The 72,089-nt window shown below is 40.7% G+C and overlaps 1 pseudogene; it reads left to right on the top strand.

The window, feature by feature from the left end:
* Positions 1-23,422: 23,422 nt before the first annotated feature.
* Positions 23,423-55,221, top strand: LOC149154816 (laccase-17-like; annotated as a pseudogene).
* The last annotated feature ends 16,868 nt before the right edge of the window (positions 55,222-72,089 follow it).

A 72,089-nucleotide genomic window follows, 5' to 3' on the forward strand; every position in this document is an offset into this window, starting at 1 on the left:
AGTTGGCTTTCTGCAATGCCTCCTCAACTTGAGGATATGCTTCCAGGAATTTTGAACCTTCTGGTTCAGCCCTTAAAAGTTTCCCCATTGACTCTACGGCTCTATTCTAAAACACTACTTCAATGGTGGCTTTACACAGTAAATTCTCGGCTCTGTTCAGAATTTTGTAGAAAAGAGGTTTTATGGTTTCAGCAATAGCCTTGGACACAGTGAATTCACGGCTTGAACATAGTGAAAAGGTGGATTAACAGCTTTAACACAGTGGAACGGTGGCTTAGCAGTCGTAATACAACCGTAACATACGTTCACTGGTTATATGTATTCACTGTTTCTCAGAATTAGCAGAGAGGAGAAAACAGAGTATGGTTTATGGGGGCAACGTAGTGAATGGAACGGAATGAAGGAAATGAGAGAATGGAACAGCGTGAAATGGAGTGTTATGAGCGTAGGAGGGTTAGTGTTTTGGATACCCAACATTTAACCGGCAGCGATTAATGACAGAGAGTCGTGTTTAATTGAAACACGTCTCTAACAGGTGTAAAGTCGTGTAATTTATTGTTTATGCCAGCATGTAATTGATCCCTATTAGAACTCTTTCCCTCAGGCACGCGGAGTTATTCAAACAACCAGTTAATAACTCAATTTTTCACGCGCGGCAGTCAAAAACGGGCTCCAAAGAACCGAACATTTCTCCCAGACCACCACGAATTTTCCCAAACGGTTTCTGGGTTATCTAATTAACCCACCTGGAAAAAAAACCCATGTTTTATTTTTTTGAAATTCGCTACCATTTGGGCAAATCGAGTGTGTAAAGTTTGACGTTTTTCAGGTTTTGCGTTTTTTTTTTCTGAGTTAATTTTCTGTTCTGCACTCGGCTGTTTATGAATTTTCTCAGCTTCAAGCTGCTGCTCAAGTCGTTTCAGTCTCCAGCAAGTTTCTTTCTTGTGCACCAACCATGACTGTTGCCTCTCATCCAATTCTCTGCAATGCTGCAAGAACATAGACATTTCTTGTATAATATTCTTGTTTTGGTCTACTGTACCAGAATTGCTGCCGAGATCCATAGAGGGAGTTTCTACGTGTGAATTCCCTCTGTATAATTTTTCTTTTGCAGCTTCAGAACTCCCACTTATATTACTCAGTGTTCTGGTATTTTTCAACCATGATGAGCTGGCAGAAGGTGTGTTGGATACCACTGGAGTGCTTGAAGATGGTGAAAGGGAAAGTGTCACAGACGGAGACGAAGAGTATGTGGGGCTGGACTTTAAAACCCTAGGAGAAGACTTGGGGGAGCAGATTACTAAGCCATTGATCAGCAAATGGTTCTTCAATCAGAAGTTACTAATTCCCTCTAGGTTTCCATTAGTAACAGAGAGAAAGAGGGCAAGTAAACACTTCAAGAAAAACGTGCTAAAACCAAGACTTTGACTGAGGTCCTAGGCTGGTTTTTCATCGATCTGAGCTGGATGACTAGGATAGGATCCATGTCAGGACAATTCTGGAGATGCCCATGTGGTCGGTTTTTTCATTAGATGCCTGTAACCTGTTAAACCTTGAAACAGCTGCGGGATTGTCAGATAGCTGCGGGATTGTCAGATAGCTGCGGGATCAGGGCAGTTTCTGCAACTAAGTTGCAAAACCTTATTTGAACAAGATACAGTGTTTTGAAGACCACTACAAAGCATAACCAGACAATTTTGGACAATTTGAACCTATCAAAGCACTTGAGTTTTATTTTTTCATTTTTTTTTTTTATTGAATCAATTGAAGTGATGAAGTTTATTTTGTCTCCTATTTTTTTTTTTAACAATTCTTTTTCTGATCCTCCAGATCACACAGAGTGCAGGAGGAGAGCATACTCAAGAATTATTATTTTGTCTTTTTTTACTTAACAATCTTTTTTCTGATCCTCCAGATCACACAAAGTGCAAGAGGAGAGCATACTCAAGGATTATTAATTTTTTTTTTTCCAGATGTAAGAAATAAGGTCTCCTAATTACACTTCCCCGGCAACGGCGCCAAAATGTTTAGTCAATTTAATGTCTTAAATTGCTCTACATAAATTATCAATCCGGGTATCGTAAACTGATGAAGTGTGGTGCACTATATGTGCTTAGTTAACCTCTTTCTTACTTCGTTGTTTTATAGTTTATGTTCAACTCTTCCTAATTCTCTGCTTTCAACATATAGTACTATGTTAAGCATGATTAAGAAGTAGTCAGAAATAAGTCCAAAAAGTAATCAAGCTCTAAGGTGACAAGTAAGAAAAACCACTTTAAAGACCAGTTATAATGTTCAACTCTTCCTAACTCCCTGCTTCAACATATAGTACTATGTTAAACACGATTAAGAAGTAGTTAGAAATAAGTCTAGAAAGTAATCAAACTTTAAACTCGCAAAGAAAGAGCTTGAAAGAAATAACTTGAAATGAAACTGACAGCAAAGAACTTGAAATGACTTGAAAGTAAATGACCACATTCTAATGGCATTAGTCTCTATTCATATTGCTGCAAATAAAAGAAAATAAGAAAATCACTTTTAAAACCAAAGATAAAGATTATCTCTCTCTAACTCGCTGCTTCAAACACATGTACTGTGTAAAGCACGGAAAGAAAGTAGCTTAAGTTGAATTAGAAAAGTGATTAAAAATGAGAAAATCTACTTTAAAGACTAGTGATAACGTTTTGTTCTTTCTAACTCTCTACTTCAGCCATATGTACTATGCAAAGTATGATTAGAAAGTAGTGAAAGAATAGTCTAAAAAGCACTCAAAGCCAGCTGCAAGTTAGTGGTATTCTGATCTTAAAAGATAACAATTTGTGATAGAAGATCATTCATGTGTTAGCAGCTCTTTGAGAAATAAGATTAAAAATCAGCTATAAAAACAAAGTAAAAAGGGCAGCACTATGAATAAGACAACTGCAACTACCATTAGATATTAAAGCAAATACAACACACACAATCCCGGGAGAAAATAAAATGCAATAATTCAAACTGTACAAGGCAGGGGCCCCCTTCTACCTATGAAATCAAAGCATACTTAAAATTGCATGAATGAAAATCTAATCTACCTTACATTCTACAAAGCAATATTTACAAAATGAAATCTAATCTACTTACATCCTAATATGCTCCATGACATCTACTTCACATCTCCTTCCATGTTGAGAACATCAAAGCTTTATTCAATTTCTTCAAAAGTGCAAAGTACAACAAAGCTCTCCAAAGCTTTCAAAAGCCATGGGACTAACAAACTAAAAGGACTAAGAAAAGACTAAAGGAAAGACTAAAGAGAGACTAAAAAGAGACTAACTAATGAAGGAGAGAGCCCTCCTATTTATACAAAAAGATGAGAGCCTTCTCATTAATGATAATCCATGAATCTCTCTCTCTACCTCTAGAGTCCTAATCAAAATAGGAACTGATAAGACACATGTCTTTTAGAGTTACAATACAATTAGGAGATGTGACACATATCCTCATGATCCCATGATTCTTTCCAACCAAATTCGAATTTGGCCTTAGAGTGCCACATAAGGGTCTTCTAGAAGTCTCCTTTCAACCTACACATGTCAACAAACTCAACCCATTTGTTAGGTATAAGCATATGCACATTATTTTCTAATGTTAAACCACAAATTCACTTAAAAGGCTTAGAAATAATAAATATTGGAAAAACATAAAGGTAGCCCAATGACAATGAAAGTGGGATGAATGTGGTGACATAGTAGTGAAATGGAGGTGAAATGGAGGTGATATAATGGACATAATAGTGAAAGTGTAATGGAAATGAATGACATTTTCAAGACTCAACACCTGCTTAAAGCATCAAATACTTTGTTCAACTTACCACTTGTGTGCTTTATCACAAAAGTAAAGCTCTGCAAAAAATCTACCCACTTAGCATGTTTCTGGTTCAATTTTGGTTGGCTTTTATGAACTGTAATGCATGATTTTCAGAATACAATATAAACTCCTTTGGTATTAAATAATGTCTCCATTTTTTTAAGGCTTGTACAATAGCATAAAATTCTTTATCATAAGAAGAATACTTATTCTTCTCTTCATTTAATTTCTCACTGAAGTATGCTATTGGTCTCTGTTCCTGACTCAAAACTTCTCCAATTGCAACTCCACTAGCATCAGTTTCAACTTGGAATACTTTTCCAAAATCGGGTAAAGATAAAACTGGTTTCTCTGTGATTTTCCTCTTCAGCAACTTAAAATTCCTGTCTGCTACTTCTGTCCACTTGAATGGCTGATTAGTCTCCTTGAGTGTTTCAAGAATTGGTGCACAAATCTGACTAAACCCTTTGATAAATTTCCTATAAAAACTTGCAAGACCATGAAAACTTCTTACCTCAAATATATTCCTTGGAATAGGCCAGTTCCAAATTGCTTGGACTTTCTCTGGATCCATTTTCAACCCTTCTTTAGAAACTACAAATCCCAAGTAAATTAATTCTTCTTTTATGAAACTACATTTCTTCAGATTTATCAGCAGTTTCTCTTCTTGTAGATTTCTTAAAACCAATTTAAGATGCTCTAGATGTTCTTCTTTACTTATACTAAAAACTAGAATATAATCAAGATAAACAATAACAAACTTGCCTGCATATTCCTTCAAGACTTCATTCATCAATCTCATGAACGTGCTAGGTGCATAAGAGACCTCTGTAATGGAAAACATGTTGGAAAGGCATAAGAGACCTCTGTAATGGAAAACATGTTGGAAAGGCATAAGATACCTCTGTAATGGAAAACATGTTGGAAAGGCAGTGGAAACAAAGCATGAACTCACAGAAAACACGAGCTGCTGCTCTTATATTGATCACACAAAACATGATGATTACAATGAACTTAATGAAGGGTATTTAAACATTTTCCAACTAGCTAATTGCCTAAAATATCTTGACATGCAACCACATGCAATCGCACACTCAAAGTCGTCTATCACTTAATTCGACTTGACTCAACACTCAACCACTCAATCACTCAGTTAACTGACTCTGTATGTTTAGCCAACTCCTCATGCAGGAGTAATTATTTTATTTTAACACTCCCCCTTAATTATGACTGCTAAACTAAAACATGACTCATGATAACTCAAACACGCCTACTGGTCTATGTCTCAGCTAGGCTTACAACACCCAAGTTTCTTCTATGAAACTCAAATACATTTTGTGTTAATGACTTAGTAAATATATCAACCAATTGATCACTAGATTTACAAGGCTTCAAGTGAACTTCTCCATTGCTCACAAGTTCTCTAATAAAGTGATATCTAGTATCAATATGCTTGCTCTTATGATGAAACACACTATTCTTGGATAGTGAAATCACTGAGGTGTTCTCACAATATATTTTTGTTGATCCTTGTTGTTTCTGCTTGATTCCATCAAGTACTCTTCTTAACCACACTGCTTGACATGTTGCTGATGTTGCTACTACATATTCTACTTCTGCTAATGAAAGTGTCATAATGGGTTGCTTCTTATATGCCCATGAAATCAGACCTGAACCAATGTGGAACAAAAAACCAGAAGTTCTCTTCCTGTCATCCAAACTTCCTGCAAAATTACTATTTGTGTATCCAATCAAATCCTTCTTTTATGTGCTTGCATAAATAATGCCACAATCTCTAGTTCCTGCTATGTATCTCAGAATTCTTTTTCCTACACTCCATTGTGTGTCTTTTGGAGTATCCATAAATCTGGAAATCAGACTCACTCCTTGCATGATATCCGGTCTTGTAGCTGTGAGATACATGAGGCTACCGACCAATCTTTTGAATAGAGTTGGATTGACATTTGATCCTTCATCATCCTTTCTTAACTTTGTACCTGTGGCAACTGGTGTGGGGAAAGGTTTGCAATTTTCCATCCTGAATATTTTCAATAAATCTTTGGAATATTTATTTTGACAAATAAAAATTCCTTTTTCAGATTCCTCAACTTCTATGCCAAGAAAATGTTTCATGAGACCAAGATTTTTCATCTCAAATTCTTTCATCATGGCTGCTTTAAATTCATCTATGTCAAAATCACCTGTAAAAATCATGTCATCAACATATAAGCAAACAATCAAAATATGTCCATGCTCATTTACCTTTGTGTATAAGGTAGGCTCAATGTTGCTTCTACAAAATCCATTCTTAATCATGTAGCTGTCGATTCTACTATACAAAGCTCTAGGTGCTTGATTCAGTCCATAGAGCGCTTTATTCAACCTGTAAACTTTCTCTTTATTACTCTCAACTTCATATCCTGGAGGTTGCTGCACATAAATTTTTTCTTCTAGAATTCCATTCAAGAAGGCTGATTTCACATCCATCTGATATACTTTCCCCCTGTTCTAAGTTGTTGTGGCTAGAATTGCTCTTACAGTATCCAATCTGGCTACCGGAGCAAACCTTTCTCCAAAGTTTATTCTCGGTTGCTGTGAGAATCCTTTTGCTAAAAGTCTTACTTTAAATCTGTCAATTTCACCTTTTTCATTCAACTTTGTCTTGTACACCCACTTCACACCAATGAGATTTTTTTCCTTTGGTAAATCAACCAAATTCCATGTGTCATTCTTTTCAATAGCTTCAATTTCTTCTTCCATGGCTTGCACCCAATTTTCATCTCTAATTTCTTCTTCAAATGAAAAAGGTTGGAATAAAAACAATGCAAAATTGAACTAACACCCAAATCATCATAAATATATTTCAAAGTTCTCATCTTTATCTTACCATTGGTTGATTCATCCCTTGATTAATTGCTGGGAGAATCTCGACCTATTGATCTTCTTGAGGATCCATGCTGCTCTGAAAATCTTGGAGTCCTTGTTGGTGTGTCTCTGTTTGGTGTCTTCACCTGTGATTCTTGCTGCTCCTTTTCTACTACATCATCTTCTTCCATCAGTGGCACTTGTGCATCAACTGTTTTATCTACAGTTCCATTTCATGACTCTTTTTCTTTGAACACAACATCTCTGTTAATTATGGTCTTCTTTGTGACAAGGTTATACAATTTGTAAGGTTTTGATTGCTCACTATAACTAGCGAATATACATTTTTCACTTTTATCATCCAATTTGCCTCTTCGCTCCTTAGGCACATGTGCATAAGCTACACATCCAAATACTCTGAGATGAGATACACTACAATACATACCTGACCACACTTGTTCTGGTCTTTGTAGGAGATCTATTGATCACATAAATAGCACATGTAATTGCTTCTACCCAATACTCATTAGACAAGTTTCTGCCTTTCAACATGCTTCTTACCATGTTCATAATTGTCCTGTTCTTTCTCTCTGCTACATCGTTCTTTTGCGGTGTGTACCTGGTTGTAAACTGTCTTTTGATCCCATGTTGTTTAAAGTAATCATGGAATGCCTTTGAGTCATATTCCCCACCATGATCTGACCTCAATACCTTGATCTGTCAATCACTTTGGTTCTCTACTAAGGCTTTGAATTCTTTGAACTTTGCAAAAGTTTCAGACTTCTACTTCAAGAAGTAAACCCAAGTCTTTCTGCTGTAGTCATCAATGAAAGTGAGGAAGTAACAACTTCAACCAATCGACTGTGTCCTCACAGGTCCACAAAAGTCTATATGCACTAGCTCAAGAGGTTGCTTTGCTTTGTATGCAACTCCCTTTGGAAAACTTTCATGGTATTGTTTTCCCAAGATGCAACACTCACAAGTACTAGCAGGCTCTTTGATGGGAGGTAATCCTCTGACCATCTGTTTCTGCTACAACAATCTTAAACCAGAAAAGTGCAAGTGTCCAAATCGAAAGTGCCATAACCAATAATCATCAGAACACGCAACTATAAAAGAACTCACATGACCACTGTAATTCAAAATTAGAGGAAAGAGTATGTTCTTCGTCATCTACACCTTTGCTATCAGCTACTTTCTTGAGGGCTTGTCATATATAACACATTCTTGACCTTGAAATATAACTCTATATCTCTTCTATTTCAATTGACCAACACTTAACAAATTATGTTTGAGACTAGGAACATAATATACCTCTGAGATTGTCTTCGGCTCCCCCTGCTTGGTCAGAATGTTGAACACTCCTTTGCCATCTACTTCCACAGTCTTGTCAATCCCCAACTTTACCTTTGTTTTCACAGATTTATCGAAATTTGCAACCAAATCCTTGTTGCCTATCATGTGGTTATTGTAACCATTATCTAACAGCCACACACTAGCAGAAGGTTCATGCGTGGTATGGAAAGCTAGGAACATGGAGTTAATACTTTTTGTAGTGACATTAGCTCTTTGGTTCCCTTGATCAACTATCTTCTTCCTGCAATCACGAGCATAGTGACCAAATTTATTGCAATAATAGCATCTCACCTTTGATTTGTCAACTCTTTGATTATTGTTGAAGCTTCTGTAGTTACTTCCACTTGCATGTTCATGCTCTTCTCGGCCATCATTCTGACCACCATATCTTCTACTTCATCCTCTGCCTCTCGATCTACTTCTGTCTTGACCTCTATCTCTTGAAATAGAAACCTGACTTTTGAAAGCGGTCTCTAAAGTGGAATCCTTATTTCTGTATATCCTTGCCTCATGCAATAGAAGTGATCCCATCAGCGCATCAACTGTCAATGATGCAAAATCCTTGGCTTCTTCTATGGTTGCTACCACAACATCAAATTTGGTAGACAAAGATCAGAGGACCTTCTCAACCACTCTTTGATCTTTTATATCTTCACCATAAATCTTTAACTAATTTACGACAGTTATGACCCGATTCATGAAATAGTCGATGTCCTCTATCTCCTTCATCTGCAAACTTTCAAAATCTCTCCTAGTATTTTGTAACTTAACAACATTGACTTTTGCCATACCTATATAGTTTGTCGCCAAAGTATCCCATGCTACTTTTGTTGAAGACGTGATCATAATTTTCTGGAACACTGCTCGGTCCACTCCCTGCTAAATAAGCTGCAACGCATGTGCATTCTTTTTCTTGTCTTTCTTCCATTGTTCCCTCTCTGTATTACTGAGAGCTTGTTCTTCTTCTTCGTTCCTATGTTCTGAAAAGCCAAACTTGACATAATCCCAAACATCATGTGCCTGCAACGTGGTCGCCATATTAATGGCCCACACATCATAATCTTTCCCTGTAAATGTTGGGAACTGAGGCTGGAAATTTGAGAAATCCATCTTTCTCTAAAAAAAATTCTCATGTTACTTGGCTGCGTGAATTGCTGTGCACGTTTTTTTCGAAATTTTTTTCTTCACTTTTAGTTGGGTTGACTATTTTTCAACTTACGAAATTCCACTCCAAAGAACAAAGGCTATAGCGGCGGCCAAAACTAGGGTTGTCTTTAATTAGCGAACAACTCACTGACTTGCGAATGAGTTTACCTACTTGGACTTTCAACCCTCGCTCAAAAATCACTCACATATGACGGCTCTACAAGCTGCAGCTGCAGGCTATCTTACTCCTTCGACGTTAATTAACTGCTGCGTTAGTCCTCTAACGTTTCCAATCACAGATGGAATCCACGTGCATGCAAAACGGCATCAGGTAATCACTGTTAACCAGAAAATATGAATTTCTCTCCTCTCACACAGATTACTGCAGATCTGTTCTCTGTATCTCTTTGTTACCAATTTGTTGGAAAGGCGGAGGAGACAAAACATGAATTCACACAAAACACGAACTGCTTCTCTTTTATTGATCACATAAAACATGATGACTACAATGAACCCCGTGAACGGTATTTAAACCTTTTCGAACTAGCTAATTGCCTAAAATACCTTGACATGCAACCACATGCAGTCACACACTCAAAGTCGTCTATCACTTAACTCGACTTGACTCAACACTGAAACACTCAACCACTCAATCACTCAGTTAACTGACTCTCTATGTTTAGCCAATTCCTCATGCAAGAGTAATTATCTTATTTTAACAAAACAGTCACTGTTGTGAATAAGGTTTGGAAAATCAAAACCCTCCGCAGGGCGGAAACCCAAATAACTATGGAAGAGCGAAACAAAAGCCGGTGGTTTTCCTAACCCACCGATGAATTCTCTACACTATTGGATGATGAGCCACGAGATCGACGGTTCACATTATAGCCAAGTGTTAGCTATTGAGGGCATAAAAGGTTCGCGATGTAGGATAGCTCGCAAGAGCTACCGCAAGCTGGTTTCCACCATCCAACCTTCATAGTGTTAACTTCCATCGAGCAACCTTAACCAAAGTCACCAGTAAATATTTGTAGCTCAGTGAGTCGTAAGTCTTGTCCAAAGGTTTTTAACTGTGGTTACCATGAGATCGAACGAGTTAATCCAAATAAATAACTATAAATGCACGATGATATTAAATGGTTTCGGACTGTATGGTATTGATGATTGTTTCATAAAAGTATTTTTTTTTATGTATCAGGTCTCTTATATAAAAAGTTAAAACAATAGTTTGCATCATATCAAAAATTTAGTATATTGAATTCAATTATACTTTAAATTCTATTAAGAAATGCATAATAAATTCCAAGATGGTTACCATAATCAAATTTACCACGTCTGAGAGTTGGGTTTCAATTACTTTCTTTTCTTCCGTATTTTTTTTAGAAATGCTATATTTAGCTTAGTAAACTTTTTAAAACATAAATTAAATGCAGAAAACTGTAATTAATATTATAAATATAATATTTCATAAAATAAAGGATGGTTTTAAATAATACGTAACAATTATAAAATATATTATTACAACTCACTTATAACAATTATATATAAGAGTCCTTCATTCATTGCCCCTCCTCATCAAAGGCCATGTGATAGTAAATTTATTATAAGAATTTAGAAATGAGGTAAGCATATCATATATATATATTAACTAGAATGAATAAATAATAATGTTATAATATAATGAATAAAATATGATATTAAATATGATGAACATGTTTTATTAAGTTTGATCATGGTTGATTATGGTTCACCATGTAGACCATGGTTGATCATGGTTTACCATGTAGATGGTTAATCATGGTTGACTAAATGTCTTCATGGTTGATTAAGATTTATAATAATCAATCATCGTGAATCATGGTCACCCTTAAACAATTATGAGCAAGCATGGTCATCTTCAATCAACCATAATCACTATAGTCAACCATCATCAACCATAGTCAATTTTGTCAACCACAATCAATTATCATCACCATGGTTGACTATTGTTAGTTAAATTTGACTGTAGTTAACTTTGGTTAACCATTGTCAACCATAGTTGACTCTAGTCAGCATGGTTGACCATAGTCAACCATGGCCATCCATAGTAAATCCTACTTAGCCATAGTCAAGCATGGTCAACTATAGTTAACCATGGGAAACCTAGGTCAACTGTGGTCATCTTTGATTAATTATAGTCACCATAATCATTTGAAAATTATGCTTAACCCATGCTCAACATGGTGAACCTTGGTTAATATGGTCAAACATGGTCAACCTTGATCACCATGAAAAAATATGATCAACCATAGTCATCCATTATCAATATAGACAACCATAACCTATCAAAGAAAATTATGTTCAACCATGGTCAAATTACTCAAACCATGTTCATCCATGATTCAACCATGATCACTGATAATCAAGGTTTAAAAATGTTTAGTAGTATTAATATTAATATGGTTTAAAACACATGAAGGTTTATTAATAAGTTTCAATGAGGATTTATTAATAAGTTATAAGGTATTATATTTATTAAAGTTATATTTAATGAGATTTAGAGTTATTTTAATATTTAAGACTAATAAAAATAAAAATATTATTATTAATATTCACATTAATAATAATAATAATAATAATAATAATGTTTATTAATAATATTAATATTAACGTTTCTGAATAAGATTTAATATTTATTGCTCTTGTACAACTCAGTATAGGGTAGATGTGTAGGTATAATGTAAGTATGTAAACAACTTAATGAGAAAATAATTAAAAGTTAAAAGTGATATGGGGTAAACATTTAAATGTTGAGAGGTGCTCTACAAGCCAATATAGGGTAGTTGTGTAGGTGTAATATAAGTATGTAAACAATTTTAACAGCTCAATGAGAAAATAATTAAAAGTTAAAGTTAAAAATTTAAATGTTGGCTCAATTAATAATACAAATTTAAAGTAATAAAATTCAATTTGTTATATTTTTATTTTATTATTAACTCATGAATAAGCTTTGTTACAATACCATGGGCCAATATCATGGCTTATCGATACCACATGCCCAAAAACCATAACTTATTTCACAATCAAAATATTTTATTAGTATTTTATTTTAATTTAATTTTATAACATTTTTACCATGGGCCAATATCATGGCTTATAGATACCACATGCCCAAAAACCATAACTTATTTCACAATCAAAATATTTTATAAATATTTTAATTTAATTTAATTTTATAACATTTTTTAATTAAATATGAAAGGAAAATTGTTATAATTATGTTTGGTACATATTTAAACCCTCTATTGTCACGACTACTAAAAATATTGCCATAGAAATTAAATTAAGGTTTCAATAAAATTAAAAATTAAAATACTTTTATATATAAAAAGATGTGAAATCTATATAATACAATTAATATTATTAAGAACCAGCATAGATCCCTCTTAACTAAGGATCCAAGCAATTAGGGCAAGCAAAGTTACAAAAAATAATAGAGGAAAGATAGTGCATGATTATTTTAAGGTTTTCATTATTGTATTTTCTTTGACATAACTGATCCAAAATATAGGTTTAATATTTTATAACCAATTGAGTTTTTTAAATTTAGATACTTTCTTAATATTGTAGAACCAATTGAGTTTTTTAATTTAGTTACTTTCTTAAACACAATATAATGGGATCAAATTTAAGAGAGAGAGAAGGGAATAGAGAGTGAGAGAGTGATGGGCAGAGAGAGAGGGGGAAGTGAGAGAGACGGAAAGAGAGGAAGGAAGAGAGAGAGGAGGGGAGAGAGAGAAGGAGAGAGGGAGGGAGAGGAAGAAAGAGAGAGAGGAGGGGAGAGAGAGAAGGAGAGAGAGAAGGAGAGAGGGAGGGAGAGGAAGAAAGAGAGAGACGAGTGGAGAGAGAGGAGAGAGGGAGAGAGACATGGAGTTGGAGGGGGAGAGAGTCGGCGAAAGAACAAAGACATAGAGAGATAGCGATGGAGAGAGAGAGAGAGGGAGTGTCAAGGGAGATATGGAGAGAGAGTTAGGAAGAGAGAAAAGGAGGGAAGAGAGAAGAGGAGAGGAGAGAAACAGGGAGAGAAGGGGAAGATAGAGAGAGAGGGAGACACATAGATGGAGGGGAGAGAGAGGAGAGAGAGAGGGGGGTAATGACAAAGTTGGAGGGAAGAGAGAGGAAGAGAGTGATGGGGGGGAAGACCAAGGAAAATTTTAAGGATGGAAAATTTTCTTGAAGTTTAAAAACATTAGCAAATCTCACTAATCCCTAATATGAAAACTATAAAATGTTTATTGATATATTTGTAAAATTATTCAAATTTATAATGATTTTATATATAGTCTCTATATAATGTTGGTGATTTTTAAGTTAAAATAATTTTATATTCTAAAATTTGGGCGAATCCTCTTTTATAAAAATTGGAAATTGGCAATTTTTTTGTGGAAAAATCATGGAAAATTAACCCACTGGCGAACAATAGCCTCTAAAATTTTCCATGGGGAAGACAGAGGGAGGTGGGAGAGAAAAGGAGAGAGAGAGAACTCAAGAGAGAGGGGGGGGAGAGAGGGAGAGGGAGGAAAGAAGAAAGGCATAGAGGGAGAAATGTGGAGAGAAATAGGGAGTGACAAGGGAGAGATGAAGAGAGAGTGAGGGAGAGAGGAGAGCGAGAGGGAAGAGAGAGAAGAGAGAGAGAAAGGGAGAGAAGGAGAAGAGAGAGAGAGAGGGAGAGGAAGAGGGAGGGAGAGAGAGATAGATAGATTTCGAGAGAGTGTGTGTGTATGTTTGGGGTGTGAGATAGAGAGAGGGAATAAGAAAGAGACACATAAGTACAAATATAGATATTATATAACAAGCTTAGATCCATCTTTGATAAAAATGGCAATGTTGTATTAAAAGAAATAAAACCCACTAGTCAGCTCTACGAAAGAGAGTCTGAACCAGGAGAGTCTGGCTCTACAAAACGCTCTACATTGGTCATGTACATTACACAATATATAGTAATCATGGTTTTAGGGAAGTTAGAACAATAACCTAAGAAATAGAAACTAATTCCTATCCTGAGGTCACGTGAACCAACTCACGCTATTCTAGCATATTCTCCATTATCTTCAACACTCCCTCTTAATGGAGAAGAGGTTCACAAATATGCCTAACATCTCCCTAAACATTTCAAACTTAATCCTGCCAAGAGGCTTAGTGAAAATGTCTACAACATTATCACATGTATTACAATATACCAAATGGATTTCTTTGGATTGCACTTTCTCCCTAATGAAGTGGAATTGTGTATCAATATGTTTAGTGTTTTTGTGGAACACCGGATTATTAGCAAGTTTGATTGAACTCTGATTGTCACATCTGATTGTTGTTGCGTCTATCTGTTCTTCCCTGACATCCTGGAGAAGTCTCCGCAACCAAACTGCCTCACACGTTGCTGCACACATGGCTTGATACTCTGCTTCTGCTAAGGACAAGGAGATTGTGTTCTGCTTCTTGTTGCTCCATGTGATCACCCCGGATCCAATGCTGAATGCATAACCTGTTATGGATCTGCGATCATCTACATTTCCAGCCCAATCTGAATCTGCAAATCCTGTCAATCTAACATCAGAAGAGTCAATGTAAATAATATCGTAATCTACAGTACCTTGTAGATACCTCAAAACACTTTTCGCTGCATTCCAATGGCTTTCAAGTGGATTGGACATATATTGGCTTAGCACATTGACTGCATAAGCCAAATCTGGTCTAGTGGTGGTTAGGCAGATTAGACTCCCAACCAATTGTCTATAAAGTGTCGCATCTGACTCCTTTGAGCCATCTTCACTCTGTAATTTTCTGTTGTAATGGTACTACTGTAGGCTTACATTGATCCATCCTAAATCTCTCTCATAGGACTTTGACATACTTTCCTTGGGACATAAATGTTTTTCCTAAATGTCTCCAGATTTCAAGACCCAAACAATATCTCAACTCACCAAGGTGTTTCATTTCAAATACCTGTGATATTTGTTGCTTGATTTCTTTAATCAGATATGTAGCATCACCTGTAATGATCAAATCGTCTACATACAGAGAAATTGTCACTGTGTGCCCTTGTTCATCTTGCATGGTGTAAAGATTAGGGTCATTTTTGCTTCTATTGTAGCCAAATTGTAGAAAAAATGAATCAATATTTTCATACCAAGACCTATGTGCTTGCTTTATTCCATAAAGTGATTTCTTAAATCTACAAACTAAATGTTCCTTCCCTTTCTAGACAGACCCTTCAGGTTTCTCTAAATAAACCTCCTCTTTTAGTTCTCCATTTAAAAAAGTAGACTTTACATCTAGTTGGTGTATCATCCAATGTTTCTTAGTAGCTAAAGCAATTAACATTCTAATAGTGTTTAGTTTAGATACAGAGCCGAAGGTTTGTTCATAGTCTATACCTTCTTTTTGTGAATGCCCCTTTGCTACCAATCTAGCTTTTAATTTTTATATGGTTCCATCTGCATTAATCTTCGGTTTGTTTAACCATTTACAACCTATGGTTTGTTTTCCTCCAGGAAGTTCAACTAGTTCCCAAGTGTTGTTTATGATTATTGATTCATATTCCTGATCCACGATTGTTTTCCATTCTCTACATTCATTTGATTCTTTATAACAAGAAGGTTCAACCACATTCATCATACTAGTTATAAAATCATTTTCCCTATTTCTTGCAGGAAATTGAGCTTTCCTACTTGATCTCTTGAGAGGTGGGGTAGCTTCAAACCTTGTTTGATCATCATTCTCTTTTTATTCTTGTCGCTGCTCCTGCTGTTGTATCTACTGCTACTGTTGTATCTACTGTATCTGTTGTTGCTCATCTTTTGCCTTTGTCTGCTGCTGATCATGATTTTTTTTCTGCTTCTTCTTCCACCAAATACGGAATATCCCATTCCTCATTGTGCTCATCAGATTCTTCATGATCCTGTTCATGAAATTTGACATCTCTACTAACAAAAATATTGTGAGTAAAGGGATTAAATAATCTATAAGCTTTATGTTGTGAACAATACCCTATAAAGGTACATCTGATGGATTTTGAATCTAGTTTTCTTCTATCTTCCTTTGGAATATGGGAAAATGCTTTATATCCAAATACTCTTAAGTGTTTTACTGCAGGCTTAAATCCATATAATGCTTCATAAGGAGTTTTAAACTCAAGACTCTTTGTAGGACTCCTCTTTTTCAAATAAACTGTAGTATTCACAGCTTCAGCCCAAAAACCATTCGAAAGATTCTTACCTTTCAACATGCTCCTAGCACATTCCAGCAGTGTTCTGTTCTTTCTTTCAGTTACTCCATTTTTCTGTGGAGTATGGGGTACTGTGAACTGCTGAAATATTCCATGGTCTTTACAATACCTGATAAGCTCATCTTTCCTGTATTCTCCCCCTTGATCGGATCGGAGAATCTTTATCTATTTCCTTGTTTGCCTTTCAATCATATTTTTGAACTGCTTAAAGTATTCAAATGTGTGACTCTTCTTACTCAAGAAATACACCCAAGAAAACTTTTTGTAGTCATCAATAAATAGTAAAAAAATAGTGCACCTCCTGATGACTTTATTTGCATGGGTCCACACAGGTTCGTATGCACTAATTCAAGTATATCCCTCTGTTTCTTTTATACTCGAACAGGGAATTCTTCTCTATGCATTTTTCATAATGTACACACATCACAATCATTATGTAATTGATTTAGCATAGGAATATCTCTTACCATTTCCTTCTTCTGTAGTAACAATAAATCATTATAGTTGATATGACTAAATCTTTGATGCCATAGCTCTTCTATAGTCAAACTCGTGGTTATCAAGGCTCGAACTGGTGCAGGTCTTACATCCAACTTGTACAAACCTCTTGTTCGGATTCCTATAGCAATTGTCTTCATGCCATCTAGAAAATCTTTAATATAGCAGTTAGATTTAAAAAATTCAACTTTAAGATCTTGATCTGTGATCATGGATATAGAAATCAAGTCCTTTGTTACATCGGGCACATACATGACATTATGAATTTGTTTTACATTACCATTAGGTAGAATGACAGAAATTTCCCCACTTCCTTTGATCTGATGACTTCTATCATCACCTAGGTAAATCTGTGCTCCTTCGTTGATTTCTTTAAAATCTTCGAACCAATGCTTGTTCCCTGTCATATGTGTTGATGCTCCCGAATCTACATACCAGATGTCTGCATCAACATTCTCATAACGATCTGCCATGAACAATCTGAAATTCTACACATGATTTTCATTCACGAGATGACTTGCATGTCGTTTTTGCTTCTGCTGTTCTTCATGATATTTCTTCTTTCTGCACTCTCTAGCAATATGACCAAGTTTTCCGCAATAAAAAGATTTAATTTCAGAGTTGTTTCCGTTTGGATTCATACCTTGGGTCTGATTCGGTCTTTTCTGTGAATGTACTCCGTTTTGTTGTTGTGGATTTCCTTTCCCTTTGAAGGAGTTCTTCTTCGCCATTAGTGCAAGATTGGCACTCTCGGGATTCATAGTCGATCTTCTTTCTTCTTCTTGTATCAGTATTCCTATTAGTTCTTCAAACTTCAGGATTTTCTCTCTCGCATTTATCCCAGTGATGAACATTTGGTAGTCATCGGTCACACCATTCATGGTAATTGTTACATGATCTGTATCGTCAACTGTATGACCAATGTCTACCAGTTTGTTCTTCAGATCTTTGATCCTTGCTATGAAGGCAACGGCTGTTTCATTCTCCTCCATCTTCAGGGATAAGATCTTGCTCTTCAGAAACAGAAGACGATTTGTATTCTTGATCTCATACAGTTCCTTCAAATTCCCCAGATCTTGTTAGTTGTCTTACACTCTCTGATGTGTGGTATGATGCAGTCTTTCATTGACATCTTCAACAACATCTTTGCTCTACCTTCTCACTTCTCCCAATCTGGGATCGATGCTGATCCAACCGCTGGCTTCGGCTCATCCCCATTTACAATCATCCAAGCACTCTGCACTTCTAATAGAGTCTGTATCTTGAATTTCTAATTTGCATAATTGGAACCATCGAGCTTGTTATGCTCATTCAAGCATGCTTCAAACATATTATTATTCATCTTGGCGATTTAGAGAAAAAATTTCGACAGTTAAAAGAAGATGTTAGATTTACCCCAGATCTGTGACAAAGACAGATCACTAATCTTCAATGTTGTTTGATCTTGCAACACACCCGCAGATCACAGTGGCTACCTTCATAGCTTCCAGACAGCCTTCTGTTGTTAGCCTCTGCAGCGTTCTTCAGGATGCAACCTTCTCTCGGAGCCTTTTTGTTGTTTACACGATCGTCGCAGATGTACATCAATTCTCTAAGACATCGTCGCAGGTATACACTATTGTTCTGTGACGTCATCGTAGCTATACACCTGATTTCCGAGATGGTTAAGATAAGTATAGATTGATCGTCGTTGCATTTATTTTCTTGAAACCTTCGATGATTTCGATTTAGTCGTACCCTCCTCCTCTCAGCGTTCAGGTTCCTCAACTTTGATACCATGATAAAACTGGAAATGTTGTATTAAAAGAAATAAAACCCACTGGTCAACTCTACGAAATAGAGTCTGAACCAGGAGAGTCTAGCTCTGCAGAATGCTCTACATTGCTCATGTACATTACACAATATATAGTAATCATGGTTTTAAGGAAGTTAGAATAATAATCTAAGAAATAGAAACTAATCCCTATCTTGAGGTCACGTGAACCAACTCACACTATTCTAGAATATTCTCCATTATCTTCAACAATCTTAACCTCACATATATTATCAAGAGTTGATAGGGATCAAATATCTCGAGGTGCAAACCTTTCCTAGGGTTTTGCACTAAAAAAAGGGGTTTGCACTTAGAGAGATTTGATTCCTCAAAGGTTAAGATGGATTTAGGGTGGTTATATGGCTATTGGCATTTGAAAATAAATCTGATCAACATATATCAACCACATTTACTAATATAATTATGTTAACTTAAAATAAACTTATATTATTAATCATTCTCATCAATATTTAAATATTATAAAAATAATAATTAATAATTATTATTATTATTAATTCAAAAAGAGTCAAGGGATCTCTACTTGAATGGTTCATGAGGCACAATACTTGCTAAGGTTTTGCAAATGGGGTAGCAAGCTAAGTGGGCTTGATTGTGGGGAAAAACTCCACAGTTAAGCGCGCTTGAGCTAGAGGAGTTCTGGGATGGGTGACCTCCTGGGAAGTCCTGGTTACCGGGTGCAAGCCCCGGAAGTGATGATTGATGCTATGTGATTCGTTCTCCACATTTCACTAGTTTCAATCCCACTTCTTCACCCCTGTGAGCATCACCCGATGCAATGAGTGCTAAGTGAACTATTCAAAAATCATGAGAAATTAGTCAGTTACGACTACCTCTCATGGAAATGGTCATACGTTTGAATGACTTACTTAACGCAGTTGAATCCCAAAAATGATATCTAATATAATGCACTGCGTAAATCCCCCATACTTAAATTCAAAAAGAGTCAAGGGATCTCTACTTGAATGGTTCATGAGGCACAATACTTGCTAAGGTTTTGCAAATGGGGTAGCAAGCTAAGTGGGCTTGATTGTGGGGAAAAACTCCACAGTTAAGCGCGCTTGAGCCAGAGGAGTTCTGGGATGGGTGACCTCCTGGGAAGTCCTGGTTACCGGGTGCAAGCCCCGGAAGTGATGATTGATGCTATGTGATTCGTTCTCCACATTTCACTAGTTTCAATCCCACTTCTTCACCCCTGTGAGCATCACCCGATGCAATGAGTGCTAAGTGAACTATTCAAAAATCATGAGAAATTAGTCAGTTACGACTACCTCTCATGGAAATGGTCATACGTTTGAATGACTTACTTAACGCAGTTGAATCCCAAAAATGATATCTAATATAATGCACTGCGTAAATCCCCCATACTTAAATTCAAAAAGAGTCAAGGGATCTCTACTTGAATGGTTCATGAGGCACAATACTTGCTAAGGTTTTGCAAATGGGGTAGCAAGCTAAGTGGGCTTGATTGTGGGGAAAAACTCCACAGTTAAGCGCGCTTGAGCCAGAGGAGTTCTGGGATGGGTGACCTCCTGGGAAGTCCTGGTTACCGGGTGCAAGCCCCGGAAGTGATGATTGATGCTATGTGATTCGTTCTCCACATTTCACTAGTTTCAATCCCACTTCTTCACCCCTGTGAGCATCACCCGATGCAATGAGTGCTAAGTGAACTATTCAAAAATCATGAGAAATTAGTCAGTTACGACTACCTCTCATGGAAATGGTCATACATTTGAATGACTTACTTAACGCAGTTGAATCCCAAAAATGATATCTAATATAATGCACTGCGTAAATCCCCCATACTTAAATTCAAAAAGAGTCAAGGGATCTCTACTTGAATGGTTCATGAGGCACAATACTTGCTAAGGTTTTGCAAATGGGGTAGCAAGCTAAGTGGGCTTGATTGTGGGGAAAAACTCCACAGTTAAGCGCGCTTGAGCCAGAGGAGTTCTGGGATGGGTGACCTCCTGGGAAGTCCGGGTTACCGGGTGCAAGCCCCGGAAGTGATGATTGATGCTATGTGATTCGTTCTCCACATTTCACTAGTTTCAATCCCACTTCTTCACCCCTGTGAGCATCACCCGATGCAATGAGTGCTAAGTGAACTATTCAAAAATCATGAGAAATTAGTCAGTTACGACTACCTCTCATGGAAATGGTCATACGTTTGAATGACTTACTTAACGCAGTTGAATCCCAAAAATGATATCTAATATAATGCACTGCGTAAATCCCCCATACTTAAATTCAAAAAGAGTCAAGGGATCTCTACTTGAATGGTTCATGAGGCACAATACTTGCTAAGGTTTTGCAAATGGGGTAGCAAGCTAAGTGGGCTTGATTGTGGGGAAAAACTCCACAGTTAAGCGCGCTTGAGCCAGAGGAGTTCTGGGATGGGTGACCTCCTGGGAAGTCCTGGTTACCGGGTGCAAGCCCCGGAAGTGATGATTGATGCTATGTGATTCGTTCTCCACATTTCACTAGTTTCAATCCCACTTCTTCACCCCTGTGAGCATCACCCGATGCAATGAGTGCTAAGTGAACTATTCAAAAATCATGAGAAATTAGTCAGTTACGACTACCTCTCATGGAAATGGTCATACGTTTGAATGACTTACTTAACGCAGTTGAATCCCAAAAATGATATCTAATATAATGCACTGCGTAAATCCCCCATACTTAAATTCAAAAAGTGTCAAGGGATCTCTACTTGAATGGTTCATGAGGCACAATACTTGCTAAGGTTTTGCAAATGGGGTAGCAAGCTAAGTGGGCTTGATTGTGGGGAAAAACTCCACAGTTAAGCGCGCTTGAGCCAGAGGAGTTCTGGGATGGGTGACCTCTTGGGAAGTCCTGGTTACCGGGTGCAAGCCCCGGAAGTGATGATTGATGCTATGTGATTCGTTCTCCACATTTCACTAGTTTCAATCCCACTTCTTCACCCCTGTGCTCACACCCGATGCAATGAGTGCTAAGTGAACTATTCAAAAATCATGAGAAATTAGTCAGTTACGACTACCTCTCATGGAAATGGTCATACGTTTGAATGACTTACTTAACGCACTTGAATCCCAAAAATGATATCTAATATAATGCACTGCGTAAATCCCCCATACTTAAATTAAAAATAAATAATAATTATTATTATATTTATAATAATTATTATTTTGTATATCTAATTATTATTATTTATAATAATTACTAATAAAATTAATAATTATATTAATTAAAAATAATTAAATGATAAAATAATATTTAATTAATAAAAATACTTTTATTTTAAAAGGGTGCATCTAGTAAATTAATTTGATGATTTTTTTTTTTTAAAGATAAAGTGCAATATCCAAATTTTAATGAAAAAATAATGGCCACTAATTTCTAATTGATGCTAGGTTGATATAAACGAATACTTTATGAACAATATTGATAAACAAATGGATTATAATACTAAAATAATACAAATAAACATATTTATATAATAAAGATGTAAATGTGTTATTTTGAAATTATTTTTGTCAGTATTACATAATGCAGTAAGCATTAACTTAAATTAATACATTGATTTGTATATCATCATAAATAAGAGGCAGACAAATATATATCTATTATGGTGACCCTAGTGAATAAATGCATTTATACACTCACTACTCGTTGCTAAATCAAATCCAAGCTTTACCAACTACTCCCTTGATCCGGTTGGTGTGCGATGGCCGTCATGCCTTCCAGCTACACTCTTCCCCTAATAACGACATTCCATTCGATTTTATGTTTAGTGATGCTTCTGAACTTCATCCAGTTCTAAGGTGTGGGAAGAGTTACATTCAGGTGGACAGATGGAACTCGGTGGAATGAATTAACACTGTTCGCCGATACGTAATAGAATTGTGCTGAAATTATTTAGGTCGTCTCTCTCAAAACAAATCATCAACTGTTAACTTTACGTAAAATAAAATCAAGGACTGCGGTGTTAACCTCGCGTTGGTTCCTTGGGATTGAAGGGACGAAGAAGGAGATTAAAAGATGGTGAGCGTCAGCTGGTATACCGACGCAGGCGATTGAACAAAGCTTACAAAGATGGTGATCCTTAAGTCGGTGTCTTTGTCTGCATATTGACTCCTAGAGGTCATGGACTTTCCTAATTTACTTGGTTTCTTTGTTGCCACTCAATATTATTTTTGGGTTGAATGGGCCCAGTAGCCTAACCCTGAACCGATAATGTCATCATTAGAAAAACAACGCGGCACCCTAATGGCCAGTCATTAATGTCAACTCTAAACCAATAATGTCCGTCATAAAGAGTAATAGCCAATCATCAATGTTAACGATATATTGTCATCATAAAAGCAAAAGTGATCCACGCATCTCCCTCATCGACAGTCATTAACGTCAACCAATCTTACCAATTAGCAACCTAACTAAAACTCGACCCCACAACCTTAAGTACACAGAATAGCAATGGATCAGATCAGCGGCATAACACTTTAGGCTGGTCAGACTGAATCAGCAGGCGTACAGATTTTCTGAAATCCCTTTCTGTACAGAGTACGGAATATCATTTTTCGTGTCTTGTCCGGGAGGACTAGGGTCGAATATCATGGCAAGGGTCGAATATCATGGCAATATGCACTTTGAAGATATGGAAAGGCCTGCTCTTCCAACTTTTGGCATTCGCCTTTCTAGCTCATTATGTTTCCGGGGAGACGAGACACTATCATTTCGATGTGGGTCATATATATTTTATCCATGTGCTTTCTGATTAGCTTTGCCATTATATGCCTTATAACTATGAGTTATATGCGGGCCAACTTTTGGCATTCTCCTTTCTAGCTCATTATGTTTCCGGGGAGACGAGACACTATCATTTCGATGTGGGTCATATATATTTTATCCATGTGCTTTCTGATTAGCTTTGCCATTATATGCCTTATAACTATGAGTTATATGCAGGCCTTAGATCGGATATTACAAGTTAAATATTAAATTTAGAGAAGTTATGATCCAATTTTCATAGAGATTTCACTGGAAGATGATGAATTAATTCGTCTAATTTGTTAATTATATTTCCAGATCCGATTGAAGAATATAACTCAATATTAAATTTAGAGAAGTTATGATCCAATTTTCATAGAGATTTCACTGGAATATGATGAATTAATTCGTCTAATTTGCTAATTATATTTCCAGATCCGGTTGAAGAATATAACTCGCCTCTGCCATACGAAACCTCTGATAACCGTCAATGGGCAATATCCAGGACCAGCTATAATTGCTCGCGAAGGAGATCGAGTGGTAATTAACGTCACAAATCTTGTGAAAGACAACGTTACAATTCATTGGTAGGTCTAATAATTCATTGGCGAACTTCTTTAGCTGTTTTTCTCTTCTGACTGATATATCAGGGCATCATATTTGTTGTGGCGAATTTATAATTTACGTTTTATTATCTGCTACCTTCCTATGATATGTAACGATTTCAATGCATTCCTCAGGCACGGGATTCGTCAGATAAGATCTGCATGGGCCGATGGTCCCGCGTACGTGACCCAGTGCTCCATTCAAACTGGACACAGTTACATTTACAATTTCACCATCACAGGGCAGAGAGGAACGCTGTGGTGGCATGCACACTTTTCTTGGTTGCGTGCTACCTTGTATGGACCTATTATAATCCACCCCAAGAGAAACTCTGCTTATCCATTCCCTAAACGACACGGAGAATTACCCATTCTCTTCGGTACTGAATTAATTAATCACCAATATTCTTGCATCATAGTCATGTTGTAATTAGAATTGTGCGTTGTTCAGAATTTACAGTCTTATTATGTATAAATTACCTCTGGAATTAATTGGAATTTGCAGGAGAATGGTGGAATGCAAACATGGAGAATGTTATCAATGAAGCAATGCTAAATGTGTTAGAAAACCTGCACAGATGAATCTAGCTAGTAAAGGTTGAACACACAGCTTTGATGAGCAAAAACACTAAAAGAAAATCGAAAGAAGAAAAGAATGATACATTCGAAAATATGTTACAATGCTCATGATATAGCATCACTGGGTGAAGATCCCAACGTAATGCACTATAGTGGTGATCAATGAGAAGACTCAATACCTACAACAAGTTCCGGAGATAACTAGTCAATTGCGGAGTTAAAGAATGAGCAAATCAAAGGGTAAATTATGCAAAAGGAATCTTACATGCAATCCCATGCTCTAACTAAGAGTCCGCATGTAGGTGTGTAGTAGGTCCAACACCCCCTGAACACCACTATGGGGAAAAATAGAAAATGGGCCCTGGAAACTAAGGCCAAAGGTCACCCAAAATACAGTGCAACTTGTACTAAAATTGAGGAAAGAGGGAAAACCTCGTGGGAAAAACCCCCCCTCAAAATACAATGTAATCAAAAGAAAAGAGGAAGAAAAATACAGTTACTAAGCAATCGTGTCTTTCACTCCAAGACGATCGCGCAAAGAGCAAAACTTCTGCTCAGTGAATGTCTTGGTGAAGATGTCTGCAGTTTGTTCTGTTGAACGACAGAACTCCAAATCAATGACCCGATCATGTACTAAGTCTCTAATGTAGTGCATATGGATCTCTATGTGCTTCATCCATTGCCGCTGTACTGGATCCTTGCAAAATTTGAGAGTGCTCTGGTTGTCACACCAGATGACAATGGGCTGGTGGAACTGGACGCCCAACTCAGTGAGGAAGTGTTGTAGCCACAGAGCTTGAATGGTGATGTTGACTACTCCTCTGTACTCAGCCTCAGCTGAAGAGAGAGCAATAGCAGCCTGCTTCTTGCTCGACCAACAGATAGGGCCAGATCCTAGACTGAGTGAATATCCGTAGGTGGACTTGCGATCAATGATGTCTCCCGCCTAATCAGAATCTGTGAAGCCAAGGAGATTCAATGCAGTGCCTGCTGCATAGTGAATCCCGAAGGTGATGGTGCCCTGCACATATCGGAGGATGCGCTTGGCAGCATTCCAATGTAGCTCATGCGGCTCCTGCATGTATCTGGAAACTGCCCCTACTGCATATGAGAGATCTGGTCTGGAGTGGGTGAGGTACAATAAGCTACCCACTAGTTGTCGGTAGAGAGTGCTGTCAACTAATGGAGTGTCACCTCCATCCTCAAGGCGGACCCCAGATAGAAAAGGAGTCGGTGCTGGCTTGCAGTCAGTCATGCGAAATCTCTCGAGGAGATCCCGTGCATACTTAGCCTGAGAGAGTTTGATGCCTGTGGCATTCTGGCTGATCTCAAGACCAAGAAAGAAGTGTAATGGACCCATGTCCGTCATCAAGAACCTATCATGCAAGGCCCTCTTGACTGTAGCAATGGCTGAAGCCGAGCTTCCAGTGATTAGGAGATCATCTACATACAAAACTAAGATAAGAAGAGAATCATGTGTCCTAAGCATGTAAACATTCGGATTAGACTTACATCTTTCAAAGTTTTGTGATAAGAGAAAAGAATCCATCTTCACGTATCAAGCTCTCGGGGCCTGCTTAAGGCCGTAGAGAGATTTCTTCAGTCTGCAGACCAAAGATGAATCCTGAATGAAACCATGTGGCTGCTCCATGTAGATCTCCTCAGATAGGTCTCCGTGAAGAAAGGCATTCTTCACATCCATCTGATGTACTTCCCACCGCTGAGCAGCCGCAATGGTAAGTGTAAGGCGTATGGAATCCATCTTCGCTACTGGAGCAAGGGTATCGTCATAATCAATGCCATGCACTTGTTGGAAGCCTTTGGATACTAGCCTTGCTTTCCGTCTGGTGATTTGCCCATCTGCAGCACTCTTGGTCCTGTAGACCTATTTGCATCGGACAAGCTTCCTTCCTGAAGGAAGGGGGACGAGATCCCAAGTCTGGTTCTCGAGGAGGGAGTTATACTCCTCCTCCATGGCGGACTCCCAAGATGGATGCCCAGCAGCCTCAACATAGGACTGTGGATGAGAAGACTGAACCAAATGACAATGCCAGGAGGGCGATGGTTCAGTGGCAGTGAGGACAAGAGGAGGCTCAATAAACTCTGAGCTTGTCCTCTCCAGATCAAAATTATCCCCCACAAGACCATTTCTGGCAGCTGGTTGGTCTTGTGCATATATCTCACGTAAGCTCCTTGTTCTCTGATTTATGACAGGGGAATATGATTCACTGCTTGAAGCCCAATCTGGGCTTGGATGTGGATCATCATTTGCATGCACTAGATTTGTATCTGAAGACTCTGTCTTTGCATCTGCATGCTATTCCTCAGCATCTGCATGATCTGTATCTGCATCTGAGTGCATTGAGTCATCATCTCGGACATGAGGTAGATAAAAAGTGTCTGCATGCGACACTTGAGGTGCATGCAAGAGACTTTCCTCAAATTTGACACTTCGCTCAATGATGAGCTTGTCCGTAGAGGGAATCAGGAGTCGATATCCCTTCACACCATCAGGGTATCCAACAAAGATGCACTCAATGCTCTGTGGATCAAGAGCTTTCCTCTTTTCAGAGGGGATCCGGGCCCATGCTCGAGAGCCGAAAACACGGAGGTGAGTGACCTCTGGTTTAGTGCCGCTTCAAGTCTCAAAGGGGGTTTGATCCTTGACAGACCTATGAGGAGATCTGTTCTGGATATAGTTAGCACAATTAAGTGCTTCAGCCCAGAGCTTATGAGGCAATGACTTGGCATGCAACATGCAGGAAGCCATCTCTTTGAGAGATCGGTTCTTTCTCTCAGCAATTTCGTTCTGCTACGGAGTGTATGGAACTGTGTACTGCAACTGTATGTCGGACTGAAGGCAAAGGTTCCGAAGTGCTGTGTTAACATATTCCCCCCCATTGTCTGTACGGAGGGCTTTGATCTTTCTCTCTGACTGTGTCTCAACTAGTGCTTTGAAATCTTCAAAGTGCTCAAAAACTTCAGATTTGTTCCTAAGAAGATACACCCAAGTATACCGTGAGAAATCATCAACAAATATAAGCACATACCTTGCTTTGTTGATGGAAGGATGAGGAAAATGCCCCATGAGATCACTATGGATCAGATCTAGAGGAGAGGATGCTTTGTGAGTCTTGCCGGTGTCAAACTTTTCTCTGGGATGTTTGCCAAGAACACACCCTTCACAAACTCCTTTGGAGAAACTGATATTTGGCAAGCCTTCCACCATCTCATTCTTGCTTAGCTGTTGCATATACCTGTAATTTAAGTGACCAAACCTCTCGTGCCAAAGCCTAATACTATCATCAACATGTGTAAGCAATAAGGAGGATTCAGATTCAATAAATTCAGAAAATGTATACAGTCTGGCTCCATTGTTTACCTCACCAGTTGCAATTTTGGCGCTGCTATGTAGATCATATATGTTCACTACATCTGGAGTGAATTCCACTCCCTTTCCGGTGCCGGAATGAGTGATCTGATAAACTGAAAGCAGGTTTACCGAAAGTTTTGGAACATGAAGCACATCTTCAAAGCTTCCGTGTAAAAGTTCCACTCTACCTTTTCTGGTGACCTCAATAGGTGAGTCATCTCCCATGAGGATGGGAGGTCCTTTGCATGCATCCAAAGAGGAATAGACTTCCTTTGTAGCAGCCATATGATGTGATGCACCAGAATCTATAATCCATGCATCAGGAGAAGAATTAATTGCAACTAAAGCATGAAAACTGTTACCTTTCTCGTGTGGCGGATACTCAGTTTTCTTCTTGGTGCCCTGAGGGATGTGGTCCCCAAGGTTGTGCTTCTGAAGGATTTCTGCCATTTGGTCAATTTGTTTCTTCATGCAAGAGGATTCTGGATGGAATCCTCTTTGACAGTAGGTGCATTTGTTTCCTTTCTTCCCTTTCTCATTTCTAAGCCGGAGGAGTCATTGAAGGGCTTGGTGTACCCTTCCTTCTTTGGATGGGAATGTGCTTTTCCTTTGTCTTTTGGCTGCTGATTTTTCTGATTTGAATCAGATCTATGATTTTTATTGTGGTTGCCATCATGCACAGCAAGTGCATGTGCTTTTGGAGGTTTGATTTTCCCCATGCAAATGAGTTTATCTTGCTCAAAAATAAGGGACTCCATAAATTATTTGAGAGAAGGCATAGTGTAGGATTTACCTGTTTCGAGCCTTACTGAATGAAATGTAGACACAAAGACGGAGTATTCCAGTCCGAGCTTTGACATAATAGAGAGAACTTGGCGACTCTCCTCCTTGGATTTGTCAATTCCACAACCCTTGAGTTGCAGCAATAGATCATTATATTTGGTGAAGAAGTCTTGAATTCTGTCATAGTTCCGTGGATCCAATGATAGCAGCTCCACTTCGAGCAGATGTCCTTTCATCTCATCCTGTTTCCCGTAGAGATCTTCAACCTTTTTCCAAATCTCATTGGGAGTATTGCAGGAAGATAGATGAAACTGCAACTCTGGAGAGATGCACATGCATATGGATCCATGGGCCTCATCCATACAGTTGAGGTACTTGGATTTCTGTATGGCTAAAGTGGGTTCCACTTCTGTAGCCATGGTAATCCTGTACAACCCTTTATGACGAAGGTATCGAGCCATTTGGTCCTTCCATTCATGATAGTTGTACGGTGTTAGGATCAATGCTTTGGGAAACTCCATTTTTCTGTCAATCTTCGATCTCCAAGCTGTAATACTTGCAAAATAAAGTACTGGTGCGCCTTTATCTAGCAACCTGTGGGCTCTGATACCATGTAAATGTGTTAGAAAACCTGCACAGATGAATCTAGCTAGTAAAGGTTGAACACACAGCTTTGCAGAGCAAAAACACTAAAAGAAAATCGAAAGAAGAAAAGAATGATACATTCAAAAATATGTTACAATGCTCATGATATAGCATCATTGGGTGAAGATCCCAAGGTAATGCACTATAGTGGTGATCAATGAGAAGACTCAACACCTACAACAAGTTCCGGAGATAACTAGTCAGTTGCGGAGTTAAAGAAGGAGAAAATCAATGAGTAAATCATGCAAAAGGAATCTTGCATGCAATCCCATGCTCTAACTAAGAGTCTGCATGTAGGTGTGTAGTAGGTCCAACAAAATGGGGGTTCCCTGGGCCCTTTTATAACTGCTCTGCCAAAGGTATCTTATCAACTTCGACCTCAAACTATTCATACTCATATCGATGAATATATACTCATATTGATGGATATAATTCTGGTGTTTTGTGATATATTCATATTGACGCATAGTGCAGAGACATTCAAGCTGAAAGTGATCCCGGGAAAAACATATCTTCTCTGTATAATCAATGCAGCTCTCAATGATGAACTCTGCTTTGCAATCGCCAATCACACGGTGACTGTGGTAGAAATTGACGCTCTGTATGTGAAGCCTTTCCAAACGAAAGCAATTCTCATCTCTCCTGGCCAAACCACGAACGTTCTCTTGAAATCTAAATCAACTCCGCCACCATTGAACGCCAGATTTCTAATGGTCGCACGGCCTTATGTTACAGGGAGCAGAACCTTTGATAACTCAACCATGGCCAGCATCTTAGAGTACACGCAGGTTTCTGTTAGAAAAATTCTATGGGGCAGAGGAGAGGAGTCTAGCTTAGAATTCCGTTGCGGCAAGACAAATCTTATGAGAATTTAGTTGCGTCGAGGTAATTCTTATGTTGGGACATGAAAATCGCAATAAAACACAGGGAATAACTCAACGTAAAATAAAGTAAAACAAAAACACTTGCAGTAAATTTAATCATGAATGTTTAAGGCCACATCTCAACATAAAATACTCTAGATTATAATATAAAACATAGGAAAATACATTCTGTTGATAAATGGATGATGCAGATTCAAGTGAAAATAAGAAAAACTTACTGTGATTTACCTATTACTAGGGTTGCGGAGTAAATGTCTATAAAACTCAGTAACACTAGTTTTCACGTGGCCACCAATATTGCCTCCATGATTTTCTTCTCACTACCTCAAAGACTCTTGGTCTCTAAATTGCCCAACTATGCAAATGACTTTTACATTTATATTTATCTCAACATACAAATTTGGCATTAATACATGACAGAGGAAATAATTAATATGCAACATGGGTGATTTTATATAGTAAATGGTTTTCTGAACTTGCAGGTGTTGTGGAGGGTGGACAACGATTGCGGAGTGAATGCTTGCCCATATTTATTTACCAAGCTTCATTAAGTGCATCTTCAACACTGTACTTTTGCTTTGATTTCAGTCCTTTCGCCTCCAAACGAAATCACAACTGTGCAGTAGTTGACTGGGCAAGCATGGTGTTTGTTAGTTTTTTTAAGGCGGTGGTTGAGATTATTATTTCCAACACTCCCCTTTAATAATAATTGCCGCCATTGACAATTCCCAAATAGTCTCTGAGATAAACAAAACTTTCACGTGCTAATGGCTTTGTGAAAATATCAGCAAATTGTTCCCTTGACCTGCAGTGCTGTAACACAATCTCATCATTGTTAATCAACTCTCTGATAAAATGATATTTAGCATTAATATGCTTGGTCTTCTTGTGAAAAACATAATTCTTCGATAATGCAATTGCTGATGTGTTGTTGCAGAAAATAGTTGTCGTTCCCTCTTGGTCGTGGCAAAGATCCCTCAACATCCTTCTCATCCAAACTGTTTGACAGGTTGCTGTTGTTGTGGCGACATATTTGTTTTCTGCTATTGACAATTAAACTATTGGCTGCTTCTTGGAAGCCCATGAAATGGCTCCGGAACCCAAATGAAAAACATATCTTGACGTGATCTTTCTGTCATCGACACTTCCTGCCCAATCACTGTTAGTCTAAAAAACCAGTCGGAAATCACTTGTTGTGGTGTACAAAATGCCATATTGTTTTGTCCCATTGACATACCTTAGAATCCTTTTCGCTGCTTACCAATGTGTCTCCTTGGGTGTCTCCATGAACCTTGACATCAAACTCACTGCATACATTATATTCGGCCTAGTGGCAGTCAAATACATCAAGTTGCCTATCATGCTTTTGTATAATGTCGAATTGACATTGTTGCTGCAATCCTCTTTGCTCAACTTCAACCCCATGAGTGTTGGAGTTGGTGCGGGCTTGTTGTTCTTCATCTTTAACCTCTCCAAAATGTCTGCCACATACTTTGTTTGAGAGATAAAAATACCATTTTCTATTTGCTTCACTTCTATGCCCAAAAAATACCTTAACAAGCCCAAGTCAGTCATTTCAAATTCATTCTTCATGACTTGTTTGAAATCAGGGATGAGGAAATCATCACTACTTGTAAAAATAAAATCATCTACATATAAGACGACAATAAGAATCTTACCATTGCTCTCTTTGATGTAGAGGATAGGCTCTCTGTCACGTTCGTCGAAACCATTGTCCAAGAAGTAGGCATCTATCATGCTGTACCATGCACATGGTGCTTACTTCAGCCCATAAAGATCTTTCCTCAAACAATACACTGTCTTCTTTGCCTTCTATCTCATAACCAGGTGGTTGTGCAACATACACTTCCTCTTTTAACACTCCATTCAAGAATGTTGATTTTACGTCCATTTGATACACTTTCCATTTATGTTGCGCAACAATCACCACAATTGTACGCACTGTCTCCATCCTCGCGATTGGCACGAACGTCTTTGCATAATCTCTTCCATGCCACTGCTTGTATCCTTGGACAACTAGCCTTGATTTGTACCTTTCAATCTTACCGTCGACATTGCGCTTGGTCTTATAGACCCACTTCACTCCAATGACTTCTTTTCCTTGCGGAAGGTTCACTAATTCCCATGTGTCATTCTTTTCTATTGCTTCTATTTCTTCCTCCATTGCTGCAACCCATTTTTCATCTTTGACTGCATCTTCAAAATGGATTGGGTCATCCACATGACAAAATAATGCAAATAAAGAATTCATATCACTGTTGCTATCAACTTCATCTTGCTCATAAATTTCATTTAAATTTATGAATTTTGGTCTTCTTGTGCTTGTTCAAGATGGGCTTGACATGTCACTTGGTGTTACACTTTGCGGCGTGCTTGGAGAAGCACTTGCTTGACTGTGTGACACTGTCCTATTATTTGTTGATGTAATTCCTCGCTTCCTACTTTGTTGCGCTTGAATAGGAGTAGAGGGAGTCACTGTTGAGGAATTGTTCACTGTTGTCCATTCCTCTTTGTCCTCATGTGGTATACATGCTTTCACATTGATTGTCTTATCTAAACTTCCATCCCATGCTTCCTCTTCTATGAATTGCACATCTCTGCTGATTATGACCTTCTTGGTTGATGGATTGTAGAGCTTGTATGTTTTGGATCCTACAAATATACATTTCTCTCCCTTGCTGTCCAACTTCTTTCTCAACTCATCCCAGACATGTGCATATGCCACACAACAAAATACTCTCATGTGAGTGACACTATGCTTTTTTCCACTCCATGCCTCTTCTGGATGCTTTTGGTTGGACATCTATTCAAGATATACGCTGCACATGCAACAACTTCAACCCAATAATCATTTGGAAAATGCTTTGCCTTCAACATACTCCTTGCCATTTCCATAATGATCTTATTCTTCCTTTCCACCACACCATTTTCCTGAGGTGTATATCTTCTTGTAAATTGCTTGTGAATTTCATGTTCCCTACAAAAACGTAGGAAATCATTTGAGATGTATTTGCCACCTCTGTCAGTCTTGACGATTTTGATGTAGTGTCCACTTTGCTTCTCAACAAGAGCTTTGTATTAGCGAAAGCGTTCAAACACTTCACTTTTCTGTTTTAGGAGATAGACCCATGTCTTCCTTGTGTAGTCATCTATGAAGGTCAATAAATAGTGGCTGCCACTAATTGATGGTGTCTTCATGGGTCCACATAAATTTGAGTGGACAATCTCCAAAGGTGCCTTTGCCCTTACTGGATTTAGTGCTGGAAATGTCTCTCTATGTTGCTTTCCCAAGATACATCCTTCACATAGGTTGTCTGGTTTTTCTATTAGTGGTAATCCCTTCACCATGCCTTTCCTATGTAGAAAATTCAAACCTCCAAAGTTGAGACGTCAAAATCTCAAATGCCATAACCAATTTTCATCTTTGACCTCTGCTTGATAGTTCATTTGTGTGACAACTACATCTTTTCTTCCATCCTCTTGTGAGTTCATTGATAATTGTTGGGAACTGGATCCCCAAAGGATAGTTTTGGGGCTAAAAGCCCATGTTTTGGGTCAAATTTTGTAATAAAATAGTAAAGTCTCCGCATTTTGCGGTCACGGAGTGCGAAGGTGTCATGAGTCATAAAGGGTTGTCTGCCCTTAGTTTTGTAAAGTAAAGTTAGCTGTAAAAGATCTACCCATGGTCTGCAGACCATGGGATTATATAAAAATGAGCTAAGTAAGTAAGCTCTAAGTAGAGAAATAATCGCTAAGATAGTGATAGCTCTGAAGTAAGAAAGCTAAGTTTCGGGTCCTAGCATAAGTAGAGGCTCTGCAGCTGAGTGCGCAGAGGTCTAAGGTGGAATTCCGCAGCTGAGTGCGTAGACCCTTGCAGCTGTGTGCGCAGGGTGGATAGAGTTTGTAATAACTTGGAAGATATCAATAAAGAGTAGTCTACAAATTTTGTGTCTTTGTTCCTATTAATGCATCTTGACATGTTATGTATGAATTTCATTTATAATGCTTATATGATGCGCGAATGTATGTAATTATGTTGGTTAAGTGAACGCAAGTAAGAACATTTGTTTACGCGGTGCTAACTATGATTGTCTAATAAGATAAGTAAGACACTTAAAATAGTTTGGGAATTTGCACGGTACGCTACCATAGTAGTGTGAAAGTACCTAAGCTGCAAGTTAAGGCTATGCAAAGGTCAATCGTACCCTTTCACGGAGGTACTGAAGGGCGGAATAGAGGGCTAGTCTAGCAAGCCCTAGAACTAAGTAACCTGCACAAAGGCAGGAATAGAATGAATAAACTGACATAACGACCATCTCAGGGTCCAGAAACTTGGTTCCAGCATCCCACCATACTGTTTTGGGTGAGACTTCGGTCCGCGCTCCACAGGTTGATGCCAAAAGGGCCAGTGGTGTAGGGATTTGTTTGGCTAACTAACGTTGAACCTGGGTCCGGCCCCCACAAGCCAACAAATGGTTCCGTTTCCGGGACCAGAATCTACATAAGAGATGTGTGATGTCGTATCACTAGAATCCAACTAAGAAAGATATCATAGACTAGTTGGATAGGAAGATCCATGAATTTGCGGTGCAGGAGAACAGAAACCCGTGACTGACAAAGGAATAATGGTTGGACAAGTACCTATAGATAGAGATCCACGAGATATTTTTCTTCTCCTTTCCGGTTGAGCTATATGAGAGGATCGTGAAGCTAACAGATAGCCAAGGGAGGTGGAGACTTCACAGTCTTATTGTTTGGACCCTGGAGCTAGTACAAAGATTCGAAGCATCCAAGGATAAGATCGCCCACGCTGTCGATCATTGGCTCAATCGCGTCATAGGAGGATTTGTAACTGAATTCGCAATCGATACCTCTGTTAGCTACAGCAAGGCAGAGAAGCACCTTTTCAAAGGTTCGTGAGGTAAGTACTTGAAATATTTGAATACCTAGATTAAAATGTTATTGTGTGAAAAACAAGTTATGCAACTACCTTGATGTTCGAGGCTACGCGAAGTGGAAAAAATTACAGAAATGAAGGGAGAAAGGGTTCTGAATATAGCCCATTAATTTCACCTGCCTGAGGTGACGAAGAAGGAGCAGCGCAAGTTTCTCCACGAAGTGCTATTCAGTTAATAAGACAAGGATTCTCGTGATTGCCACCTTCACCCACACCACCTCCAACTTCATGATCATCGCCTGTGATTTGACCCGTACCACCTCCACCTCCACCGCAGTTTAGTATGGAAAATTCAATGAAGCTCCTTTTGTTTAAAGGCTTGGGAAATGAGGACTGGGACCAGTTTTGGTTCGTCATGAAAGCTGTATGGGAAGCTCAAGGTGTTACAAATGATCACATGAAGAAGGCAACACTGGTTAGTGCTTTTCAGGATCACGCGCTAACTTGGTACATCAAGTACTCTAATGATAACCCAAATGCTGGAGTGGTAGACATCCAGACTGTGCTGAAAAAAGAATTCAGTAGGCCTAAATCTGAAGCACAGTCTATTGTGGGGTTCAAGGAAATCGCAATGCAACCAGGTGAGACACCTTGGGAATTAGATCAGAGGTTGAAGTGTAAAATTCGTGAAGCTAATATGAACTTAACAAACAGACAACATCGCAAGTGGTTTGCAACTTCGCTACTACCACACCTAAGGGTTGCGTTGTCGCAGCAGAAGATAACGACTCAGGGAGAAGCCTTGTAGATTGCCATGAGACTACATGAAACACCAATACAAGATCCAAATCGCGGGGTTCAACAGATCCATGTGAAGTTGAAAAATCTTTGCCTTGAGATGCAAATTTTGAAGCAGGACAGAACAGTTTGACCAGAGGTGCGCGAAGAGGTATCATGCCTGAAATGCAAGGGTCAGGGGCATGACAAAGACCATTGCCCAGTCTTTGCAAACTACATTGCAGGAGGGGGACCAATGCCTTTGAGACCGGAAGCTCAAGTAGGATTGAGCACGGGGCCTGCATTATGGTGTGCTATATGTGAGGTAGCAGGAAAACATGCCACGGATAACTGTTATTTGCTACAAAAGTTTGTACAGACACCGCAACAACTGTTCTACAACTTTTGTAGGTCAATAGGGCATGATGAGTGTAATTCAGAAGTTATGAATTGATGATGGATAGAACTCCTGCCTATAGGGTTCAGGCAGAAACGTGGCCCCCTCACCAAAGTGGGGGGATGGTGTGGAGAGACTTTCAAAGGCGCGGACGAGGTCGAGGTGGAGGAGGCCCTGACAAAGGTCGGGGACAACTGATATGCTACAATTGCAGAGGACCGGGACACTATGCCCATGATTGCACTAACCCAACATGCCCGTCGTGCAAATATTGCACTCTGTTTGATCATGAAACGGAAGACTATCCTACATTGATAACAAGGATACGTGACAAAGGGGAGCTACCACCTCAGCCGACTCAAAACTTGCAAATGATGAGGTCTGAGCCGCGCGAAGAGGATCCGGATGTGAATATAGTGCTCTGAATTGGAATCACAACAGGAGATGACAAGGGGAAATAGCCCGAAGACAGTACATGGGTTCGCAAGGCTCCAGTGAAGGAGGTTGAGTTCGATCTAGAGCACTGACGTGAAACATTCATGGAAGCAAAGAAGTGCTTCGGTGAGGCCTCCACCTCAGGAAGCAAGGATAAGCCTAATCAGGAGATGGACCCTTCAATGCTTACAACTTTCCTAGAGACCTACATGAAGTTACTGCGTGATAGTAAGGCTGTGAAGGGGTTACAAGAGCTCATAAACAGATGCCCAAGAAACAATCCGGGTGAGCCACACATAGTACGGAAGATTGGTAAGCATAAAACAAGGAAGGGATGGGAGATGAGACTGATCGCGCAAATAGAAGAGTATGAAAGGGATCAGGTTATTTTGGACCCGAGGTCAGACGCGAACGTTCTATCGAAGCAAACTTGGGAGCGGATGGGGATACCCACACTACAATGGTCTCTGATTCATCTAAGGATGGAAAATTAGCAGAAGATTATCCCCATGAGGTGCCTGAAGGGGGTGACTGTGGATATTGAAGGTGCGAGCATACTGGTTGACTTTGAAGTAATATAAATTGTGGATGATAGCAACCCCTATGCTGCACTCCTTGGCATTGATTGGGCTACTGATATGAACGCGATAATCAATCTAAAGAATCGAAAAATGATATTTGAGAAGAAATCGCTCCACATCATAGTACCCCTAGATATTGCTGAAGGATCACGCTATACTGAACCAGCCCATGATTATGAGAGTGATGATGATCTGGACTATATCTATAAGATAACAACGCGAGACCAATATTGCGTAAATCCAACAGTGGATGGATGAATTACATGGGATCACGAGAGTTCCTACACGTCGGACTCTAAAGAAGAATTAAAGTGTTGGCAGAATTGGTTACATGAAGTAACTACACTGAGCTGTAACATGATGACTTGATCATTGCGCTGTGTCGTAAGAAATCTACCTGTTAGCTCTGCTACAATCTTCATCATTTGGAGGAACAAATACTAGCTCGGTCATGTGTTTATGCTGAAAGGGAGCTCGCAGAAGTCATCTACCTTCTCCTCCTTCATTTTCCTCTTACTCTCCTAGCCTCGCTATCTCTGTTTCTTCCATAAAACCTCTACATTTCCCATTTAAAACCCCCCGAAATTCATTAAAGACCATATTTCCTCAGCCCTCAAGCGCCGAGTTCAAATGGTCATATGACAGTGATAGTATGACCGTGCGCCTTTCTTAAGTCCCTTTTCCCTCATCGCAAATCGACAAATCGCATAAATCATTATAATGCCACCCCACTGTCTACCACTGACACGATACTGCAATCACTCCTCCGCCGCCGTTGAGTGCCCTGATCCAACGGTCCCCGCATTCCCCCCCCACATGTTAAACCTTGTGCACATTACCCACCATCCAACCATCCGTCGCGTGATCAATGGTAGTCGCTTCCCCGATCGCACGAGCTGCCCGCAATTTAACCCCCAGGGAAAGTGGTTTCCCCGCCATCACATCCGACACGCATCACTTGCTGACTCGCATCGTGCCCTCGCATATGGATACTGCCTACCTTCCCAAAGTGGTGTGGGAATACTGCTTACTGCCATCGTACCTTTCCCCGCTCGTTATCCCCTACATATCTTCCACTCCTGATAACCGTCAGATCCGCCGCGTCCAGATCCAATGGCCCTCGTTTCTCCATCCACATTTCCTCCTGATAGCTCCCTCCGATTTAATCTCTGCCATTCATCTGTTGGATCTGACGGCCAATAATTGTTCTCGTCATATGCATGCCTCCGCCATACTGCCATGTCCATAGCCTATCCAGTGTACCCGAAGGAGGAAGAAGGCTAGAATCCAGCACTCTGCGTAATAAATCCTCAACAACTGCATTTAAGGAAGAGGATAGCTGAGAAGAAAAAGGACGGCCTCGAGCAGATCAAAGCATTAATCAGTTATGGTGCTCCTCTCAGACAACATTCCACCTGCTTAGGAAGGACAACAGAATATCAAAAAAGATCAGTTTTGTGCATTAAAGCAGTCAAATTGCAGCAGAGGCCCATTTCAGAAAGTTAATGTGGTTGGTGGTCAATTATGACCCCTCCACGCATAGAATAGCAGATATTTTTGTACTCAACCTCTATATATACCCAAAAGACAAAATGTAATGGGGTTGATGGATATTGTTTTGATGTAAAGTTCAACTTCTGGAGACTGTAACTACTGTGATACTTGCAGCGTCTAGTCTTCATTTTCAGCTAATACAAGCTTCTTTTGCTATTAATTGCTCACTTTCCACTTCTTCTTTGTTCCAGGTTGTGCGTGTTATGCATTTTTCATGTGCTCTTGATGTTTAACATTAGAGTGGCTATCATCCCACCTCTGTGTTAGAATCTAGTATGTATTATTGAAGGTGTATGCAGGTTTCTATTTTCTTGGTGCCAGAGAGCTGTCATCCTATTTGTGCATTTTGAAAATATATTTACAGACCTTTTTACTAGTTATAGCCGGCCATCACAGGGTTCTGTGCTTCTGCTAGTGTGGTCAGTATTCTCCATCTTCACCTGCTCCTCAAACTGTGAGTAATTGGTGGTCTAAAGCCTTGTAGTCTAGGGGTGTTCACCCATGTCTGGGGTTAGGCATAGTAGAAGTGGTTATCTGGCTTGAATATGCGTCATTCTTTCCATTCATCCACCATTTTCCAACATTTTTGTTGAGTTTGTAATGTTCCCGAGCATCTATGATATAAAGCCTAGGAGAGTTTCTTGGGGTGATAACATTAATTGGCGCCGTTGCTGGGGAGAGGAGATTGAGGCTCAGCTTCCCTGGGGGAACGACATATATTTTGATGATAGACAAGGTCTGGACACATTTCTAGTTGTAATCATATATCTGGCGACTCCATTGGAGGAAGACCAACCTTTGGCAACTCCACATTGCAGTCCTGGCTCAGTTTGTGAGGCATGCTCGGAGAAATCTTCAGAAATCACTAGCTGAACCAGTGCCTGATCCTGAGAAGATCATTAAGCAGAAGAAAGTATCGTAGAAAGGAGCATCAGGACCAGGTAAGCCTTAGAAATTCCATGTATCTCTATTAGTGAAAGTCACCTTCAGAGATTCATAAAGCTCCTTAGTCATTCATTTCCCTTTCAGACCTCAGTTCAAAGAAGCATCCATGTTGTCCATCATATTCCTCTATCTTGTCATTCTTTTCATTGATTCATACCACTCAGTCTACCAGTATCCTTTCATATACCCCAGTCATGGCAGGTCAGCAAGCTCTTACAAAGATAGAAAGAATCATTGCTGCTAGGTATGGACCCTTGGTCTTGCCTGTCCCTTTGAATGCCATGCCTGCAGGAGATTATCAAGAATTTATGCCTAAGTTTACTGGTACAGAAGGAGTAACAACTGAAGAGCACCTTGAGGCCTTTTATAGCTATGCTGATAACCTGGATATCAATGAAGAGGATGTGTGGATGAGGGTTTTTGTCCAAAGCCTAGATGGGGAAGCTAGAAAATGGTTCAGAGAATTACCCCCTAGGTCTATTGCAGACATTGAGGCCTTAGATGATGTGTTTTTAAAGCACTGGGGGGATAATAAAGATCTGCTCTATTATCATACTGAATTTGGGAACTTGCAGAGAGAAGATGGTGAGCTGCTGTCTGATTTCAACATCAGATTCAACCATATGTACAACATAATACCATATGAAACAAAGCCTACCCCTACTTCTGCTATGATTACCTATGCCAATGCCTTTGATTCTTAGTTCTGCCTGCTGTCAAGAGAAAAATGATGTGCTTCTTTGGCTGATATGAAAAATGCAGCCTTTGCGGTAGAAGAAAACATCATTGCTGCAGAGAGACTCGAAGGTGATGCTGAAAGGAGAAGACAGGGAGGTGAATCTGCATCATCCTATGATCCTGAGATCAATGAATTAGCCAGGATGATAGAGTTATTAGCCTCTGAAGTTTCCAAACTAAAAGATGAGCAACATTCAAAGGAAGTAGGAGCTCCTTATGTCTTTTCTCTCCCAACTCCAAATCCATATAGAGGAGCACAGGAGCAGTTGCAGATTTTGAAAAGAGGCAAAGACGCAAATGAAGATAAAGGGGTGAAGACCCTTTTCCAGAATATAGTCATGGAAGAAGAGCAACTTGAAAAAGAGGAGGAGGTCCATGGTTTGGAAGATAAGGGTAATGCCCCTTTCCGAACTAGAGCTGCCTATGAAGAAGCATTATCCAGAGGCATTGCTTGTTATTTTGTTGTACCTGCAGAATAACAAGCTTATCAGCAGAAGCAGCCAGCAGCAGATCCCTTCATCCTCGAAGAGTCTAAGCCCGAAGCTAGCCCAACTTCCAATGACTATGCAGATTTGCAAATTCACCTACTTGCTTTTGTCCCCTGCCCAGTGATCAAAGAGGGAGAAGAAAGCTCCCCATCATCTTTTGTTTCTCTGTCTGCTCAATTGACAATCCCTCACAGTTGCCCACTTGGCACTGAGGCAGGCCATAACCCAATGCCCAAGGCTGATACTGATCACCTCAGTCTTGATTTTCCGATGCTTGCCTAGGTAGCCTTCATACAGATTGAAAAGGTAGCTTATCAGATGACAGAAGAAGAAGATGTAAAGTTATCGGACCCCTCCTTGGATGAGGACTGTTCTAAGCAAGATGCAGGAGCAGATGATGTCTTTATGTCCTCCACACATGAACACATTGGCACACCTTTTATTTTAGTTGTGCACTCCACATATGACAAAGATAGGTACACAGTAGCCATGATTATTCAGCAAGTGTACAGAGGCTCCCGTGAAGAACATCCAAGGAGGAGAGCATACAGAAGGGGGATGAAATTTGATCCATATCTACCAAATAAGGTCAAATGCCCTAAACTATTTGAGGAAGAGGATCAAATAAATCCAGTTTTGTTGATCTATGATGAACCGGTCGAGAAGAAGGGAAATAGTTTTGATGGCCCATCAGATGGCCAGTTTTTGAAGGTTTATGTTGTTTAAAGTTCTTAGGCCTTAATGATTGTAAGAATGTTCTTTTACAGGTTTTAGTGTAGACTTAATTTGACTCCATGCCCAATGGATACTAGGCATTGTTTTTAAGCTGGTTTTGTATGAAGGCATTGGTCTGCAGTTCTTGAGACCTCACTGGGAGGATCTCATCCCCAGAAGGAGCCAATGTTAGCTCTACTACAATCTTCATCATTTGGAGGAACAAATACTAGCTCGGTCATGTGTTTATGCTGAAAGGGAGCTCGCAGCAGTCATCTACCTTCTCTTCCTTCATTTTCCTCTTACTCTCCTAGCCCCGCTATCTCTGTTTCTTCCATAAAACCTCTACATTTCTCGTTGAAAACCCCCCGAAATTCATTAAAGACCATATTTCCTCAGCCCCCGGGCGCCGAGTTCAGATGGTCATATGACCGTGTGCCTTTCTTAAGTCCCTTTTCCCTCATCGCAAATCCACAAATCACATAAATCGTTATAAAGTTGCCCCCCTCTCTACCGTTGACGTGATACTACGATCGCTTCTCCACCGTTGAGCGCCCTGATCCAACGGTCCCCACGTTTTCCCCCCGCATGTTAAACCTTGTGCACGTTCCCCACCATCCGACCGTCCGTCGCGTGATCAATGGTAGTCGCTCCTCCCGATCGCGTGAGCTGCCCGCAATTTAACCAGCGGGGAAAGTGGTTTCCCCACTGTCACATCCGACACGCATCACTCGCTAACTTGCATTGCCCCCCCGCATACGGATACCGCCTACCTTCTCGAAGCGATCCAGGGAATACCGCTTACCACCATCGTACCTTTCCCCGCTCATTATCGCCTGCGTATCTTCCACTCTTGATAACTGTCAGATCCGCTGCGTCCAGATCCAACGGCCCTCATTTCTCCATCCACATTTCCTCCTAATAGCTCCCTCTGATTCGATCTCCGCCATTCATCTGTTGGATCCGACGGCCAATAGTTGTTCTCGTCATATGCACGCCTCCACCATACTGCCATGTCCATAGCCTGTCCAGTGTACCCGAAGGAGGAAGAAGGCCAGAATCCAGCACTCTGCGTAATAAATCCTCAACAACTGTATTTAAGGAAGAGGATGGCTGAGAAGAAAAAGGACTACCTCGAGCAGATCAAAGCATTAATCAGTTACGACACTCCTCTCAGACAACATTCCACTTGCTCAGGAAGGACAACAGAGTATCAGAAAAGAATAGTTTTGCTCATTAAAGCAGTCAAATTGCAGCAGAGGCCCATTTCAGAAAGTTAATGTGGTTGGTGGTCAATTATGACCCCTCCATGCATAGAATAGTAGATATTTTTGTAATCAACCTCTATATATACCCAGAAGACAGAATGTAATGGGGTTGATGAATATTGTTTTGATGTTAAGTTCAACTTCTGGAGACTGTAACTACTGTGATACCTGTAGCGTCTGGTCTTCATTTTTAGCTAATACAAGCTTCTTTTGCTGCTAATTACTCACTTTCCACTTCTTCTTTGTTCCAGGTTGTGCCTATTATGCATTTTTCATGTGCTCTTGCTGTTTAGCATTAGAGGGGTTGTCATCCCACCTCTGTGTTAGAATCTAGTATGTATTATTGAAGGTGTATGCAAGTTTATGTTTTCTTGGTGCCAGAGAGTTGTCATCCTGTATGTGCATTTCGAAAATAGATTTATAGACCTTTCTACTGGTTGCAGCCAGCCATCACAGGGTCCTGTGCATTTGCTGATGTGGTCAGTATTCTCCATCTTCACCTGCTCCTCAAACTGTGAGTAATTGGTGGTCTAAAACCTTGTAGTCTGGGGGTGTTCACCCATGTCTGGGGTTAAGCATAGTAGAAGTGGTTATCTGGCTTGAATATGCATCATTCTTTCCATTCATCCACCATTTTCCAACATTTTTGTTGAGTTTGTAATGTTCCCGAGCATCTCTGATATACAACCTAGGAGAGTTTCTTGGGTTGATAACACTACCCACTTATGACGGCCTGAACGATGTAGATATCTTTTTGGATGCATTTTATAGGGAGGTACCAGCAAAACAACGCTTCTAGGCGTTAGATTGGCACCGCACGCTACGCCCACAAGATGGTGGGGTACGCACAAGGGAAGCTTTGATGATTGGCGCGAGTGTAGAAGGATGATGAGAACACGATTTGGGAAGTCGAGGGTACGAATGATAGAAAATTATGATGGGTAGGATGACCCACGCGCACACTTGGCCAAATGGGTTCAGGCTTATGGGAAGAAGCCCCAACCTGAATGGGTGCACTTGTTTTGTCACACCATGGACGTCGTCCCAATGAACTGGTACGTAGAAATAGAGCGGTGAATGGGATATTTTTCACGAGGGATTCATAATGAAATTTAGCTTTGAAGACAAGTTTGACTATATTGATGAGGCGCTACAAGAGGTGAAAGGAGCAATCTTTAGGATACCACAGGATCCTTTGGACCTAATTCAGCCTGATTGGACCACTCAGTTGAGTCACGCGCTGGAATGTTATAATGTAACTACGGAAGAAGAGGATGAGGATCTGTGAAAGATTAACATCCCTAAAACAAAAGGTCACCGCGAGGTTGAAGGACCACAGATCAAGAATCCTGATATAACTGCGCCATTGAAAACGAAACAGGTAAACATTAGCACGGAGGCAGAACCCAATTCGCGAAGATTGGAGATTACTGGGATGATGCGATGGTAGATAAGGTTGCTGAATTGCTCTGTGAATACCAGGATTTATTCCCTACCAAGTTTACGGATCTAGAAGGGATAATCAAGGACCTAGGTGTCATGAAGATCATGTTGAAGCCCGACGCGAAGCCAATTAAGCAAAGACCTTACAGTCTAAATTCGAAGTATAAGGAGAAGGTCTGCTTAGAGCTAGACAAGATGCTGACGGAAGGAATCATTGAGCCTGTGGAAGAATATGATTGGGTAAGCGCAATGGTGGTACAAGAGAAGAAACAGAAGGATGAAATAAGGATATGCGTGGATCTCAGAAAGCTGAATGACCCTTGCATACATTATCCTTGCCTGACTCTGTTCATTGATGAAGTGTTGGACAATGTAGGTGGCTAGGAAGCATACTCCTTCACTGATGGGTTCTCTAGGTACCATCAAATCAAAATCGCATCGGAGGATAGGAGCAAGATGACCTTCGCAACTAAGTGGGGATGTTCTTAGTACACTGTAATGCCGTTTGGATTGAATAATGCACCTGCGATTTTTTCATGCGTAGTTGTTGCTACATTCAAGGAATTTATTCGTAAGTTCCTAGAGGTATACTTTGATGACTGGACTGTGTTTTGGCTGGTGAAATGCCATGTTGCGAGTTTATGCCTGATGCTAGATACTTGTCGAAGCTACCAGATCGCACTCAATCTGAAGAAGTGCCTATTTTGTGTTCCTTTTGGGACTCTGCTAGGTCATGTGGTTTGTAGGGAGGGACTAATGGTATATTCTGCGGAGATCGCGATGATACTAAACTTGAAAGTGCTGAGGAGTGTGAAACAACTACATGCTACCCTAGGACATACAGGATATTATAGAAAGTTTATCAAAGGTTATGCCCAGATCACCACGCCTATAGAGAAGTTATTGAAGAAGGATGTCACATTATGTTGGAATGAGGACTGTAAGAAGATCTTGGATGTATTGAAAGAAAAGATGGTCACCGCACCGATTTTAGTCTTCCTAGATTGGAAGGAGTTTCATGGACATGTTGATGCATCATGTATAGTGCTGGGAGCAGTACTAACACATGCTAGTGGAGGAGACTTGGACCATCCTATTGCTTGCACAAGCAGAAGGTTATCCAAGGTGGAGAAGAACTATTCCACCATAGAGCGTGAAGGGTTAGCCATGGTATATGCGCTCTAGAAGTTTAGGCACTACTTGTTGGGTGGCCATTTTAAGATGTATATAGATCACTCTGCACTAAAATACCTGGTCAATAAGCCTTTGTTGGGGGGAGAATCTGTAGGTGGTTGTTATTGTTCCATGAGTACGATTTTGAAGTTATTGTGAAGCCTGGACGACTGAACGTGGGACCAGACCATCTGTCGTGCATCGAAATAGTGAAAGAGCCCACTAATTTGGAAGAAGGATTGGCTGACACGCAACTATTTTTAGTGTGCATCACAGATGGTCATTTTGAGGATAGCTTACACTTCCTAACGACAGGGACTGCCCCGGAAGTATACACCGTGCAGCAGAAGAAGGAATTAGTGTTGTGCGCGGCAAATTTTTCTGTCATTGCTGGACATCTGTACAAAATGGGGTCTGATGAGATATTGTGATGATATGTACCAGAGTTCGAAAAAAGAAGCATCGTCGCGGATGCTCATGGGGGCGCTGCAGGAGGACATTATGCAGGGAGAGCGACCGCATAGAAGATTCTATGTGCAGGGTTGTGGTGGCCAACCCTCCGTCAAGACTCAAAAGCGTATTGCAAAGTGTGTGATGTGTGTCAAAGGAATGGTAGGACATCATGGAGGGATGAGATGCCTTTGAATCCACAGATGACATTGCAACCCCTTGAGAAATTGGCGATAGATTTTGTGGGACCCATTCAGCCCCAAGGAAAGATGGGAGAGAGGTACATTATCATTGTGACGGAGTATTTGACTCATTAGGCAGAGGCATAGTCTGTGAAGGATTGCACAAGAGTGATTGCTACAAAGTTCCACTTTGAGTATGTACTGACGCGATTTGGCTGTCTAAAGATCTTGATGAGTGATCATGGTACGCACTTTTTGAATGAGACAATAAGCGCGCTAATGAAGGAATTTCAGGTCTATCACCAAAAGAGCATGCCTTATCACTCGTAGGCTAACAAGATGATGGAAGCATTCAATAAAGTGATGGAGAACACACTGACCAAGATTTGCAACACTCAGCGAAGTGATTGGGACCTATGCATACCTGTAGTACTATGGGCTTATCGGACGACATGCAAAAAGTTGACTGGACAAACTCCCTTTAGGCTTGTCTATGGTGTTGAAGCGGTAATAGCTATGGAATATATTGTGCCTAGTCTGCGCATAGCAACGCTCATGGGTATGATGGATCGCAGAGCCCTGGAGGAAAGGCTTGCACAACTGGATGAGCTTGAGGAAGAGAGATTTCTAGCTAGATTTCACCAACAGGTCCAAAAGCAGCGCAAAAAATCATGGCATGATCGACACATTAAGCTATGCACCTTTAAGGTAAATGACCTGGTTTTTTTATATGACAATAAGTTTGATAAATTTCTATGGAAATTCAGAATGCACTGGTTAGGGTCATATGTCATTAAGAAGATCACTGATGGAAGGGCGGTTCAGTTAGACAAATTGAATGGGGAACCCTTCCCCGGAAAGGTGAATGGCAGTCGGTTGAATTCATGCACCAGTGGTTCGATTGATGGGGAGCTGCGCGATCGAAGGATGTTTCAAAGCAAGGAAGTTTCACAGGGTTCATAGGATAAATTGCGCAAGTCAGCTAGAAAGTGACCGTTAAAGCTACTGTTCATGATTTGACAAAATAAATGTGGCCAAATGGAGCGGGCAGCCGGCATTTAGGACGAAATTTATTGCTTAGAACCTTGAAAATTTGCCACCAATCCGGCATTAATGAACCGAAATTGTAGGGAATGGTCGGATTTGAATTCAAAATTCACTATAAATTACAAGTGGTTGTCCAGTGAAAAACACTTGGCATTTTAAGAATTGAGTTGTTGAGCTCTCAGGCACACATGAACGGAGAATTATTCAAGGCTTTTAAGGAGACTCCAACATTTGTAAACTTACCAGAGACATCGCGAGCACTGTTGGAAAGCTTTATGTCGGCACCCACAAAAGCTATAGACACGGAAGAAGTAGAGGATTCGGTGCCGGAAGTTGAGATGGAGGTAGAAGTAGCTGCTCCAGAGGTTGCCGAGGTACTAGCTAAAGTCCTTAAATCACCAAGAATGGCGAGACCAAAGTCGACCCCAACCAAGGAGACCATGAAGGATAAAAAGGGAAAGAATCTTTCCATACTGGTGCGCGCATTGCCACGAAGAAACCCACTAAAGCTCACCGCATAGGAGAAGGGCAAAGCCATAAATTTGGAGCCAGAGGAGGAAGAAATTGAATACATCCCAATGGATGAGGAGGATGTGGGAGTTGAAGTGGAGGAGGTTGAAGCCCAGGGTGCTGACCCTATTACTCAGTTGCCTAAGTATGTCCCTCCATGCAAGGCCAAGATCAAGGTGCCGAAAGACATCGATGAGAGCAAGACCCCTTGCAAACCCCTCTACTGCGAGATGAGATCATTTTCGAAGGACCATGCTTGGGGCAGTTTCCTCTATTGAAACTTGAAGACTCGGACTTAGCCGACCATGATAAGTTCCCACACATGGTGACTAAGTAGTTGATGCGCCGTATCATTGATACAAATATCGGAATGACTGCATTGGAGCCACGGAGATGGCTCAGAGGAGTAGACAAGGCAGGGTTGCTCAACTTGCTTTGGGTTCCGCATTACAACTACACCCCAGTGATAGTATTGGTCATCAAGTAGCTGTTGTGCTTGGTGCATGATGGGTGTCTGTGGCTGGAGGAGCCAATACCCATCATGGATAGATTGATTCACAGGATAACGTGGTTGCCATATACAGGAGAGAATCTAGCCATGATATTTGGCAGAAAAGGTGGTGATCAAGCCCTCGCGAAGTCTATAAAAGAAAAGTTTAAATTGGTGAAGAAACCACATGGATATGCTATATCTAGCATTTGCAACCGTGTTGTAAAGGTAGCTACACAGATCTCAGCATGGAATGTGATAAGGAAGTGTCGCGTCGATGAGATGCCAACACTTGGCATTGCGCTAGTAGCCCAGTGCGTCGAAGGAGTCTAGTTCAACTGGTCGGACTACCTTCTTGGCGAGTTCTTAGCAAATTTCCGCGAAGTGCAGGAGCTCAGCAAGACGTTCCACTATGCGTGGCTCTTGCTTTCAATTGTGCTGGTAGCGTGGGAGCTGCCAGAGGACATTCAATTCCCTTCAGTCACGCCAGACCTACCAAAAGTAGTGAAGTACGCTTCGTTGTGGGCAACCGAGGATGCGCATCAAGTCAAGGACAGTAAGATCTTGTGGATCTTGATGGAGATGAAAATTTGCACGGCCATCAATCAAAAACCATGATTGTCACCTACAGTGTACGCCAACCTGCAGGGCTACGCAGAATTTAAAGTAGACTTTCATCATGTATCCATCAAGGCATGGAAGGACCCTGCACAAAAATGGTACGATTTGCCTTACCTGGCAACAGATGATGCCATTGATGCAATACTTGATCAATATCTTACAGAGTGGTGCACTACAACAGACTTGGCAGAGGGAGGGAGCAAGTCCACCACACAGAGGAAGAAGGAGGAGGCCATGCTAAAGATGACTCAGCTGGCTAAAACAAGAAAGAAGGAGGCCACTGACAAGGCCCAGGTAGAGCGCGAGGCCACACAACAGACAAAAAATCAAACAGGTGGGATAGAGTGAGGCTCTAACAAAGGTGCGAGGTCACCTTCACCTGAGACAGAGGAGGAGACGGATGAACATACCTAACAACACGGTGCAGACCCATAGGAGACGTCCACCCACATCAAGCGTCCAAGGGAGCAGGAGAAAGGAGGGTCCAGGAAGAAATCAAAAGCTACCAAGACATCACTAGACCCAATCACCCTCACAGAGGGCGATTTGCATGATATCGGTGACACAGTGAGGGATGTCTGCGGAGGCCCTACAAAAATTTGAGCAGCAGCAGCAGATAATCTTGGGGGCTATCCAAACAAGCTTGCAGGAGCTACAGACCTACGCATCTCAAGCTGGCACCATGTCTAGCAGCCTTGCTATCGGCACTTCAGCAGCTACCGAGATGTTGAGCGCAAAGGCATCTAGCGCGATAGTGTTTCTCGATGGAGCACTGACCACAGAGAATGAGGCTGACAGACCCACTATCAGTGCCCTAAAGGGAGTAGGGTTGAATCTTACAGCGCTCCTGAGTGAAGTGCTCCACCTCTTGCAGGATGGATTGATTGTAGAGTCAAGGGCTCGTGAGCACTACAACCTCTAGGTGAACAACATATCAACATATCAACAACGAGCATATGGAACTATAGCGAGACTCTACCATCATCGCTGTGACTGAGGCGACCACTCAGAACAAGCACATTATGCAGGCTGTCGAGGAGGCATTCTGAATGGTCCTAGAGTTGGCCATCCCTGTGGAGGAGCCAGTCGAGGTGCGCATTTGCAAGCTGGATACGGGGGTGTGCGACATTCGTACTGAGATGGAAATGATTCAGTTGGAGTTGAACCTGCAAATCACAGAGTTACAGTTGAAGCCCTAGCCTTCAACTCCGCCATAAGTGAAGAAGCAACGAGCGACCACTGCCATAGAAGCAGTAGCGGCGGTGAATAATGCAGTAGCAGACTACAAGCAACTTTTTAAGCAGTCGTTTGAGGTCCTAACAAGCTTGCAGGAGGACCCCAATATCTAGTGACTAGAGACAAACGCGCGTGAGCTGCAGTAGCGCTATGATGAGGTTAAGGGCATAATGTGAACCGTCGTGCTGACACAAAGACTAGAAAAGCTGTAGGAGGCCAAGATCTAGTGACTAGAGACAAAAGCGCGCGAGCTACAGTAGCGCTGTGATGAGGTTAAGGGCATAATGTGAACCGTCGTGCTGACACAAAGACTAGAAAAGCTATAGGAGGCCAAGCAGCTGAAGGAATAGGTGGATGCAGCGCTACATGAGGAAGCAGTGCTAAAGGCAAGATTGAAGTGCTCACTGGATGAGGCTTACACGATGATAGTTTCTATTGAAGGAAAGCTTGCGATTCTGCAAGCCACTCAACAAAAGCTTCAAGCCAATAGTTTAGGAGAAGTAACCGAGCAGACGATCAAAGATGCAACGTAGGCAGCTGCACAGTGCACAGCTAAGGTTGCGGTCATACAAGTTGAATTGGAAGGTCTTCACGTAAAGGTCTTTGCACCTGCCGAGTGACTCAAGGGCGAGTCATGATGTTTGTGTTGGCGTCCTGTTGGGAATGAGATCCCCCAAGCACAATTTTGGGGCTAAAAGCCCATGTTTTTGGTCAAATTTTGTAATAAAATAGTAAAGTCTCCGCATTTTGCGGTCGCAAAGCACGAAGGTGTCATGAGTCATAAAGGGTTGTCCACCCTTAGTTTTGTAAAATAAAGTTAGTTTTAAAAGATCTACCCATGGTTCGCGGACCATGGGATTGTATAAAACAGAGCTAAGTAAGTAAGCTCTAAGTAGAGAAATAGTTGCTAAGATAGTGATAACTTTGAAGTAAGAAGCTAAGTTTTGGGTCATAGTGTAGGTAGAGGCTTTGCTGCTGAGTGTGCAGAGGCCTAGAGTGGAAGTCCGCAACTGAGTGCACGGACCCCTGCAGCTATTTGCACATGGTGGATAGAGTCTGTAATCACTTGAAAGATATCAATAAAGAGAAGTATTCTACAAATTCTATGTCTTTGTTCCTGTTAATGCATCTTGACATGTTATGTATGAATTTCATTTATAATGCTTATATGATGCGCAAATGTATGTAATTACGTTGGTTAAGTGAATGCAAGTAAGAACATCTGTTTACGCGGTGCTAACTATGATTGTCTAATAAGATAAGTAAGACACTTAAACTAGTTTGGGAATCTACACGGTACACTGCCATAGCAGCGCGAAAGTACTTGAGCTGCAAGTTAGGGTTGTGTGAAGGTCAATCGTACCCTTTTGCGGAGGTACTGAAGGGCAGAATAGAGGGCTAGTCTGGCAAGCCCTAGAATTAAGTAACCTATGCAAAGGTAGGAATAGAAGGAATAAACCGACATCATGACCATCTCAGGGTGCAGAAACTTGGTTCCAGAATCCCCCCATACTGCTTCAGGTGAGACTTCGGTCCGTGCTCAGCGAGTTGATGCTGAAAGGGCCAGTAGTGTAGGGATTTGTTTAGCTAACTAACACTGAACCTAGGTCAATCCCCCACAAGCCAAAAATAATTGTGACTGTGCACCTTCTTCCTTCAAATCTGATCTTATCTTTAGGGGAAACATTCTATTTTTTTTCATCTGAACCTTTGTAATCAGTTATCTTCTTGGAGGCCTATCCAAAATTGTGCACACATCATTTTTGAAGAAGACATTATAGCCCTTTTGCATGAGTTTTCCAATGCTTAAGAGGTTAAGCTTCAGACCGGGGAAAAAGTAAACATCTGAGATGTACTTCTTCTCCCCCTTCTTTGTTAGGATATTAACTATTCCTTTTCCCATGACAGAGACTTTGCTATCAGTGTTTAATTTCACTTCATATTTCACACTTTCATCTAGATTGGAAAACATTTCTATGTTCCTTGACATGTGGTTGCTACACCCGAAATCTAGATACCATATATCACTTTGTTTTTCTTGTGCTACATTACAAGCTAGGAACATGCTATCATGGTTCTGATTTTTTTGAGAAATTTACACTTGGTTTGTTACTAATGTCATATTTCTTCTTTCTACATTCATTTGCATAATGACCATACTTTTTACAGTAATGATATTGGACTTGATATTTATCATACCTCTGACCTTGAGCTTGATTTTGGCTTGGGCCTTGACTTGGATTTTGATTGCTGCCTCTTCCACTTGAGCTTGAAGGGTTGCTTCTTCCACCTCTTTGTGGGCTTCTTCCTCTACCTCTAGCATATGATCTTCCTCTGTCTCGACTTTGACCAAATGAAACTTGTGTCTTAAAGGCATGCTCTAATAAGGAGCTTGTTGGTCTATTCAGTCCATGTTAATCAGAAATAAGTGATGCATGAAGCTCATGCATTGAGAATTGTGAGAGATCCTATGTCTCTTCTATGGCCACAACTATGGCATCAAACCTTGCTGGAAAAATTCTCAAAACCTTCTCAACTATTCTTCTTTCCTCAAGTGTCTCACCATGAGCCCTATTTGAGTAACCAGTCCAATTACATGTGTAAAAAATGAGTCTACATTCTCAGACTCTTTCATACAAAGTGTTTCAAAATCTCTTCTCAACATTTGTAGTTTTGTTGTCTTGAATTTTGACATGCCTTGGTAGGTTATCTGGAGGGTGTCCCATGGAGGGTGTCCCATGCTTCTTTGGAATTTGTTGCTGCCGCAACCCTTGGGAAAACACTTTCATGAATTGCTTAAAAAATATAGAACGGGGCTTTTCAATCCTTCTTCCTATTGTCCCTCAACAAATCTCTTTCTGCTTGAGACAAGGCATTGTATGCTGCTGCATTTGCTAGTTCTTGAAAACCATTCTCCAAAAAATCCCAAATGTTTTGAGACGAAAATAGGGCCTTCATTGTAATAACCCAATAATCATAATTTTTTCCATTAAACTAAGGTGTTTGAGGATTAGTCAAGATTTGAGGATTAGTCAAGATTGTGCTTGATATTGCCATTTCTAAGTGAGTAAAAAAACTTTCTACCTGCTAGTAAATATGCTAAAAAACAATTTGCCCTCAAAACAATTTTAACTGCTAGTAAAAATACTTGTTTTTACACTAACATAGTTTAACCCACTCCGATACCATGTTATAAAATTTTTAGGGGGCAGCGGAGAGGAGTCTAGCTTAGAATTCTGTTGCGGCAAGACAAATCTTATGAGAATTTAAAACCAAAAGGGTTGTCGTAAATTTACTCATGAATGTTTAAGACCACATCGCAACATAACATACTCTTGATTATAATATAAAACACAAGAATTAATACATTCACGTGATAAATGGACGCTGCAACTCCAAGGGAAAATATAAAAGACTTACTGCAATTTACACATCACTGGGGTTGCAGAGTTAATGTCTGTAAAACTCCGTAAAAATGTTTTTCACATGCCCACCAATATTTCCTCCATGATTTTCTCCTCACTACCTCATAGACTCTCACTTTATAACTTGCCCAACTATGCAAATGAATTTTACATTCATATTTATCTCAACATACAAATTTGAGATTAATACATGACAAAGCAAATAATTAATACGTAACATGGGTGATTTTACATAGTAAAAAGTTTTCTAAACTTGCAAGTGTTATGGAGTGTGGACAGTAATTGCAGAGTGAATGCTTTCCCATATTTATTTACCAAACTTCATTGAGTGTCTTAAATTCTCTGTTGTGTTGCGGAATGGTCAGCCCTATACTTTTTCTCTAGCTTCAGTGCTTTTGCCTGCAAACAAAATCACAACCATGTAGTGGTTGACTTGGAAAGCATGGTGTTAGTCAATATGTTTAAGGCTATGGTTCAAATTATTATTTCCAATAGTTTCAAATTCATCCTCTCCAACTCTCACCTTTAAGCCAACGCTTTCCACTCTAAACGATACCTCATTTTCTACCAAGTTTAGCTAGAAGCTAAGAAGCTTGCCCCCACACCACAGTTTCCTGCAGCGGTTCCTCATAGCGTTGATAAACACTTTTTATTCACCGTTGGTTCGGGATTGAATCCATGTCCGAAAGGGTAGAAATGCCAAGGTTCCAATGGAACCAAATTCGCAGCCTCCATGAATAACATATCCTTTGTTTTTTCGTCCACTGCGGTTCTTCAAGCCCACTACTTTTGGTATTCAAAAGGAGTATACAAGCTGAATTTCCCGGACAATTCGCCATTTCAATTTAATTACAGAGGAACTCCTCCCAACAACACGTGGAATCTTAATGACGCGAGTCTCAAAGTGGTTCCCTTCAACGCCACCATATAAATGGTTCTTCAAGATACAAGTCTGGTTGGGCAAGAGAGTCATCCCCTCCATCTTCATCTTCATCTTCATGGATACGATTTTTTCATAGTCGGGGAGGTCACGAGGACTTACCATCCACGCGCTGAGCTTAAACACTTCAATCTGGTGGATCCTCCCAAGAGAAACACCATTGGAGTTCCCAGTGGAGGTTGGGTGGATATTCGATTCCGACCTGACAACCCATGTAATATTATTTACATTTATCCATTAATCTATTCCCCTTTTACAATCCTGGTCCCGTTGTTAAAATTATATTGTTCATATCTTTTTGATTTTGATAATTATTGCGTAATTTTTACACGCGTTTGGTTCATGCATTGTCACTTGGAGGTTCATACGATCTGGGGATTGAAAATGGCAGGGGTTTTTCTAGATGGAAATGCCCCAAATCAATCTCTACCTCCTCCTCCTTCAGATCTTCCAGCCTGCTAACTCTCAATACACCACCGATGCTTCTACTGAAAACTCAAACATGCTGGTATTTACGAAGACATACATGTGCGTGGACTTAATCTAAGTTGGTAAAGGTGATAGACAGTTAATTTTCTCAGATCGTGGTTAGGAAAGGATCATATATGAGTGCAGCAGTGATGTTGTGTCCCAACTTCGTGGATATTGACTTGATGACGTGAATGATAACACTGATTTTGTTTGGACTTTCCCATTTTTATGGTTGCAAGCTGCGATACATGTCGATTCATGAGACATAATTTATGTAAACCCGACCATTTTCTAAATTTTCATGCACTCAGTTTTGTTGAACATGCTAACATGTTGCAGTCACGTTTTGAATTTTAATAAATACAAAAAACAATAAAATGTTCTCATTTATGCACCATTTAACTAAAACTAAAATTACATTAACTTTTTTACTGTAGAAATGTCTCATACGCTGACATTTTATTTGACCGATTGATTTTAATAAGATGAGTTTAATCAGGTTGTAAATAGACATTAATTAATAATTATTATAAAAATTAATTTAATTTTGTTTAAAAAAAATATTTATGAATTATAAAAAATAGGAGTTTGAGAATTTTAATTTAATTACTAATAATTAATAAGTGGTTTTAAAGATTTATTTTTCATAAAATATTCATAAGAATAATCATAAATTAAATGTAGAAAATTATCTTAAAATAATTATGTTTTCTCTATCATTTTAATTAGATTAATTAATTAAAATGTCATATAAATAAGGAACAATGTGAGTAATAGATAAAATGATTCTTTTAGCATTATTTGACCTTACAATTTCAAGCAAAAATACAATTTCTTGTTCCTTGGGATGAAATTTTAAATGCATAAATGGATTCAACACCCTAAAAAAACTTTGGGGCACTCAAACTTTGCATACTAAACAGCTTAAGCTTATGATTCTTAAAAATATTTATTGGATTTTGGGAAAAATTCACCATAAAAGTGTCCAAAAAAGGTCATTTTCCATCAAAGTTAAACTACCCTTATAAACAAATATCATATGTATTGAATTATGGTTTTTTGAGAATATGGTATTAATATGTCATGTTATAGGCACATGGTATTGTAACAAATCCTATTTACATGGTATTGACGATGTTGGACCCTAAAACATTCAGGGGATCTCCTTGGTATGAAGTCCCAACTGGACCTCACACTGTTTGGTGTAGGAGTCTCATTCGTTCATGGAAAATTTTAGGGGTTAATATTCGTAGATGGGCTAATTTTCCATGGTTTTTCTAAAATAAAGATTCACCAATTTCCATTTTTTCTAAAACTAATTTGCCCAAGTTTTATAATATAAAATTATTTTACCTTAAATGTCACCAAAATTATATAGAGAGTATATATAAAAACATAATAAATTTGAATGTTTTTACAAAGATATCACCAAATATTTTATAGTTTTTATATTAGAGACTAGCAAGATTCGCCGAGGTTTCTAAATTTTAAGATACATTTCTATCCTTGAAATTTTCCCTACATCCGATATGATGGCTCAGTTGCCATTATCTTAAAGGTTTGCCTTAGCTCTTGCTTTTCAGCACATAAGAGTGGTCTGCTTTGTCTTCGAACAATGAGGTTCATGTGCCTGGTGAGTGCTTAGTGTTACTTGTGTCAAGGTTCTTTCACTGCAGAGGGAGAGGGTGGAAGTGAGTCTCAAGTCGAAAGGGAATAGTCCTAACTCTATCAGAGACACAACACAACAAGACATGTGCAACTTCCGGTGGAGTAGTCCACATAGATGCAACAATCACAAACACAAAGTGAACAGATAACACATACAACACCCGATGGAGTAGTCCACACGAGTGCGATAGTCGTATAACAAGTTTTTGGGAATGGTTATGTCGAATGTCCGGCGGGTTAGCCCACACGAGCGAGACATCCTTAACAACTTATACAACACATTTTTGTAAGCATATGTATTATAACAGCTGAAATAGTTCAATTGTTTTAACACGGGTTAAAACAACATGCATTACAAGTGTCCAAAGAATAGTCTTACAAACAAATACAATATATGTGTGAAAACACATTGGCTTGTTATCAAGCTTCTGAATTAAGTGAAAGTTCTAAGACACATCAATACAACATTCATCACTGACCCCGATAGCAGGGCGTTGGAGCCATTTCTCGCTCCTCAAAGAAAAGACTACATACTCTCAAGGCTATGTGAAAGGAGCCAAGTTGAAAAGCCTTTTGCATGTACAAATGAGGGGTATTTATAACCAAGGGTAAAACTGGCCCTTGTGATTGTTAAACTTCCCTCATGAATGTTTGACTTACATGAATCTTCAACTTTACATGACTCATCACATTTACATGTTGGTCTCTTGGACTTCTACGTTACATTACATTGATTACAACAGTATGGCCCACAGTTTTGATGTGACCGAGATGACTCATGACATGACTCGACATGACATAACTGGTATGTTCATGCTGCTGCTGGTGTGCATGTTGAGTTGCAATGTTGTTGAGTGATGTATGTGCTTTTGGTGTATCATAGCTTCACCTCCGCATGGCAAGGTGTGTGGAGTTTCGATGGTCTTGGTGTTAGCTTGATGTTTCATGTGCATGTCTCTCCTTCTCTTGTACTTGACATGCTCCATGTGTTCGTCCGTTCGTGAAAACGTCTCTTTCCATTCGCTCCTTTTTCATCTCGTTCGTCATCGCGCCATGTCTCATCCATGTACGTGTATCTGCAATCACTCATAATGAGATGACATCAAATCCAGAAATCGCCTAGTCTACCATGATGCATTGTTTTTCGTTTTCGAATGCAGGTGATTAGGAAAGAGGACAAGGCTCTGAAACTGCGCAAGGCACATTTCAAGCTGGGATGTGGGCTCTGGGCACTGTCCATGAAAATTGCGTAGAGGTCACTGGGAGGCTGAGATGGGCAGTCTGGATCAGCAGTGACTGTTTGCAGGATCTGGCTCGGTTGGAGGGCAAATCTGCATAAATTTTTTAGGGAGACAGTGCAGGTAGCAGAGGGAGACTGGCGGTGAAAACTGTGCAATTTCTTCGGGGAGGCTAGCAGCGAGCTGTTGGAAAAAAATATGCAGAGCTAGGAGGCTGGCCTACAGGACATCCCTGCGCAGTTTATGAGCTGAGAGGGATGCTAGGTAGCTAGGAGACTACTCATGAAAACTACACAGCTTTCAGGAGGAGCAGCAGGTCGGCTAATAGGGTGACTCATTGAGAAAACTACGCAATTTTTTAGGGAAATTGAGTGACAGGAAGTGGGTGTCTGTACAACATGTCTGCGTGATTTCTTCAATCAGTAGAAGCGGACATGCTTGGTAGCTTCTACATAATTTTTTGGAGGAGTGAGGCTTGGGGTCACTACTCAATTAAACTCTGTGGTTGACCAGATAGAGGCTTGGTGGTTTTTATTGTGGGCAACACAGATTGATATGGCTTACTGAGAAACTTCTGCACTGTTCTGGGTGATAGTCAATTGGGTCGACTCCAGGATTGTGCAGTGTAGACTGCTTGGGAGGCAGCTTCAAGATCTGTGTAGTTTTGGGCAGCATTACATGTTCATAGAGCGTTGAAACTGTGCAATGCATCTCGGTGGAGGTCCAGCTGTTGGGGTTGGTCCGATTGACAGAGCTTCAGCAAAAATGACTAAGTGTGTGAACAAGTTACTTTGTGCATGCATGATCTTACGAATGCACACTCAACATGACTTGACAAGAAGACACCTCGAACCGTCAAGACAACATACACTTAGTGTGACTGACCGACGGTGCGATCGACAAGCGCGACACTTATGATAGATCGTTGAACGACCGCGACGACACTTGCGCGCCATTGCATAAAACTTTGTGTGTGAGTGTGATGGATGCTTACATAGTGAATACAGATTGTACACATGAAGATGGACTTTTTTCATATCCAGAATATGGCTGCAAGCATGCCATTGTGACCAACATGCTAAAAGATGTCCGGTGAACGGTAAAGTAAGGAGGGTGAAAAGAATCAACACAAGCTCATGGGATGAGCCCAAGGGTTTGAAAACGTCAAGGAAAAACCCAAGGAAGGCTCAAAAATTGGATGTAGGCTAAAATTTTGGAGGGTGTTGCATCCACTACAACACTTGGCGACACACTGGTTGAATTCCAGCTTCTCTGTTTTGGTCCATTAACAGCATAGGGCCTTGGTCTTTCAGGGAGTATTGAATCATTGTGCAGGTTACTTCAGCTTCCCCACTTACCCCATGGACAAACATGGTTTAGATATCGTCAACTCAGTCAAACAAAACAAAAAGTTTGAGCTTGATCACAATGTTTCGAAATCGGGAAGGGTAGTTTGGCTCGCGAGTTAAAAAATTTTAGAGTATAGGTTTTCATCTCTGGTGTTTCTCCACTGCCAACAAGCTTGGAAAATACCCCAAAGGATTCACGCAAGAACACATGCATTTCTCCACTGCCAGTGAACTTGGTCAGTACCCCAGTGGAGTTGCATGCTTCACCTTTCTGCACAGGAAGTCTTTCTCTTCTTTCACCTTTGTATTTTTTAGAGGAATGTTCCTAGGCACTTATTTATTTTTGGGATGGAAGAGGGATCCCAACTTATTGAGAGCATAAAAGTTCTTTCCTTCAGAGAAGCATGTAATACCTCTGATATAGGTTTTCTCATTTAGATTTTCCCCTTCCTTGATTCTACTAGTTGGATGGACTTGAACACATAGAGCAGAAGGCTGAGTATAGGCATGGGGTTTCCCAGTGTGGACACAGGTTCATGGTTGTACCAAAGCTTCTCATGCAGACGACTCGTATTTTCCATTAAGACTTCATCAACCAAAGGTTATAGCCAAGCACAAAGAAGGTGGACGCAAGACTGGCCAAGTGTTGCAGTGTCACAAGACTTTTTGGATCTCAGCCACATACTCATTCAAAAGCCAGAACTTAGTAGAGGGAAGCACTTATTTACAAAACCTAAAATAGCATGATACTAAGAAAATAAAACAAAACAAAACAAAAATATTAAAAATAAAAAAAACAATAAGCAGTAAACAGACTATGTACATGGCGCGGGTCGCGGCCCCGACTTACTGAAAGTAATGTTTGAGATCTTAGTCATTGACAAGGAAGGTTGTCAATCCTCTCGTCAAGTGATTGCAAACGGTATGTGTGTGGGCTAAGTTTCCTGTGGACGGTGTAAGTACCAACCCATAGGGACTATAACTTTGTATGCTTGCCTTTGTCTTCACGAGGTTTGTCCCATTTCAAGACCAAGTCACCAACATCAAATTTAACGTTCCCTGCAGAATTCTTGTCGAACCATCTCTTGATATGGTTCTAGTGGAGTATAAATTTTTCTTTTTCTTTCATCCTTTCTTCCTACAACTTGTGAAGTGTATCCATCCTACGCTCAACTAGCAGACAATGCTTGCCTTGGGATTCTTGAGACAACTGGAGTGTAGACAAGTAGATGTTTAGTGGTAGGATGGCTTCTTTACATAAACCAGGAAGTATGGAGGAGTATTCAAAGAGGGTTTGGGTGTTACGTGGTCAACCCATAAGGCATTTGACAAGGCAAAGTGCCAGTTATGCTGCTCAGAGTAAATGGTCTTCTTGATTATGCGGATAAGGTTTTTGTTCGTAGATCCTGTGAGACCATTTCCCTCTGGGTAGTACTTAGATGAGTGTTTCAACACAATACCATATTGCAATGAAAAATCATAAATATTCAAAGATGAAAAGTAAGTTGCATTTTCAAACACAAGTGATACTGGAACACCAAAGCGTCAGATCATGTTCTGTTAGAGGAAGTTGATGACTTCATGGTCATTCACTTGCTTGAGCAGAATTGCTTATGTCCACTGCATGAAGTAGCCAATAGCTGAAAAAATGTAGCAGTGTTGTTTTGATGAATGTGGGAAAATTTCCCCAATGATGTCCAGGTCCCATTGTTGGAATGGTTTAGTCACTACAACAGGGTGCAGTGGGGCTATTGACCTTCGTGTTATTTTGGAACATCACTGACAGACTGGGCACTTGTGGCCCTAATCGTGTGCATCCTTGAACAATGTGGGCCAGTAGAAACCAGCTCGCATAACTTTGTGCATAGTGGTATTCCCTGCAAAGTGGCGCCCAACTGGCCCATCATGCAGATCATGCAATACCTTCTCTGAATCATGTGCCTCCAGGCACTTGAGCAAGATTCCGTTACTGTGATTTCTGTAAAGTACTCCATGCACCAACTGATAGGATAAAGCTTTGAGGCACGGTTCCCTCTTATGTCTCATGGAGAAGTGAGAGGGTATGGTTCCATGATCAAGGTAAGGATGCACATCTTCGTACCAAGAGTTTCTGCCTACAGTGGGTGGTGCTACCTCTACTTCATACATTTCAATTTCCTACTCCCAACTAGCGAGCTCTTCTTCCTCTTGTTCGTGGACTGCCTTAGCTACGAGTCTGCAGAGACCATGACCCTTGAGAGTTTGAACTGGCTTGATGTCAAGATCATACTCTTGCAAGCCTGTCTTTTAGTTCGCACATTATTCATCGAGCTCTTGTTGTACAAGTAGTGAGTGGATTGTTGGGTGAGGCACATAGACTATGCAATGGTCCTTCAACAAGTAGGGTTTGAAGTGTTTCACCACATTGTATACTACATATGCTTGTCTTTCAATGACAGTGTAGTTGAGTTCGGGTCCTTGCATGTTTGCACTCATGAAGGAGATGGGACATTCGTCATTCATCTCATCCTTCTGAGTGAGTACTACAGCAAGCGAGTTGTCGGAGGCGAAGGTGTATAGCAAGAAATATTTGTTGAAATCTGGGTTGTAAAGTGCAGGCACTTCTTCTATAGCCTGTTTGATATGAACGAATGTGTTCTTTTCCCTCTTGCCCTAGTTGTAAACTGCATCCTTCTTGATCATGTCTCGCATTGGTTTTACTATCTACGCATAGTCTGAGATGAAGTTCTGGAGGAAGTTGATCTTTCCCAAGAAGGATTGCATTGATTTCATGTTGGTTGGGTGAGGGATCTGTGTAATGGTTCAGATCCACCTTGATCTCGCTTCTGGAAATGATGTTCCCAAGGAGGTTCCCCATAGACACTAGAAACATGCTCTTTTTGGGATTCAAGGAAATCTCGTATTTCTGGCATTACTCAAATATTTTCTTCAGATGGTGTATGTGGTCTGACCATTTTCTTGAAAAGATAGTCACGTCATCTAGGTACACCACTACGCTCTGTCTGATTTGTCCATGGAAGACGATGTCCATGGCATGCTGAAGGTTGCGCTTGAATTCACGAGCCCAACGACATTTCGTCTGTATGCGAACGTACCCAACTTGGTATGGATGGTAATCTTTAGTCGATGAGGTTCTGCTACCAGGACTTGATTATAACTCGGAAAATCATCAAGTAAGGAAAACATCTCTGCCAGAGATACTGTCTGTAAAATATGCTCCATAGACTGCACGAGGTAATTATCTTTGTCCGAGGCACGGTTCAAGTTTCGGAAATAAACACACAAGAAGATTTCCCCAGAATTATTATGTACATGAACAAGGTTGGAAACCCATGTGGAATGATGAACTCTGTATATGATTAGTGCATCCAATAGCTTGGTTAGCTCTTTCTATATGAGGGGTTCAAGTGATAGATGTACTTTCCTCAGCTTCTGCTGAATCAACTTGGTCCCTTGATTGGAATGACATGTTGGATTTTTCGCGTGTCGTACGTTTTCATATCATCATATGTCCATGCGAACACATCCCGGTATTGTTTGAACAAGTGAACAAAGGCTTGCCACTCTTGCTACGTGCAACACGTACCCAGATTGATGAACTTCAGATCTTGTTCCATTCCCAGGTTTATCTATTCATGAATCATGATGGAGTTGTGGGTTTTGCTGTTCCTTGGCCCCTGAAAGCGGTTCTACAAGTCATAGAGATTTTCCAAAGATACCACACCCTTGGGGATGAGGTTTCCTTTCTTGTCATCAGCCCTAGCTTGCAAAGACTGCTCATGCTCGTCTTTGTCAATCGCTACGTCTTTGAAGACATCAACATTGGCCATGAAATGCAGTATCTGTTGATCATCGTCAAAAACACGTAAATTAGTTATCTTATCAGGGATAGAAGTCTTATGTAAAATTTCAATAGTAAATCTTTCCTTGAGTGGTGACATTCTAGAAGCTATGTTTGCTAAAGAATTGGCAGCTGCATTACGCACTCTTGGCACAACAATGATATTAAATTCTTGGAAGTTAGAGATCAGTCGCCATACCTCTTGCTGGTAACTTTTTAGATGAGGTGATAAATAATGTATGGTGTTACATACTTATCATACCACTATTTCTGAATCACCTACCACTTTAAGCATAACAACGTTGAGGCTAATGGCTTTTTGCAAGTCAAACATGAGTGCTTCGTATTCAACAATGTTGTTTGTGCACTCGAACTCCAAGCGGCTCGATATCAAATGTTTCTTGTGTTTTGGGTCGATCAAGGCACACCCAACTCCAGATCCATCATATGTCTTTGATTTGTCAAAGTACATGGTCCAAAACTCATTTGTACATGGACCGTTCAACGCGCTTGTACTAATGCTACTGCTACTAGTGTTACAATGCGCTATACAAGTTTCATTTCCATCAGTTGGGAAAGGAAGGAGACCCAACTGCATGTTTGGTGGGGTTAGAGCTAGCTATGCGAGATAACACCCCAGCGTTGTTTCCAAGAGGTAGTTGCCAAACATGAGCTCTGCGAAGGCCAACGGTTCGTTCTTGCCATTGATGGGAGTGATGTTATGCCTCATGTATCTCTCAGATAACACCTAGATTTGATTGCTTTTGCCCTGATACAAAAGCCACAAGTGTGACCAGTCTGTAGCAAAGTATCCATTCAACTTGCTAGACCAGTCTTTGCTGAGTAGTAAGCCATATGCTTCCGGTATGTCCACAACAACAATGTTTATGCACTGGTGAACTCGGTTGTCATGAGATAGTTGAATGATCACATCATGAATTTCACCAATGGATGGTACACATGTCTGATCGAGTTGGATTATTTACATAGATGTCTTTCTCCATTGCGCATTGATATTCCTAGCAATGGAGAGTGGCATGACGTTGGCCGGTGCACCAGAATCAACCAAACAATCGTGAACATTGCAGTTAAAGATTTCGAATGAAAGCAAGAATGGAGGGAAAACAAAATTTTCTTCTTCTATCTGGAGTGTGTTGAGCATAATTGTGAGTGAACCAGGAGATGTTCTTTCTCCCTTGCTGGTAAAGTTTGCGCTGTCTATAGATGTTTGCACCCGTGCGCATAACAGAATATCCCGCTGACTTTAAATCTTATCCAACTAGAACAAACTGATGTTTGCAGAAGTTTTCTTCATGTCTTCCACAATGTTGTAACCAAGAGTAGACAGACTCACCAAGATGATCGGGGTTAGACTTGTGTTCGTATTTTCTGGTGGAGTGTTCTGCAGTTTGTTTCTCATGGGCGTGCTCTTGTCCGCCACTATCTTCCTGGGCTTGCTTTGTGTTTTCTTCTTTTGGATGGCTAGTGGATAAACCTTCCTTAGTAGTTCAAGATTTTCTCGCATTTCCCCAAATGTAGGGGGAGCCCCTTGACTTCTGAGATTGTATCAACATTTTTTATTTTGGGGCTGCTTCTCGGTGTTTACCTTTTGTGCTGCTTGTGAGCACTAATACATGTTGATTACCTACGCAGTGCTGGGTGCCTCATCAGATGCAAAATCTTCATCGTTGTATGTATCTCTCAGCTGGCACTACGCACTGCTCACTATGTTTAGTGCATGGTTGCATACTGAGCCTGCAACTCGTTTCCATTCCGAGCAAGACCCTTCCGGGTGACTGTCTTCATGGAATGAGAAAAATTCATTATTCACGCACTATTCTAACTAGAACACTGAACTGGAGCTCTGCGCAGTTTTAACCGGGAAGCGGTTGCTACCTAATGACATGCTTCCTTTCTGTTGTCTGGGTGGCTGACTGCTCGCAGATGTGTCGACCATTCGTTGTTTGAGCTCAGACACTTTTGTTGTCAAGTTCTTGACAAGACAAGTAAGGGTTTCAATATCACTTGCTTCCTTATGTTTACCCTTTCTCACCACAGCCCGGGGCTTCTTGATCGCATATATGGAGTCCTTCACTGGTTCATCATCCTTTATGACTCCAATTGCATGCAGTTCCTTCTCTACAGTGATTGCCTCTTTGCAGTTGTTACACAGTAATTTGTCACTGCCTTCCTGTCAGTCACCCTGCTGTGCCAATCACTAAGCTTCATGCCTTCTGAACTGGCCCAAAAAAACCCATTTTCCTAAAGTTTTGTTCATCAGCGCGTCTGTTTGAAAAATACCCGCGATGACTGGCGCTCCATAGTGTATCCCGCGCGCTGCCAGCTCGGAAGGACATCACTTTTCCGCGCTGGTCGCCAGCGCGCCTTTCCCGTGTTCTTCCGCGCTGACATGACTGTCCTAGTTATGTGGACGCGGCGACATCGCGTCAGTTTCCTCATAATCCACGCTGATCCAGTTTGGGCGAATTTGTTCAAACAACCAGCCTTCCAGATAACTCCAGGCTTGGTTGTTAGCTTTGTGAATGTCGACTCCCTTCTCTGGCATGTCTGTTCGACCCTTTGCAACCACTTCCCTTGAAGATAAGCTCATCCTTCCACCCTTTTAGGAGGCTCCTTCTCCTACATATACTTCCACCATTACCATGAGCAGCTAGTTAGACATAGCTTGGATTGTATAGAGCTTATAGTGCTCAGATTGCTGCTACTATAGGTATTTGGTGTGCTAGGTGTGGAAGTGATTGATTGCTTAGGGAAGGTTGTTTTGTGTTGCTTGTATGTGAGAGAGAGTTGTTTGTCTTGGGAGAATCATCCTCAAAGGTGAATGCTTGAGATACATGCTGACTGGCCCCTCCTGAGAAGGTTACCGACGTCAGAAAATTTGGTTGTACTCTTCTCTATTCTGATTAATAATAGATGACTGCTATTATTGTTCCATTCTCATTTGTACTTGCAATGGTTAAATGTGAATTACATCTTTTCTGACTGATGTATGGTTGCTTTTACTAGATTTCACGCTTGCGTTTGTTTCCTCTTCGTGTGTGCAGGTATCTATTCGCGGAGATCGCAGAGGATTGTGACCAGCCAAAGCGAAGGAGCGAAGGCAACATCCCTTCGTCAAACGACAGCGCTGGAATCCAAGTAGGTGCTCTTTACCTCTTGTTTAATTGTAATTAGGAACATGCATAGCAGCATTGTTTGATTGTTGCTAGACCCTTGCTGGGCTAGTAGGGATCGCCTCTATCCGTAGAGGGGATTTACCTCATCAACAATTTGGCGACTCTGCTAGGGATCAGCCTTTTTGTCTCTTGAGTCCACTTTTGTGTTTAACTTTGATTGATCTCTTTTCGAGTTTTTGGGATTGTCTCTTTGCTTATGAACTTTCTGGGTATTTCTGGGAAGCATTTTTATTGTTAAAAGGCTCTTGCCTTTGGTTTGGGGAGTTTTTATTTTTGGCCTTGCTTGTTTTTGCTCTCAGCGCGTTTTAATTCCGAACAGCCGCGCTGACATCGCGACCCTGTTCGTTGGTTTTATATCCATCGCGCCTGTACGTCTAACAGTCGCGCTGACCTCGTTTTCAGAGACAACGCGCTTTATTCGTGTCCTTCCGCGCTGGAATCGCGGCCCCGCTTCTTTGTGGTTTTTGTCATCGCGTCTGTGTGCTTTCTTTCCGCGCTGACCTCGTTTTTCTGAGACAGCGCGCTTTATCCCTGTCATTCCGCGCTGACGTCGCAAAGTTGCTACAGGCTTCCCCCTGTCAGCGCCGAGTTGCTGAAGGCTACCCGTGCTGATCCTGTAAAATTCATTTTTGACCAAATTGGCCTCTTGAACCTCTTGCTGTGACTTTCCCTTCTTCTCTCCACCTGTCTGATGACTTGTTTTTCATTGTCTGAACTCTGAACTGCTTGATTGCGGAGCTTGGTTCCATAGGGTTCCATTTTTGCTCAGTTCTTAAGTTTGCAAATACCTTCCCTTTTTGCTTTCGCTGCTTGGTTCGTGTTTCCATCGTTACTTTTGCAATTGCTGGATTGTGTTGGGTCTCTAGTTGACTGGTTGTGACTCTCGTCCTTCGGGTGTTCGCTTTTCTCCATTGATTTCACACTCTAGCCCTAGGACATCTAGAGGCCGTGTGTGTGTCAAGCCTACCGTAGGGATCTTGTTTGCTTGTTCGACCAGCCGATTTCAGATTTGTTTATGCACTTGTTCAGTGATTGTTGGAGTGTTTGGATTGTGTTTCCGAGTGGTTTTTCGCTTCCTCCTTGCTTGCAATCCTCGCTTGTCTTGCAAGAGCTTAGATCACATAGCTCGTGTGGATTTTGTTTTCCTTTGATTTGGAAGCTTTGGTTGAGTGTTTCGGGAACTTTGTGTGCTTTCATTAAGTAGTTTACTTGGTGTTCCGGTTCCTCCAAATTCATTTAGATGCTTTGTGTCATTGAAAAGAAATCAAACTAGTAGCTTTGCTTTAAAAAATTGAAAAGGAAAAGAACATTTCGTTGATTTGCATCTTCAAAAAGAAAAAGTTTCCTTTCCTCGCTTTAGTTGCATTAAGTTGCTTGTTTGCTTGTACTTGTTTTGTTTGATTAAAAATTCCTTGCCCTCTCGTAGCTAGAATTCATCGAACAAAACGGAATTTTTTGGCATATAGATTGCATCTAGGTAATTGTGAGCGAACATACGATAGAGCTTGAAATCGAAACTTAATCTCAAGATCAACTGTAAAATGAACCAAATGAATCTAAAAACGCATTGGAACTAAGTGCAAATATCTAGAGGTCTAGGTTAGAGACGTGTTCCGGCGTCTTTAAACATAGTCACTGTTGTTTCACATTAGGTTGGGTGATTCCTCCTTCTGTGACTCGATAGTGGTCTAACACGGACTGCGCTCCCACGTACCGTCGCGTATATAGGGAGACCCCACTAGGCTTTTATCCTTTATCCATAGGAAGCCGAGTCGGCCGCCCTACGATTTGCAATGCAGTGAACACAGCATTCACGAAGATCGACCACCCGTACCCTAAAAAGTATTCTGTGGTTTTGCGAAAAGTTTGGCACACCCTCTACCTAGAATTCTAGAGCAGTCACTTTTGATCCTTTTCGGACTCCCTAAACGAAAAGGTGCCTGTGAGCGTCTTGTCACTTCGTGCTCATTAAACATTCGAAGGAGACTGGAGTCATCTTTTCGTCCTTTTCTCGACTCCTGAAACATGAAAAGGTCAAGTTTGGTTCTTATGTCTTAAAATTAATTTGGCCACGATAACATCACCTATTTTAGATCTTGTGTGCGATAGTTTTGAGTAGGGTTTTATCGTTAGTTTCCTTTAGGTTTTCTAAGGGGTCTGGTCATCCTGGCTGACCCATCAACTCCCGGCCTAAGTGATCAAGGTTCTCCATCCTCTGTTGCCCCAGAGGTACCAGTTGTAAGCGGTACTCTTCCCATTGTTCCGAGTATCCAGCCTATCAACGTACGTGCCCCAGGCGACGAAGATTACATAGAGGATTGGAATCCCATCTGGGAGCCCGATTATACCCCCCGTACCCCTCGTACCCCTCTCGGTATGTCGTCTCCAATGTCTTCTTCCCACATGGATGAGACAGCTTCCAGTACCGGTGAGACACCCGTGGTCACAGACATCGAGACTCCGATCCCGGCTTCCTCTCCCCTCCCTCCACGATATCAATCAGTGAGGGATAGGTATGCCGCTAGAACAACTTCTACAACTATATGGGATCCTAGTCTTGTTGCCTCCACCGGGCCTTTTGTTTCGCAGCCCCTTAGTACACCCCTTACGACAGGGCTTAACACGCCCGTCACCTCAGTTCCCACTCAACCTACTGTCTGTGTAGCACGTTCGACTCCGGTCGTCAGTGCGGTACCGGTTTCCTCGTCTGAAAACCCTCAAACTGGTTCCTTTATTGGTGGAATTCCAGGATCAGGACTGTATGATGCTTTTGGGGAACCCATAACGGACCCGGATTACGAAGGTCCCTTCTTTTACTATGATGAAAACGGTGAGTTCCTTGAGAGCATCTCAGGTCTTCCTCATCGCCCTTTCGAAGAAAACGAGGAACCCTTGAATGTCACGTACGATCACGCTACTCATATTTTCAAAGGGAACCGGGATCCTCCCAGGCAGCCCATAGGACCACCCAATCAAGGCCAGCCACTCTACGTGCAAACCCCCCAGGGGCAACCACTTTATGGCCCGCCTGACCCAGGACAATCTGGGGGCCCACAAGGTCAACCTTACCAGGAACAACCCATGGGCATTGGAGGTCCGCCATATCCATATCAAAATCAACCTACTGGACAACCAGAGCAACCTTCTTTTCAACAAGGCCAACTCGGTTTCCAGCAAGGGTACCCCTCTGGACAAACTGGCTCAGTTTACAATCCTCCAAATCAACCAGTGGTCCAGCAAGGGTATCCTCTTGGGCAGGGTGGACAACCCTATGTACAACAGGGCCAACCTACCGCCCAGTCTGGTCAATTCCCTGGGCAGGGTTGTTGTGGGGAAAAGTATCCGATGCGGATGACCCTATCCCTACTCTAAAGGTGACAGTCTTTAGCAACAACTGAAAGTAAAGTTTTGATGATTTCCTTTATGAAAGTACAGAGAGAATGAAGAAAGATTAACCAACCTGGTGTCTTTCGCTTAGTCGATCCTTGTCCTCTCTCTTTGTCTCTTGTTCCCAGCTCCTTGCTCTCTTTGCCGGTCCAGCTACACACAGATCCTGCACAAAACAAGAGAGCAAACTACAAGATACAAGTACTCATAACTGACGCATGGATTAGAGTGAATCAAATATACATGTAAATACAATACATCAATGCAATACAAGTATATAGGAGAACATGCAAAACTTTATTGATAGAAGTAACAGGGTTCTGAGAAGGTTACAACCAATGATGGCTCCAATCCAGCAGCACCTCCCCAGCAGCAAGAACTCTCTTCTTCACCTCTAGTAAAACAATCACCCAATAGCTCTAACTGTAAACCAACAGCACCTCCTTGCTTTACACAAAATTCCAGCCTCCCTAGACCTCATAGAAGAGCTCTATATATAGGAGAGAAGAAGAAAGGATGAGTCAGCTTGAGACTGACATGAAGCTGCCTTGTGTCCTCTCCCTCTTCAGTTAATCTTCAGTTCTTGAGTCCACTTGGAGATCCTTGCTTACACATGGTGATCAAGTACCTCTTAGTCATCACAGGGCGAATCTCATGAACCAAGTGTCAGTTTGGAAGCTTCCTGGGCAGTTGACACCTTGCAGAATGACTGTGCCACTTGGCCAATCTCGCCCAGCGCAGGTAGCCTTCATTAGATTTGACTTCCAGCGCAGGTACAAGGAGGAGCAGTTGCATTCCAGCGCAGATGCTCAGTGGAGCAGCTGACATGATCCAAAATTAGCCTGTTTTGAAGTGTTTTCAGGTGGAGAACTGATTGGAAGTGCTGTTGTCTGATGACCTTGTTCTTTTAGGGGTAAGAACAACATGTTTAGGGACTGAGGATCCCTGTAATTATTGACATTTCATGCTCCATGTCGCGAGGCACAAAAATGTCTATAACAGTTGCCCCCTAAAGTATGAGGCCGTTTATCGGGTGAAATGCTTTATCTAGAGGGTCCGAAGTTCATTCCAGTGCTGAGGAGGCGCCCTGTAATACAATACAATACAATACATTATTTTTCATTCTATTTTCATGATCTAGCTGAGGCGGGCATTCCCATGCTCAGCTTTTATAAATACATTTTGGTACATATGACAGACGATCGTCTGAAGGTAGACTGATAATTTTCTGCTGAAATTATCATCCTTTGAATAGGATGATCATCTGCTGCAATGATGTACATGACAAATGCTTTTATATTTCCTGAATATATATCGCAGCCCGGATGGATGAAACTAGATCCGGGGTCTTCAAACTCGTTCGATCTTCACTCTAAGTACAAGTCGATCCATGTGAGAATTGCGCTGAAGTCGAACATGGAAAGACATCGCTTGATTACCGGTCAATAATGAAAACCGTTAACAAGCGCGAGAGGAATCACCAATAATGACGATGACCCTCAAGGTACTGCAGTACAATTCACGTGGCGTGAATAAAGGACTTGGCGTCGAACGCCACGCAAAATCTTCTGGTCGAAGGTCATTGATGTATACCTGTCGCCGGAAGTGAGAAACTTGCCATTGAGGCATGCAAGCTTCAAAGTACTGATGGGGTTGTTCCTAGATCAACTTCTTGGATAATGAGCTGAAGTCGACAAGAAGCGATCCGTCAAAGGAGGGCCTTAATGAATCCCACATCAATGACCCGGAACGGAGCTAATGATTTTAGTGGAGGTGAAAACAAACTGTGACATATGATTCAGGGTGGCGATCATGAACGGATGAAGGATAATGTATGGCAGTGGATGGGACACGGTTGACACTTTCAGAATGACCTCTCTTGAACATATAACGACACTGATGCGATGGATCGGTAGCATTACCCCAAAATGTGGATGGTTTGGCGAAGACCATGGTGATGAGACCGGTGGATGAAACAACCCAACCCGATGTGGTCCGGAAGAAAAGTGTCATGTTCAAGAGCGACTTGCTACCATTAAGCTTTGATGTTCTCCCAATTTTTCCCCAGTCATTTCTGACCAGTACCTCTTAATTTTTGTCAAGCTTGAGGAGGATAACATATGCTTGTTCTATAACCTGCCCTTCGGGCAAGCCCATCGCTATGATTTAACGAGCTTAG

Source organism: Pinus tabuliformis, chromosome 9, assembly GCF_031772625.1.
Source record: "Pinus tabuliformis cultivar Carrire ecotype Pingquan chromosome 9, CPIR1, whole genome shotgun sequence".
NCBI classification, from domain to species: Eukaryota; Viridiplantae; Streptophyta; class Pinopsida; order Pinales; family Pinaceae; genus Pinus; species Pinus tabuliformis.